The sequence below is a fragment of the Panthera onca genome, chromosome C1 (assembly GCF_046562875.1).
Source record: "Panthera onca isolate mPanOnc1 chromosome C1, mPanOnc1 haplotype 2, whole genome shotgun sequence".
In the NCBI taxonomy this organism is placed as follows: domain Eukaryota; kingdom Metazoa; phylum Chordata; class Mammalia; order Carnivora; family Felidae; genus Panthera; species Panthera onca.
In genome coordinates, this window is record NC_138346.1 from 29,485,673 (window position 1) to 29,551,985 (window position 66,313).

Consider the following 66,313-nt stretch of genomic DNA (forward strand, 5'->3'; position numbering starts at 1 on the left):
TGATTAACTACATTAGCTCCATGAGTCCCCGTCCGTCTCAGGGAAATGCTGCTAGAATCGTGTTGATCTTGAGACGATTTTTAATTCTTCGGATTGATGTGGGAATACCAAAGGAAAACGAGATGAGTTGTGGAAATACAGATGATTATTGTTTTGTAGGCGTAGAGTTTTAATAATCAGAAAATAAAAACGATAGAAAACCTGCTCTTATTGGAGTTTAAGTTAATAATCATCTCCCCCCCCCCCCCAGTCTTCTTTGAGCTCAAATCCAATTATAGATAAAGGGGTTTAAAAATTTTTTTTTGATTCGTACTAGTACAACTGCATTGAAGAACAAAGCTTGGACTTGAGGCCAGTGTAGGCTTCTGGACACTTCCCCCCTCACCCTTCACACACTCCAAGACCTCAGACCTGCAGAAAAGACACTCACCCCCACTAGGTGCCGGAGGATCCTGGCTTGCCTTTGAACGCGGAGGGTCCTATTAACAGAGACAACACAGGGAGGCCACAAAGTGCCTACAACCCTTCACACGTCAACTCCACCTAACAGCAGACTGCTAGAGGCCCAAGCTCACCATCACACCAAACAGATAATACCACCCTTTCTTTTATGGAAATGGCCCAGGAAAAGAGAACACACACACACACACACACACACACACACAGTTCCTCTTACCTCACACGGGCTGGAAATGTCTATTTTATTGGCCAGGAATCGAGGGAGAGGATGGTGCCTCTATAGGTCCTCACTGTCCCAGTGACCCTGGCAGAAAGGGACAAGGTAGCAGCGTGCAGCATGCTACTGACAGCTGTGTCCCTGCAGCTTCCTAGACGGGGCACCTGTGTGAATAGTTGACTGAAGCAATGGCAGTGATGTTTGTGGCTCCCTCGGCCTATGCTGACCCCACTGGATGAAGAGGGAGCTATAAAATCAGGCAGAAAAAAACCCAGTTGACCAAGTAGCCCATGTGTAGAGACTATTCATTTCCTCTATGGTTAACTGGAATTTGGGGTTTGGAAATAAAGTCTTTTTTTCCCCTTTTGATAGATAAGAGGGTGGATCTTCACAATATTCAAGAGGAAGCAGCTGCATATTTTGGCAACCATTTAGAGGAAAAGAGTGAATATATGAAATATTACTGCAAACGTATAAGGGAGAAATTTGAGTAGACAGCCAAGAAAAAAAGCGAGGAGTGGAGAACAGTAAATTTAGGAGATCTCCATATGATGTGGTTTCTCAAAGATGGTGTATTAAAAAAAAAAAAAAAAAAGGAGCAAGGAGAGAGGGATAGAAGCAAAGGCTTGGAACAGTGAGCACCAAATTAAGGAAAAACTTTCCTGAGAGACACTTAAAAAGTAATCACAGAAGCAAGTTCAAGACCCAGAAAGGGCAGTTTGTCTGGAGCTTGAAATGGAAAGAATCACAACGAGATTCCCCTACTATATCAAACTCTCACTGGACCGAGAAATCTGCTGTGCTAATAGCTCTGAACCAATTGCTTTGCATGAGATCTGGGCTAATCTAAATGACTTTGTCAAACTTCAATTTCCCATTTTAAACGCAGAACAAATAATGACTTCGAGGTGTATATAGCATTAGAGCTATTCAGTTAACTCCTTGCCAAGAAGCCAAGTTAAGTGTATACGCTCGGGAGTTTTCTCGTAAGATTGATTCTGAGAAAGGCTGGATTAGCCACTTTCTGTAACACACCTTTCCTGCTCTGCCCTTCTCACCTTCAGCGTGCACTTTTCTTCATCTCATAGCTCATTCCTGGAGAATGCTGGGTCATCATTCCATTCTTCTCCCTTATCTGGCATATCTACTGATGGACTCGGTGTGGCTACAGAGAATTCATTGTTGATATAAATTTAAAGTTTCTGCGACTTTAGATGACTCTCTGTTTTACGCCTAACCTGACTTCTTACCATGCTTGGATAAAAAGTGTGCTGTTCTTATGTAATCAAGTGGTATATTTTGCTGAAAGCAACCCTGAAAACTGGCTTAGGGATCTAACATTTAAATCAAATAAAATCCCAGCTGATAAAAGCGACAATCATTAAAGGGTATTAACATTGAACTACGACCGAGTAAGGGGTCATTTAATCAAGACGTAAGTATCTGAATTTCTCAGTGACACCATCTGAAACAGATCTTCCTCTGCTAATCAGCCAAGTGGAGGGATGGAGAGAAGCGTTGGTCAAAATATTGTGGACTATCTTCTGGAATCAGTGGAAAGAAGCTCAACTGTAAATGAGAGTCTTCTAAATTCCACAGCCTTTGCCAGCTGATTTTATAAACTTCATCTCACGGTGGCATTGGTATCACTACTTTCATTTTAAAGGCATGTAAACAAAATCAAAGAGTTTCTGTCACTCACTCAGATTCACACCGCTGTTACATGGCAAATCCAGACTCCATGCTCTGGGCTATTTGACCCTGAGTTCACTGCTATTCCATTCTTCAGAAGTGAGTTCTTAGAGTTGTCCTACGGGATTCTTTTTCCTCTTTGGGCCACAGCCCTGGGTCTTATCTCAGGGGGACTCCCAGAGAGAAGTCAACACCCACTGAGAGAACAGATTCCTCTGTGGACCTGGAAGAACTCGATTCGGTCCAGTGGAGAACACGTCTAAGACACTATGATAGGTGTCGGGACAGGGAGGAGAGATCCTGGAATGGAAATACAAATAGAAGCATGACATGTCTTCAACGCTTTGCAACGGTTTTTCTTGCTATGAAGTCTTTTCTGCATCTGCCTTCCTGGATTGACTTCTCCCACTTGAGGCCCTCACTAGACCAGGGACATCCTCCACCTTTGCACCTCTCATGTTTCATTCCACTTGGAGCCTGTTTTACAAAGGAGAACTCAGCAGTTGCCCCCCCTTAAAAGGGCTGGAGGAGAGGAGAAATTTGTAAACGAAGCTAACACTTATTTTTCTCCCTACATTTGACTGTCCGCTCCTTGAGGGCAGGGAATGCATCTGTACTGAGTGTTTAGCACAGGGTCTGGGGCATAATGAAGTTCAGAGTGAATCACTACATGAACGACTTGGGTAATGCAGTCTAGTAGTGGAGAGAAACACTTAAACGACTCAGTAAGAAACCAGACAGGTCAAATTCAACTGACTAACTAAGGGCCAATTCAACTGATAAGATTTTTCCAAATAGGGGTTTGCAGCTGAAATAAAAGAATCATCCTAAAACACACCGACAAACATTGAAACACTGATGAGAAGAATCCATAAAATGTGCAGTGTAACATCTTTCACCTTTTTCAGGGTATCTTCTAAACGCATCTGTAGACACCATAATTTATTCTGCCCGCCATTCTCCAACTGCAAACTACAGGGGAAGGTGTGCAATGTTCACTGTAACAATATTTGTTTTCTGATCTGTTCCCCTCAGCTCATCTTCCATTATCTGTTTCACACGCTATGAGACTACATATGGGACATGCCTCATAAAAGGGCATAAACACCTTCTTTTATTCACAGTAAGGTGAATGGCTGCTATTTATCGAGTACCTATGATGGCTGAGGCACCCACTAGATTCCTGACAGACTGATTTTATTTAATCTTCACAAATATCTTGATGAAGTGACTGTTAGGTTTCCACACTTCACAGATGAGATTTCTGGGACCAAGTTAAGTAATTTACCCCCAAACTCCATGGTAACAGGAGGCAGAGTAAAGATGTGAATTTTGATTTGTCTGACTTCAGAGTCAGACTTAAACACCCATCTAAGCTCAGCAGCCTTAGACTTCCTTTGCAGGAAACAAGGATATCAAGCACCACTCAACTTCTTCATTTCCAGAGAAAAAGCACCCTCCTCATAACGGGTCCTGCTGTTCTGAGCTGCTGTGAGAGGGTAAAGTTGCAACTTTGACATGGCATGCTAGCCCAGCTCGACTGCCTTAAGGAACTATTGGCCATGATACAGCTGGGGAGAAAGTTGGGGCTGAAATCAAGTCACACTTTATTTCTGCATCAGAGAAAGGGGTCTTAACACATTTTGTACCAGCAACACAACAGGTCCCCAGTAATCTCAGGAGGAAGCATTTCCCTTTCTCACAGTTGCAAATTCTCTACTCAAATGCAGGCTTGTAAATAATTAGAATAACTAGAGTCAAATGCAGAGCCTCTAGAGAGGGAATTCATAAACACTGTGCAAAGTAGTTTATAAATGTCATGTTATGATTTCTTAAAATGGGTTAGGCAGGTGTTTATCCGCGCTTTTTTAGAGACCAAAATGATTTCACATTCTCAACTCTTTCTCCTGTGAACTAGAAATGGTTGCAGGCTATCTCTAAAGGAGAAACTGAATACACATACGCACATGCGTGTTAGGGCTGGAGGAGGCTCAGAGCTCAGCTTGCCTGGCCATCATCCAGCTGAGGCCAGGGGAGCCGGTGATTGCCCTCAGGACACATCCTGGGCGCATCAGTAGCCGAGCCCAGCCTGAAACCCATGCCTGTCTGTTCTCAGCGTAGGATGACTTTTATAACACCCGAGGGGAAGCAATGTTCATTCAGGGAGAGCAAGAGTCAGAATGTCATGTAATGACTTGGAAGGCTCATACCAAGTCAATATGCACCAATATTTTTTTTAAGCAAATATGAGGACTTTTACATAAATAATACAGATTGATTTTTTAATAGATAATAAAAAAAAAAGAATGGATGGGAAAAAATGAAACAATCATCTTATCACCCAGAGACAGTCGCTTATTGAACCTGGGTAGCAATGCCTCTGGATGTTTCTATGCTCACATGTGCTTAGAAATTGATTCTTTTATACACATGAGACCACACTATAACACTGTCCGATAATTAGCTTAGTAGCATATTTCAAACATCTTTCCAAGCGGATGTATCTTCGTCTATGTTATTTTTATAGCTGACTAGCATTCCATGGCATGGCTCCTCCATAATTTATTAAACTGGTTCCCTAATGTGAGACTTCAACTATTTTTTTTCTTTCACTAATAGAAGCGATGGAAACATGGTGTGATAACTGGATGGGCTCGGCCCCCTTCCAGTGGTGTTTCCTTAGAGCTGTGTCAGGACGGACAAACTACTAACTTCTCCAAACTTTTTCCTCAAGGAGCAGTCACGCTTCTCACAGGGGTTGTTTGGTATCTTACGGGAGGGGGTGTGCATAGGAAGTGCTTAACACGTTAGTTGCTTTCCTTGTTACCATTTAGTTGGATGGTGTTATTAGTAACAAGTCTCCCACAAAAATTTTTGCTAAATTTTTGTGCCCACCCTTAATTATTTCCTGAGAATACGTCTTAGAAATTGTATCCTGAAATCACAAAATATTTCTAGATATTTCACATTTATTGCCAAGTTGCCCTCTTAAGACTATGCCAGGTTGCTGTCCCCTGAAGAGAAACCAGTGTGCTCATTACGTCATACATTCTCCACAACTGGCATTATGATTCTTTTGAAATCATCGTTGCCAAATTGAGTATTGATAAAGAGTTGCCATTATTGTTTGAATGTTATTTCTTTGCGTGTCAAGATGGTCAACCTGTTAAGAAGGTCAACCGGTTCCATCCATGTTTTGGCCATTTACATCCCTCCCTCCTCCCCTTCCTCCTTCTCTTTGGACTTGTCTCTGGCACAATCTTCTCTCTCTGAGATTGTTCATAAAGTCCATTTAGCAGCTGCTTTAGCCCTTTGGGTAAAAAAAAAAAAATCCTCTAGATTACATAAGCACCATGAGGTCAGGGATGGAGACTGTCTTCTTGGCTGTTCTCATTCTCCATAGTGCCTGGTTGGGAAATGGCCCCAGGAAACATTGATGGAATGACTGATTGATTGAATGGATGATGGATGATGGGTGGGAGACTATAAGAATGGTCCCCTAGAATCAATATTGTGTACCTACCAAGTGAAGGCACTGGGCTCTGGGGAAAAAAAAAAAAAAAACAACACATGAGGAACTTAGAGGGAGGAACAGGGTGTGCTGTCCCCGTCCTCGGGAACAGGAGTTCCCTCAGTCCTTGCAGATGTTACAGGAGCCGGGCAGGTCAGTATTGTGGTAACACAGCCACCACCAAGGGTGAGGGAGCATGATCTTGTTTTTTCTTTTTAATTTTTTTAATGTTTATTCCTGAGAAGGGGGCGGGGGGAGGGGGGCGGGTACAGAACATGAGCGGGGGAGGGGCAGAGTGAGAGAGGGAGACAGAATCCGAAACAGGCTCCAGGCTCTGAGCTGTCAGTACAGAGCCCCACATGGGGCTCGAACTCACGAGCCTTGAGATCATGACCTGAGCCGAAGTCGGCGCTCAACTGCGTGAGCCACCCAGGTGCCACGAGGGAGCGTGATCTTAAAGAGGGCAGTCACTTCTCAGCTCTAGTCAACTGCTGCCAGAGCAAAAACATGGGCTTGGAGCTGGCAGCATCTATCTGGGACGGGATGTGAAATCACACCGTTGGTTTACTTTTCAAACATTATGTAGGTCCAACAAAAGGTTAGCTGGCCCATCCGGGAGTTCTGCTCGGGAAGCAGTCAGCTCCTAGGAAACAAAACGGCCACACTGCAAATGAGGGGCGCAGGTGGTAAAGTGCAAGGGCACGAGGGAGGGAGTACTGCTTGCGGGCGGGAAGCAGCTGCAGACAGAGGTGAGGCATGAACCTCATTTTGCAGGGCGGCGTTCAGATAGACCGAAAGGGCCATTTGAACGAACACTGAATGCATTTCTCGATCTTTCAATTGCAAAGAACTGGTGTGTAGGGCGTAAAGGCAGAGCCCGGGCAGAGTGCCTTAAGTGAAGTGGATATAGAATCCACCGTGAATATAGGACCTGGCGGATTCAGCAAGACGTTAGAGAGCTAGTTTGGGGAAGATGGCAAGCCCACGTCTCCACCAGACGGAGTCCCCTCCGGCCTCCACGGCATTACAGATACAGCTCTTACCCTGCCTTGTCCCTACTGCAGCGACCCAGGACACCACCAGTCTTGGACCCCCGCTAGCAGGTGTGCATGGCAACCCTAACTAGCTTCACAAAAACCAGGAGACTCAGGAGCCTGACATTGCAGAATGTATCCTGGCAGACTCCCGTTTTTCAAGCCGCTGCCCTTCCTTTTTCTCTTTAAACAGCAGACTCATGTATGATGTTCTATTTTTCCATCTGAAAACGCTCCAACCGAACACTTGCGCGGTTACCATGGCAACTATCAGGTAGCATCGTCTTGTGCCTGAAGCTGAGACTGCCTGCAAGAAAGCCAATGCGGTAGTATATTGTTTCTTCCTGGACTAATCTTTTCCACCGTAGCCTATAGTGTTCCCATAATATATTCGATCAGAAGCTTGAGTGGTTTATTGAATTTAATGTGCCATGGCTCTCCTTCGACTGAGCAATCCATTCAGTGGTCGGCCTTTATTTTGAATCTTCCACTTGGCAATAAAAAGTGCAGGGCCTACTGTGGTGCATGTTTTGTGATTTCTAAGGTTCTAAGAAAGCAAATGGGTTTGCACACACAAACAGACTCTGTCTTTTTTAATCTCACACTAGTTGAGGAATTATTCATCTTATTTTGACTGGACCCGAGTGGGCTATCTGCCAAACATCTGATTTCTAGATATTGTATATATCACCAGGGGAGAGCTAATACATTTCTGTGATTAGTGAACACTGTAAGGAGGCATGGAGCAAAAGCCAGCTGGCTCAGCCAGACAGTGGCCATCAATCCTAAACCCTCCAAGGTGCCCCCCTCCACCTACGCCCTTATAGAGTGTCCATGCCCCCCAGCCTCCCTGGGCGAGAGACGTAAGGTAAGCAGAGGATGGGGGTATGTTTACCGTGGAAAGGGGCAACCCAGCGGGATGCCATGAGGGGTAGTGTTCTTTGGGATCAAGAGAATGAGACACTCGACTGTTTCACAAAGTTTCAGAGTAGACTAGACACGGGGAGAGAGTAGGGGGTTTTAAAGGAGCTGTTATACACCTGTGCATGCACCTTTGCATGTCTGAGAGAAGCATGGGTGGACACTGGAATCCTTTTGTGGGCTATGCTTCTTCGACTGTGAAACCACTCGGGATAGGGCTGGACCGCATAGGTCATAGCTTAGTACGCACTAACAATTTGTTCATTGGGACGTTAACGTTGCCTAATAATTTAATTAATACTCGTACCAAACCACTGACTAGTTATAAAATATTTAGCATTAGGCTTCTGGGTTTTGATTTTTTTTTTTTTTTTTAAATCAGACCTTAGGCACACACTCATCATTGGCCCAAGCATGCCCTTCTTTGGTAATTGAAAAATCTACACATTGGTTTACTTGCTAATACCTTGTGGACACCCATGAACCCATCATCCTCTATTCACAGTTCTAGATGTTGTAGGAGGTACAAAGAGGAGGAAAATGTGTCGCTTCTTCCAAAAAGCCTCTAATTTGGTGCGAAAGGCTGATGATGGCTCCCAAAGATATGTTCGAATCCTGCCCCTTAGAACGTGTGAATATCACCTTAGTTTGAAACAGGACCTTTGCAGATGTGGTTAAAGTAAGGATCTAGTAACGAGCAGATTATCCTGGATCCTCTGGCTGGACCCTGAATGCCATCAAAAGTGTCCTTATAAGAAAGAGACAGAGAGCGGACTCACCCAGACAGAAGAGAAAACACTCTGAAGACAGGGGCAGAGATTCAAGTGATGTGGCCGCAAGCCAATGAACACCCAGAAAATCCAGCAGGCATCAGAAGCTGGAAGAGGCATGGGATAGAGTCTCCCCTAGAGCCGCCAGTGGGAATGCAGCCCTGCTTAACATTTGACTTCAGACTTCTGGTCTCCAGATCTGTGAGATAACACATTTCTGTTGTCTGAAGCCACCAAGTTCATGGTAATTTGTTACGGCAGCCCTAGGAACCTAATACATTTGGTGTGATGGCGAGGCACGCACACAAGCAGCAGCAACCAGAAAGGCCAGCACTTACTAAACACCTTCTCTACGCTAAGCATTTTACCTGCATCCTCTCTTTTCACTCTCCAAACGAATGGAGTCCCTATCAAGCAGGGACTGTAATCCCCTCCATTTTGTATCTGAGCTAATTGAGCCTCAGTATCTTAGAAAACTTTCCCAGAGTCCTACACCTAATTAGTGGCATTCAGGGAATTCAAACCCGGGATTCCCCGCTGCTATCCGAAAGCAGAACATCCCCGTGAAAACTTTCATCCGCCAAAATGGTGTAAGCTGAAAAGTATCCTCTGCTTCCTGAAAGTTCCTGTTAGGCCACGTGGTTGAAAGAAAGCCAAAAGGATTTTTGCTTTTACAAAAACAGCCTTAACTGTACTAATGTAGGTTTTTGTAAAAGGGAAGTGACAAATTGCAGACTCTTTGCGCGGGTGGGTGAGGGACGCTTGTACTGAGCACTGACAAGTGCACCCTCTAACTCAGAATTGAAACACATGCACACCTGAACTCTAACGTGCAGCTCAGCCATAAGTGCCGAAATGAACATAGTTTCCTTCTAGATTTCCTAGTAGAAAAATTCTAGAGAGCTTAATAGAAGCTTCATTTTTCTCTGCACGCTCGGTCTTTATTTCACTGGTATTCTAAGCCATACCTCATCTGTCTAATAAGAAAATTGCTATGTTTGCCTAGCAAAAAATGTGCAGAATGCCTTCAGGAAACATGGGGTAGACCAGTTTTGCTGAAGCAGAGCCGTTTGCATCAGAGAGTCCCAAGGGAGGCAAACAGAATTTTGGTGCGAGCCAGATTGCAAGAGGACAAAGGGAGTCTGATCTAAGGGATCCGGACTTGATTCCGTCATCAGAAGTCGGTGGAGGTGACTATGAAAAGACAATCAGCCTAGTAAGTAGGGGTCATTGGTGACTTTGAACTTAACAGAGTCTGGGGTGAGGATGATGGTAGACTGCAGGTGCTTAAGGAAGAAGAGGGCATGTGGACGTGGAAGCAGATGGGACAAAGTCCTCATTGGAGGTGTCAGGCAGTGGAATAAAGGTGACAAACAGTGAGAGAGGGGGTAGATGGGTGTCTGGGCACCAGCAGGTCAAGTCTCTTCCCTGTAGGAGAGACTTAGTGGGTGTGGGGCTGAAGGAGACTGGGAAGGAGGGCAGGCATTTTTTTAATTGAAGTATAGTTGACACACAATGTTCCATTAATTTCAGGTATGTGACATAGTGATTCCACAAGTTTATACTTTATGCTGTGTTCCCTACAAGGGTAGCTACCGTCTGTCACCATACAACACTATTGTAATACCATTGACTCTATTCCCTATGCTGTACCTTTCGTCCTCGTGAATTACTCATTTCGTAAGTAGAAGCCTATACCTCCCACCCCCCTTCAACCCATTTTGCCCATCCCTCCACTCCCTCCCCTCGGAAGCCAGTGATTTTTGTAAAGCCCCAGGGTAAAAGCAGGGGCCCTTCCTAGATTCCAAAGCAAGTGGATTAAACTGAGCTCAGTAATTCTCAGAGGGCTCCAGGGAGGCGCTGGAGTGTGTGAACTCCTTCGAGAATCTGAAGTCCAATCTCAGACACACCAATGCCGTGATAACGTCTGTTCTTTAGTTTTTGCACGAATCACCACCTTCACTTCAAAATAGTCTGCTAATATTTAAAGTGGCTGAGGAAAGAAATTCCGTTTCCTTCTCGCCCCGGCCCAGCTCTGGTCCTGTGATGCCCAGCACAGAAGCCTTGTTTAATAAGTGTGAGCTGAAGGAATGAAGGGTGTCTACAGCACGGCTCTACCATATAAGTTCCATGACCTTGGGCAAGTTAGCTAAGCTAGTTTCCTGATCGCTGACGTGCAGATAATAATATCCCAGTCGCAGAATCATTGTGAGCATTAACGGAGATCATGAGTGTAAAACATATAGCGTGGCAGCTGACACATAATAGAGAAACTACCAAGTTGTTGAAACCACGTTTTGCAAAGCCATGTAACAGAGCTGTCAAGACAGAAACTGTGAATCGAGCTCACTTGACTTCCAATTCAGTTCAGCTGCTTACTGTCTGGATGACTGTGGACGGTTTACTTATCCTCGCTAAAGCCAGCCTTTCATTTATAAAATGTGGACAATAATATTTACTTTATTAGGGATGTTTTGAGGAATTAGTGAGCTATCATACGTAGAGCTGGACTCTCCCTTCCTTTACATTAATATTTTAAAATTTGCGTAATATTTCACTTTGAGTGGAAAAAGAACATTGAAATTTCCAATAAAAATCATTTGGATGCATTCTCTTCTTTTTCCAAATGAACGATGCTGTGCTTTCTTCCCTATTTTCCCTAATTTAAAAGACAAGGCGTTATGCACTGAAAAAAATCTTTTAATGTTTATTTATTTTTGAGAGTGAGTACACGCAAGTGGGTGAGGGGCAGAGAGGGAGACAGAGGATCTGAAGTTCTGTGCTGTCAGCGCAAAGCCCCATGTGGGGCTCGAACCCACAAACTGTGAGATCAGGACCTGAGCCGAAGTCGGATGCTCAACCGAGGAGCCCCTCAGGCATCCCACACTGATAAACTTAATATCATTCCTTCCCTAGATTAAAAATGTCCCCAGGGGCGCCTGGGTGGCTCAGTCGGTTGAGCGTCCGACTTCAGCTCAGGTCACGATCTCGCGGTCCGCGAGTTCGAGCCCCGCGTCGGGCTCTGGGCTGATGGCTCAGAGCCTGGACCCTGCTTCCGATTCTGTGTTTCCCTCTCTCTCTGCCCCTCCCCCGTTCATGCTGTGTCTCTCTCTGTCTCAAAAATAAATAAACGTTAAAAAAATAAAAATAAAAATAAAATAAAAAATAAAAAATGTCCCCAGCCTCTCTATTCTGAATGGGGTGGAACTTTACAAATTTACATATAGACATAAGAACATGATATTCCGTAATGTTCCTTATTCTACTCTCTCTGTGGTTGGTTTCAATACTTCAAGGTATATAAAACTAACAAGGTTCACACTTTCTATCCCCCAGATGATGTGAGACAAATGGGAAGGATAGCAAGTAAGATCTGAGAAGATTTTGGAATGTAGATTCTCACGGTTCACACAGCCTCTGAGTGCCAGCCCATAATATCACTTCTAGATGATTATTGAAGACATGAACATGAAAATATAACAATTAGATATGACACTTCAGGGTCTAAAATCCCACAAGGTTCTGCTTGATTAAAAATGGTCCATGTGGAAACTTTCAAAACCTGAAATTAGTTTCAATATATGAGGAACTCTTCTCACACAGACTAATAACGGACAAATGAGCTTGCTACCAGGCCTTGGAAATAGTCAAAGGAAGCACAGTGAATCAACGCTCTAAGTAATAAATTCAAAACAGCCATGTGTTCCAACTTTTACTCCATAGAGTGCATAATGATTGCGTGTCCATTTAAACCAAGGTTCCTGACATATAGGGGTTCGAGTTGCAACGGAGGAGACAGACGTGGAAACATTCAACGTAGGTGCTATAATAGAGTGGGTCTTGAGGAGTGGGTCTTGAGCAGTGGGTCTTGAGGGTGCCCAGTTTGTGGAGAACAAAGCCCTGAAGCTGGATTGACAGATTTAGCAAAATATTTAATTATTTGGTCTTAATTCACTGGCTGCAGAATGAAAAAGACAGTTGGTAGAGCTCAATTTTCAACGAAATATGAAGCTCGAATTTCACATTCTTCCTTTTTAAGGTATCTGTCTCTTCTGCCTCTGATAGGAAAGTGAGGTCTTGGTGCCATGATGCATTGAAAACTAAACTTGAAAAAGAGGAAACACACACAACCTATTGTTTATGTGACCTATGTGCTATCAAAATACTGATTTGTGTGGTGAATTGTTGTTCCATTTCTTTCTCATTGACTTGGTAGGTAGGTACACTGGGTACAAACTAAGTGAACCCAGAAACAGCAAAAGGCCCCAAGAAGATAAATCTATCAAGAATTATGAGAAGACTGATGTTACTAGAAAAGAGAGAAGAGTCAGTTGAATGTAAATTTCAAAGCTGTCTTTATCATGCCTTAAAAAATTCCAGGTTTCAACGTATTTTTAAAGTCTTTGAATTGAGAAGCTCAGAAATTGGTGCTAGTCCTGCCTCTGACTTTTTCTAGGTCTGTCCTACCTCTGGATAGGTCACCACCACCGGTGTCGGCTCCCTAAGCCTCTAAAACAAGGGGTTTGTATACCCAGAACTCTTTTGGACCTAAGTAAGAGAAATTCAATTCAAACTGGTTTCATTTTTTCAAAGGGGGAACTTCATTGATTTCGGTCACTGAAAAAGGTACACCAACTTCAGGCATAGCTGCATCTAGGAGCTTTGAATTATGTCACCGGGACACTGTACCTCTCCATCTATTAGCTCTAATGAGCTCTAATTTTTATTGTTCTGGCTTCATCCTCATGCACGTTCTCCCTCTGTGATGACAAAATTGCTCCTCACGTCTTCAGCTTTTTTCCTAAACACGTAAAGCCCAGAAAAAAAAAAAAAAAAAAAAAGAGTTTCTCCTTCACTGTAATCCCAGGAAAAGTCCCAGAATTGAGTTTCATTGGATTTAATTGACTTCAGGCACATCCTTAAACCACTCACCTTGTGAATGGGGAATACAGTGTTTCAAACTGGTCGGGCCTGGGTAAGATGGAGCCACAGGTAGAGTCAGTACCAGGTCCGAGAGCGAGGGAAGACTGATTTCCAAAGGAAAGCCAAGAATCGGCTACAGAATAAAGGGGAAATGGAGTTTGGAGGCCCCTAAACAACAGATGTCCACTGTAGGATGAAACATATTGCCTGTAAAGCCCCTTCTAACCCCGGAACCTACCTCTTGAAACCTACCTCTTTCCTTTATTAGGTAAGGAAATTGTCACCAAGAAAGGCCCGGTGATTTGCCCGTCTCACAGTTAGTTAATGACAGATACCGAACCTCTGGTCTCGTAAGCTGCAGTCATGTATCCCACGTATTTTCAAGGGTTCCGACTCCAGGATCACAACGGACAGAACACCAAGCGGTTCATAGAGTGTGATCTCTGCCACTCCGGGAGAGCATCGCGTTGAAGGCCACTCCTTGTCTTGCTTCTGAAGATGCCATTAGGGACTGCTGATAACTGATCGCAGGTGCGCCGAGAACCTCTGCATCGCCTCATGCGATTGGTTGACTCCACTTCAAACGTGCTATATACATCGCACCTGTTTCCAGTCCAGCTGAACACGCTTTGCGTTCTCATTTTTAACGTCTTAGAAGAACAAGCTCGTGGTTACCATAGCAACCGTCCGGCGGCGACTTCTGCTTGGAGATGAGAATGCCAACAACAATACTGCTTCTTTTTCTTGATCTAGACTAGCCTTGCGGGTGGGCCCAGGCACGGGTGATTTTCTCTTATAAGCTTCTCAGATGATAATGTACGGCCAGTGTTAGGAGATCTGATACAGCCTTTTAAATTCTTATTAAGACTGGTCTGGCCAAGAGTTCAGCCAGTTCATTCAATCTCATGCCTCCTGTTTCACTTCCGAACTTCCCATAAGTGCCTACCTGGTGACTTATTTAAAACCCTCTTCTCAAAGGAAAGGATCTGGTCCACTCTGGCGCAGTATGTGATTTCTGGCTTTCCGAGGTGCAAACTCATGAATATTCTTAATTAGAACTGGGGTTTCTCCATCTCTTTCAAATTGGGCTATGCTGGAACTTAATTGCAGCAAGGGACTAGGGACATCTGGCAGGTCTAACAGCCATGATCTGTGGTTCTGAATATACCATATGAATTATCAGCAGAGTAGTGCGTCACTGCTGTTGCTGATATGCTGTGGAGATGTGGAGGAAGAAGGAAGCAAGGCAAATAATGACCTCTCAATTAAGTTTTCCAAAAGGCCCAGATGATTAACTGCCTACAGGCAAAATTTACTCCTCAATTGAAAACATAAGCAACAACATAAAACAGGAACACCTGCCATCCCAATAACTTAGGGATGGTGAAAAGAAACATTCCATTTTTTTAAATTAGCGCATGCCCAACGTGCGGCAGCTCTTTTCCAAATGATTTTATGTTCCTTCCTTCATTAGTGTGAAGCTTGAAATAAGGTCTATTCAGTTTCATACTATGGACTTGATTTCTGTCAAAACATTGTACTGGTTATGACCTAGGCAGTGATAGACGTCTTTGAGGGAATGTGGCTCGGTATTTAAAATGTGGTCCTTGAAAACTGAGTGAGAAATATTTAGTAGGGAACTTCTGCCGCCTTATTTTTGAGCTCTTAACAGAATAAATTTAAATTTTGTGATTGAAAATCATGTGGACCATTTTGGTAAATAATAATACAGAATGTATTCAGTAGATATTTATGGAGCGTATCCTGTTTGCAAACTCTTTAGATGCGATAAGGGATATAAAGATGACTGTTCTTGGTATGTTTACAATCCATATGAGGAAATGAGGGAGACGTTAATCACTACAATGCTAGGCCATATGTGATAAAGCAGGATAGCGTTTTGAACGTGGCAGGGAGAGAAAGTCACATAAAAGGAGCAATAGGAACAAAAATTCCTAAGGGACAGTGGGGACAGAGTGGGTGGGAGACAAGACTCACTGGGTGTCTAATGGTATGAGAAGCGGGTTACAGATTCTTTTCCACACACGTTATCACCTTTAATGCTTGCAACAACCCCACGAGTTTATTCGCAGATAATTTCCAGATAAATAGACTCAAATTCTGAAATCCTAACTCATTTTCCCCAGATCACTCAAGCAATAATATTCACACTCATGGAAAAATGATCAGCTCAGTTCGACCACCCCGAAAGAGGAAAAGAGGCTGGAATGTAGTCAAAGAAAGCAAGATCACACAGGGCTGGAAAGTCAGACCGACGAGTTCAAAGTCAACTCCACAGGTAATGTGAATCATTCGCAGCCTGACCTAAATCTCAGCCAGTTTGCCTGTGTCAGGAGAGCGATGACAGGAGTCTGATGCCACCCTTGTGACGGTTCAAAGCCCTCCTACGCTTCCCATGCTTTCTCACACTCATTTCCTCTCACTTCCCGATGGCTCCGTGCTCCTGTGACCTGCACATTTGTGTAGACATGATGCCCAGCTCCACAGGTTCTCCCCAAGGCCACCACTTCCAAATATTTCATAAGCTTGGCGGCGTTCTAAAAGTGAATGGGGGTCATGAAACAAGACACATCAAGAAGAGAGGTATCTATGACCCCGGGCCCATTCCTTCTATTTCCCAGTCCCTGCTTTTTGACTTTCTACTCCTTTTCCTTGTGACACAGGCAAGATGCTGCTCGTATTCATCTGTTTCGGGGAAGTTCCACCCACACCCTTGAGTGGGTCCTTGGTGCTTGTCTTCAGCAACCCCTCCCCACCCCCCTCCCTGTGAGCTATTTCTTCTAAACAAATGCAGAGTTCTCCTCGGCAGGAGTTCTAGTAGATAGATGGACGGGATCCTGAGAGCCTGAAAGCGGGGAGACGTGTACTCAAGGCCATCGCCCAGGCGCAGCACAAGCCTATACGGACTTTACCCAGATGTTGGCAGTAAGGGCGGAAGAATAAAGGGCAAACATGAGACACGAGGAAGGCGAAACTCTATTTCAAGTGACAGGAAGAACTTTTCTATTTCGTAGATTCGTTTGCACCACGAAAACTACCTAAGTTCTTAATGAGGTTTATGGTATTTTTTTTTTCTTTCCCATCAAATGCTTTAGTTCTATCTAAGTTTTGGACATAAGGCAGTATTCTCTCTAGTTATAAAATAGAAAATCAGCAGGTGGTCTCAGAAAGGAATTTTCCTAACAGGCTGTACACTTTGTCAGAGAAAATTTTTCATGCCACTAGATCTTTTTTAAAATCATGATTTACTTTCCAGATATTTCCACCTTTATTTCCATTTCGCTTGCTTTGAAACACAGTAGATTAACTAGAGCACGCGGTTGTCTAGGATCGGCTGAGCAGCACAGAACACTGACACAGTGAGAGAGCGGAATGTGAGTCATTTGTCTTCTCTGCAAGCACACACAAATGATCCTTTCCTGCCATATGTTCCAGAGAGTTCTTTTATTTCCCTTCAGGTATTTGACCCCCTATTGAATAGAGGCATTGATCAAAGTGGAAGCTGTAAAGTGACTGATAGAACAGCTTTAGTTCTCAGTAAATCAAATGTTAAAAAAGAATCAAAAGTTAAATTCTTGATGTTTAATTCCTGTTCCTGAGCCTGGCTTATGTGGACATGAGGATATTGCTTAACAGTCTTGTGCTTCTGGTTTTTCTTTCTTTCTTCGTTTCTTTCTTTCTTTCTTTCTTTCTTTCCTTCTCTCTTTCTAGAATAGACACAGCCAAGAAATTCTACAACGAGAAAGAATTTTTTTTTGACTTGTACTGACCTTAGAGATGAGACTCCTTAAGTAAAAGATGGTAATTTGAAATAAAGCTCCTTGTGTCTATTTCCAAAGAATTATGACTTGGAAGGTTCATGTGAGGTGAAGGAGAACAAGAAGAAATAGGCATCGAGTTGAGATGCTGTGCCAAACATCTGGAGGAGAGAATGAGAGCATTATGGGAAAACAGATGGAGGGAAGCTCGGCCAGATAAAATTAAAGGAAAAGCCGCTCAACATCTGATTAGCTAAGAGAATTCTATGTAAAAGGAAAATATCTATAAAACCTGTACTTTAAATTGTCTCTTGACATAAAAACACTTTTAAAAATTAGAGTTCTTATCAGGCTTGAGATTTACTTTGAAGGTTTTAATTTACTAATTACTCTGTGCATTGTCTTGTTTTGTTTTTTAATTAGAAACACGACCCTAACTGATAACCAAAAGGCTTATAGATAAAGACCTACACTAAAAATTATTTCTATGCTATTTTCATTAACCCACTGAAATTCTGCTTGAAAAACCAGGGTCTAAATTAAGCATTTGTGGGTGTGAGTTAAATGTTTGTATTTATCAAGAGAAGCTGATAATACCTCTTTGGAAATTGGCTTTACCTCTGCAAGAAAGAGCTTACTGTCGCGTATGAACATTTTATCCATCAGTTATGTTGAGCACAGAGGCTGAGGGTTCAGAAGCTTTGCAGAGGTCCATGAAAATGTCTAAGATCTGATCTTAAAAATTCATTGGGTCCAAATTAAAACACTAAACTCTGAATAAAAACAAATAATTACATCAAGAATATATATTATCAAAAGCAAAATCACAAAGATGGTTTCAGATTCTTACAAGAGAATATTGTACCATTTGTAATGTGACAGATGGGACTTGAGGGCTCTATAATAGGGACACCCAGGTCCTACAGAGGCCGTGGAATAGCCTTGCTAGTGGGGAGAAGCATCCTTCCAAGAGAGCACACACACCCTTATGTTAAGCATTTCTTTTGTAGCCCAAGGGAAAAATCATCTTTTCCTTTAACATCCAGAGGAAATGGTTTGAGTCACTAATTCAGGCCCCAGGAGATGTAGAACATACTCCTCATGACTCTGTGGTATTCTCCTGGAGTCTATTGCTACCCTAGTTAGCTCCTGCCCAGACTTCCTGCCTCTTCTGACTTCTTGATCCTTGCTTACTTTCCCTTGTCCTGTGAGTCCTCTCCTCTTTCCATGCTATGTGCAGCCACCTTTCTCCTCATTTCTTCCAAAACACACCGCCAACAAAAAGCCATTGTTCACAACAGACTTTTTTGAATGCTTGGGTATAAGGAAGAGGGACCAGCACCTCATGGGATAATAAACAACTCAAAATTGAATACAAGGGAATAGTGTTCTTATAGTTCCTCATCCATCCCCCAGGGGGAAGTTTCCTATCAGCACTTTCCTGCCTTGCACGCTGGCCCGCCACCATATTTCCGGGTCCCCTCTCCCTAGCAAGATTCCCATTTTCCAACTCTCCTCTCCTAGCTCCCAGGAACCCCTGCCTACCAATAAAAAGTGAACATTCCTGTCACAAACCATCTAGCTTGTGTACTTTCTTTTGCATACCTAGTGATGTCCCTGGTTGCACTTTCCTAGCAAATATACATTTTGCCCTTAAATTCTGTTACATCCTTGAAATGTGGACACTGCTAAGTAACTTTCTTTCTTTTTCTTTCTTTCTTTCTTTCTTTCTTTCTTTCTTTCTTTCTTTCCTTCTTGATAGTAATCTTTACCTTTCTATGACTTCTAAAGAAGACCCACGTGCTCAAAATAACAAAAGGCATATGTTTCAGTAAACCTTCTTTCCCCTGAATAATTACTTTCTGACTTTTTTTTTCTTTTTTCTTTTCTTTCCTTTTTTTTTTTTTTTTTTTTTTTTTTTTTTTTTTTTTTTTTTTTTGACAAGGCTTTGAGAAAGAGTCCTTGGAGATTCAAGTACTTTGTTGATTAACAGAAGAGACAGTACAAAGAGCCATGAGACCCAGCTTTTGCTTCCATGGATCAACATATTTCAATTCAAAATACTGACTGAGTCCAGGGTAGGGAATTTAGGAAAGAATTATGTACAAACAACCATCATTAGAAGAGTTAAATAGAAAGAGACAAACATAGGAATGATAAGCCAACAGAGGCCCCAGGGAGAAGGTAATGTGTGAGTTAAGCCTTGAAGAAGTAGGATCACATCCTGGGAATGCTGGGGCACCATTTTCTTCAGTTTCATTTGACTCTGGACATTGTGACTGAAAATGTGCCCTAAGAAGTCCATTTTGTCTGGATGACATACTTGAAAGGAGAAAACCACAATGTTCATTTACTTCACAAATAAAGACAACATGCACTTATTTTCACCGAGTTTGCTAAGCTATTAATGACTCAAGATACTCTTTGATTCTGACTCGGGCTCAGTGCACTATTTTTCCCCATTTAGCCAGCGATGATCATTTCAACTTGCTGTGGACAAGCACGACGCTAGGAGACAGGAACAGACGTGGAAGAACACACAGTAAGACATGGCCTCTCTGATCACCGAGTGAGGAATAATACGGCTACAGAGAGAGAACTGCAAAACGATGTAGTAAATGGCATCATGGGAATGGTCAGGGATAGCCATGGGCACATAGGGTGATCGACTCTCCCCAGGGATGTTGGGGACGGTTCTAAGAGGGGGTAACACCTGAGCCCCTTCTCCAAGGCTGAGAGGAGATCACCAGGCAGCAAGGAGGAGGAGAACATTCCAGGGAGGGAGGTAGATGGTGCAAAGGGGGAGAGCACAGGGAGGGGCCCAGAGTTGAAACGTCACAGAAGGGGAGCTGGAGAAACTGTGCCATGTGCTTTGGATGCTCATGATTAAAACAGGTCCAAGGGATCCTGTGCGTGCCACTGAGAGGAGGAGGACGAGGGTTGGTCAAGGACAAGGGGGCCAAAGATGTGGGGACATAGACTGAATGAGCAGGGACTCTGCCCACACCCAACCCTACTCCTACAGAGCAGAGCTGCTTCAGTGTTTTATATATTGGGATGCCATATTATACTTCATTTGGGGAAGAAAAGGGAAATTAAAGCTTAAAAAACAGATGACAATGAAAAGCAGGAAAATGGCAATTGTAGATTTGTGATTTAGAAAGACAACTTCACCATCAGTTACAAAGTAGATTGGAAGACGTGGAGACCATGAAGGGGTTTATCGCAATGGCTCGGGAGAGGTGATGAAGCTTTGAACAAAGGCATGACATAGTTTGAAAGCCAAGTATAACTACCTCAAGGTCTTCAAATGTACTTTAGGGCATTTTGTTTTAAAAAAAAATTTTTTTACAGTTATTTATTGATATATTTTTGAGGGACAGAGACAGAACACAAGCGGGGGATGGGCAGACAGCGAAGGACACACAGAATCCGAAGCAGGCTCCAGTCTCTGAGCTGTCAGCACAGAGCCCGAAGCAGGGCTCGAACTCACAAACCATGAGATCATGACCTGAGCCGAAGTCGGATGCTCGACCGACTGAGCCACCCAGGCACCCCTACTTTAGGGCATTTTGTAAGGCCAGAAAGTGTTCCAGAGATCTAAGACCATGCTGGGTAAAGAGGGAGAAATGAATAATACATAAGACTACTTACTCATTTCACTTAGACCTGTGCCCCTTTACCATAGCAGGAGGGGTGACATGCTCACTGCCCACTGGTTAAATGGGTCCATTTAGGACTGTCTTCAGGACTGTCTTCCTTATGGTGGAATCCAGCTGACAGCTGGTGATGGGGAGGATGGGCAGAGCACCAAAAAGGTGGCAAATGCAGACTGGGAACCCCTAAAAGGTATAGTCACTTCTCTGCCTTTGACGCGAAAAGAAGTTTTTCATGCAGAACCAGAGGATAATGTCCCTAGTCTATTTAAGGCACCCCCGAGTTCACAGGAGTAAGACCTTTCTCTTCCCCACTTGCCCATAGCCTCTCCCACACGTGTGCTCCCTCGACCTTGTTAATTCCTGCTTCCCTCCCTTCCAGTCCCCAAGGTCCCCCTCCTCTGTGCATTACCAGTAGCCTCCCTCCTCACAGACTGTTAAAGACTCCAGAACCCAAGGATGGAGGGGAAAAAGGAGGGAAGACCATCATTGTGGCTGAGCCTAAGGTTAGAAATATAAGATATAGTTAGACACTAAGTGAACTACAAAGATTACATTCTGCTAACCAATCTTCTTATAGCTCATAATGCTAAGAGTGCTTCCAAAATTCTGTTGCATTTCAATATGGATAGATATTGCTAGAGATAGATACAGATGTTTAGATATAGGTATAGATATAGAAATTATGTGTATACATATTTATACACACAATAGTTCCTCTATTTCCTTAACTTGAAGAGAAACCTAGTTCTCCCAAGGAGAACAGAGGTGGTACACCTTTCCTGCCACAGTTTTAAATATTGTTTCTAACTTAAAGAAAGTATTTACATAATTAGATGCTAACATATTAGATTTTTCTTTCCCAAAGTCACATGCAGATTAGCAAGAGAAACCTAAAATAGAGCAAAAGACACCAAGACCCAAAGAGACCACTGTAGAAGATTCTTGGAGGGGTGGGGAGGATTTTTGACCTTCAGAGCATCTTCAGTGGTGGGTATTTCAGCTGCTCTAGACAGAGCAGAAGAGAAGAAGCCCTCAGAGAAGAAGCCAGGTCTCCTACCTAATTCCCCTTAGAGCAATACTGGGAACCTCTGTGCCAGTGTACATGGATCAGAGGCAATTCTAGATTGAGGCAGTGTCTGTCGCTGTGGGTTTTCCCCAGTTTAATCCGGAGGAATTGGCATTGTGGCAGAGTATGTGTTTACACACATTCCTGTCTTGTGTCTTCATAATATGCACTGGCTTGAAAACAAATATGAGTCACTGACCCTGCCATAAACCAGAGATTGCAAGAAATAGAGAAAGAAACGAAGACAGAGAACAAGAATGTGTGGGAGGGGAAGGAGGGAAGGAGGGAGGAAAGAAGGAGAGAGAGAGAGAATTCTGTTTCCTTTTTGAGCATCTTTAAGCATCCTTAAGACAAGTTGTGACATTCCTCTATTTGTCCTGAACCCCAGCTTCCGAGGGTGATTACAGTTTGTATTAACCACCATTCCAGGAAAACTTGTATCCCTTCTAAAGTCAGGCAAAACCAAGAATGTGGCAGTCATAAAACTCCCATTCTGCTCTAACAGAATCAGTATTGCCACCTCAGGAATCGGGGACGTAAGTCCTCTGCAAAGTTGTCAAGGAGGTTCTATTTTTGGCCCCCAGTCTGTTTCAGCAGTGATGAGAAAAAGCAGGCCAGAAAAACATGAAAAATAGTTGAGGGCATCTGTAATATCCATGAAAGGGACACGGAAGAAACTTGCATGTGTCAGATGGAGGAGAAAATTTGAAACAAAAGGAAAATCTGGAGGCAGATTATTTAACATTCATTTATGCATTCATTCAACAAATATTTGCTGAGTCCCTACTTGATGCAAAGCACTGCACAGGGCGATCTTATGGAGGATATAAATATTAAACAGGCTCAGCTCCTGCCTTTATCTTACAGTCAAGTAGGAGAGATAAGGCATGCATGTATTTATTATTTAGTGGTGTCGTGTAAACGTTTGAGGTGGGAATCTGTGGGCTAAAAGGCTATATTAGTCACTCTACCCAGAGTGGAGGCACAAATCAACCTGGCCCACAGCACCGTCAGCCGGCACATGGCAATGACCTTCTGGCCTTTCCATAACCAACAGCCCACAGGTCCTATGTCACGGACCCAGACTCTAAGGAATGCAACTGGGTCCTCTCTCTTTCGGAGGTAGCAATGGCTACGGAATTGCAAAAATCCTGTATTCAGTGGCAGAGGATTTCAACAGCCTAACACGAGTGGATTCAGAATTCAAGGAGGCAGTGGTCTACGGTGGCTTAGCTCAGAGGTTTTGGAAGCACAGCCACGGGTTTGCTTCTCACTCCTGCCTATTGGTTCCTCGACAATGAAACGCTCTGAATCTCTGTCTCCTCCTTTGTAAAATGTCATTTGAAAGGATACTCTGAAGCAATGTGCTCTGAAATAGAGTACTCAAAACACAGACGTTGGTAATAAATAGAACGCTAAAAAAAAAAAAAAACCCAGACATTAAAGTTGTCTTGGTCACTTTGTGTTCAAAAGAGCCCTGTACTACTCTGCTAGGGGTTAGTCCTGCAGCTTATGCTCGATTTTTCCTTTTGGCTTGTGGGGTACTAGATTCGCCATTTTCTCATTCTCTCATCCTTTTAAATCATCGTGGTAAAATATACATGACATAAAATTTACCTAACCATTCTTAAGTGTGCAGGTCAGCAGCATTATGCACATTTGTATTGTTGCACAGCCATCACAACCATTCATCTCCAGAACTTTTTTCATCTTCCTAAACTGAAACACCGTACACATTAAACACCAACTCCCGTTTTCCCCTTTGTCCGGCCTCTGGCAACCACTATTCTTTGTTTTTGTGAGCTTTTTTTTTTAATGTTTATTTATTCTTCAGAGAGAGAGAGGGGGGGAAAGAACAAGCAGAGGAGGGGCAGAGAGAGGGTGACACAGAATCCGAAGCAAGCTCCAGCCTCTGAGCTGTCAGCACAGAGCCCGATGCGGGACTCAAACTCTAGAAACGTGAGATCATGACTTGAGCCAAAGTCGGATGCCTAACAGACTGAGCCACCCAGGCGCCCCAACAACCACTATTTGATTTTCTGTCTCTGTGAACGTGACTACTCTAGGTAGTTCATACAAAAGGAAGTATGCGACATTAGTCCTTTTGTATCTGGCTTATTTCACTTTGCGTTATGTCTTCAAGGTTCATCCATGTGGTAGCATTGTTGGAATTTCATTCCTGTTTAAGGCTGAATAATATTCCACTGAAAGTGTGTATCACATTTTGTTTATCTGTTCATCCATTGATGGGCATTTGGGTAATTTCCACCTTTTGGCTATTATGAATAATGCTACTCTGAACATCAATGTATACATACCTGTTTAACCCTTTCTCATTTTTTAAAACAATGCTTAAAAATAGTAATGCTGTATTTTTAAAAATACTCTCTTATCCCTCTAAGTGACAATATAAGGATTGGTGAAGTAGGTTCTCTTTTACCTATTCTGTGACCATAGTGGGAGTATCAGGAAAGTTATTTTATTTGGGTCCTGTAGAGGGTTCTCTGATAAGCCTCTATAACCATAAAGCAAGTACCCTTATAACTGGCACAAGTTTTGTCAAATCAGATAGGCTACATTTAAAAATAATTTATTAAATGAAAAAAAGGAAAATATACTATTGTTGAAAAGTATTACATTTGTCATGAATAAATTAGGCATAAGGAAATAGGGATTGACCAACAATGGCCCATGGGCCAAAACCCAGCCCACTGCCTAGTTTTTATGGTCTACAAACTAAGGATGGGTTTCACACTATTTTAATGGTTGAAAAAAATCACAAAAAGAATAATACCTTGTGACATAGTAAAATTAAACACAATGCAGATTTCAATGTCCATTAGTAAAGTTTACTGGAATACAGCCACATGCACTTAATTATATACTGTCTATAGCTCCTTTTAAAGTACAATGGCAAAGTTGGGTAGTTGTGATAGAGTTTATATAACTCTCAAATTCCAAACGTGTATGCTCTAGCCCTTTATAGAAAAAAATGTGTCAACCTCTACCATAAATCATTGATATAATCAATCCCTCATTTACAGTTAAAGAAATCAAACCCCAGGTAAGTGTCCTGTCAGACCATAGATTTTAAAGCTTGAGTGGCTAGGGGCACCTGGGTGGCTCAGTCAGTTAAGTGTCCTACCTCGGCTCAGGTCATGATCTCACGGTTCGTGAGTTCGAGCCCTATGTCAGGCTCTGTGCTGACAGCTCAGAGCCTGGAGACTGCTTTGGATTCTGTGTCTCGCTCTCTCTCTCTCTCTGCCCCTCCCCTGCTCACGCTCTGTCTCTCTCTGTCTCAACAATAAATAAAACATTTTTAAAAAAATTAAAAGCTTGAGTGGCGAAAAGGAATCCATGCCCCAACCCCCGACCCTGAGCTCCTAACCATCTCTCAGTGTACTCCTAGGTTACAGTATAGTGGTTTACCTTACAGATGTAGATTATAGATGAAGACATCGCTGTTTCACATTACTAATGCAAGACAGTCAGCTTCTGTTCTTTATTTCCTCTACAGAATGCTAGGAATACAGAGCTGGATGCTTAGTTGTTAGCTTCTTTGTGAGGTTCACATCGGTTCATATCTTTAGGTGTTGACCTTGGTCTTTAATTCCTTAAGCACTATTTCATATAATGTCAATACTTCCCAACTGCTCTTGTGATGAATCCTGTAAGATTCAATATGTCATGAGGCTCTTCTTGACATGGCTTCAACTTACCTTCCCGGTCTTATTTCCCCATCTTTGCTTTCCCGTCTTCGCTCCTTGTCCTCTATGCTCACAGGACTTCCGCAAACTCTCAGCATCCTCTGCAGACCTAGATCATCTCTGAGTCTTTGTTCACGCTATCCATCACCAGGGAAACATTAATCTCGCTCACCCAGCAAGGTCCTCTTCATTCTCCAAGACCCAGCCCAAATGCCTCTCCCAGTGAGGGGCCTCCCCAGTTCCTACCACAGGCAGAAGCAATAGCTCTCTTTCCCTGTGGGTTGTGGCCAAAATCATTTCAGGAAGGTGTATTAAACATCTGAATTTATTATGAGAATAGACAAGAAGTTATTTCTATAGATAGCAGACAACGCAACATCAAAGGCGAAGGTCCGTAGACATTTCCCAAGCTTTTAATTCACAGAGATGTGAATCAATGCCATTTGCTCATCAAAATTCAAAGAAGCTTGTATTATCATCATGTGTTTTTATAGTAGTTTTTGCGTCAATGTGTAGATATTGTAACTACAGTTTCTGACTCATGGTTCTTTACGCTAATATGTACAAAGCGTTATGTTTTGAAAATGAAATATTTTCTAGTGTTTATTTTGAAAGACCGCTCTGAAAACTAGAATAATGATCTCAGAGCCTCATTTTGATTGATTCCCAACCAAAAAATAAAATCTTGACTGCACTGAATCTTTTTTATTGTTATTTTGTTAATGTTTATTTATTTTTGAGAGAGAGAGAGAGAGAGAGCATGAACAGGGGAGGGGCAGAAAGAGAGGAAGACACAGAATCTGAAGCAGGCTTCAGGCTCTGAGCTGTCAGCAGAGAGCCCGACACAGAGCTTGAACCCACGAACTGTGAGATCATGACCTGAGCCGAAGTCGGTTGCTTAACCGACTGAGCCACCCAGGCGCCCTGGCACTGAATTTTACATTTGAGTTTCCTTCACTCTTGTTGGACTGAAAAGAACTTAATGTTGACAATTATCAATTCGGTTCATGAAATCTTCCTGAAGATGAGATGGCATACAAAGGAGTTTATTTTTTGGTGTGAATTACAAATTTAGATCTTGCTGTTTTATAATCAATTAGGTTACAATAGAGACTTGAAGGAAAACATAAAAGGCATGTTGAATACGCCACTTGGGTCATTTCTACCACGAATTCATTACCTCCCTGTTGATTTTCCTTCTCTTCTGTAGCGCGCACTGACCAGATGGACAATCGAATTTCCACGTGGGTAAACTTTGGAACAGCCATCCATATTTCAGGACTCCTGAAATCTTCTCTAAAGATAATTGTATATGTAAAAACTGACTTGTTACCAGAAAACCAGGGTCCAAGCCTTTATTCCTCTCATTAACTTATCTTGATCAAGTCAATCTGTCTTTGAGCTATTTCTTTTTCAGCAAACTTGTAATCGTAATTCCTACCTTCCAGTTTGTCTTCTGAGAATTATATTCTGTGACTTCTTTCAAAATTGGGGCCACCCATTAGGAGCAGGAGGGTAATTCATCCCAAACTCATCCTGCCAAATGCTCACCAGATGCTGACGAAGTACCACACAGTGTTCTGCTAGTGAAGAGAATAGGACCGTCTCTACGCTTGAGGAGTAAACACCCAGGTCTCAGAGAGGCGGTAAAGAAATAAGTATGTGAGTAAAGATTGTGTTGGGTGCTACAAAGGAATGGACAAGCTGCTCTGAGAGACAGAAAACACCTCTGAGGGTATGACATGTAAGCTCTAGTTCCTACAGGCCGAGAAGACATCAGCCATGGAAGGGGGATGGATGCCACGTGAGTGATTAAAAAATAATCAAAGCCAGACCCCAGCGAGACCAAAAAGACACTGCTCCCTGTGACAGGAGAGATGTTTAATCCCCTCATCTATGCCACAGAAAGAGGAAGGGCTTGTACAACACGTTTGCCCTCTCTAGGGGGCACCCAGGGGGAGGTGTCAGACATCCTGAAACTTCATGGAGCATGCAACCCATGTACAGCATTATTTAGGTATCCTGTGTGAAGAAGGTTCTTATGCATTTTCTGTAGTATTAATACTGAGAGTACTGCAGCTGGCTTTCTGAAGCCGCCCCAAGTCATATCTCTATTTGAGATAGCAGCATGAGACTTTGTAGAGCCATGCATCTGTTCAGTCAGCATCTATGTGGGCCATGCCATCTGTATGCCCGGCACTGTGGTAGGCACTGGAAAAAGAGGAAGGCACACTCCCCGCCTTCTGGGAGCTCAGAGCCAAGCCCAGAATAGACAAGTAAACAAAAGAGGCCAGTGAAACACATCACAATGTGCAGGAGGACGTGAGCTCTGATGTGATAGAGGCGTGGGGGGTGGGGGGACTCGCTCAGACTCGAGGGGACACGGCTGGAGGAGGCTTCCCAGAGCCGCCATGTGTAATAACGGTTCAAGGCATGAGTTGGCACGTCCATTTGGGATATTGCAGGGGTTCCAGTCAGAGCAGAAACGTACATTTTAGGAGACTAAGGAGAAGAAAAACAGGCCAATAGAGATGGGCCTTGTGTGCCCTTCTGGAGATTTGAGATTATGCCCTAAAGGTCATGGATTGCTAGCAAATAGTTCTGAACAGAGAAGTTACGCATCTCTTTTGCATCCATGAGGAAATGTTATTATATTTTAGATTGAACTTTCAGAATTGTTCCATACAAGAAAATACATAAATCATAAGTGTGCAGCTCAATTGGAATTAGAAATTACAGGGGCGCCTGGGTGGCTCAGTCGGTTGAGCAACCGACTTCGGCTCAGGTCATGATCTCACGGTTCGTGATTTCGAGCCCCGTGTCGGGCTCTGTGCTGACAGCTCAGAGCCTGGAGCCTGCTTCGGATTCTGTGTCTCCCTCTCTCTCTGCCCCTTCCCCACTCATGCTCTGTCTCTGTCTCAGAAATAAATAAACATCCAAAAACAAAAATTCTAGAATTAGAAATTACATTTTAGGAGGGGATTTTATGTTATTTTTTTTATATTAAATATAATTTATTGTCAAATTGATTTCCATGCAACACCCAGTGCTCATCCCAACAGGTGCCCTCCTCAATGCCCATCACCCACTTTCGGGATTTTATTATTCTATGATAATTTACAGTCATTTTGGCTGCTATCTTATATTTTCATACTACAAGTGTTTAAAGTTTCAACTTGAAGTGAAGATATTATTTATTCTGGCCTAATTCATGATAGAGCAGTGCTAAATTACTCTAATTACTTTACATCTGAGGGATGTAAAGGAACTCAATAAACACTCACCAAGCTTCAGTCGTATCAGCCTCCCTTCTGTTACACAAACACCATAGCACTTTCCTCAGCTCAGAGTATTTGCACCTGTTGTTCCCTCCACCCAGCACTCCCTTCCCTCGGCACCCATTAGATTGGACTCCTTTGCATTCTTTAGAACCCAACTTAAATGTCACCTCCCTGAAGAGATAGTCCCTGACTTACTGAGTCAGCAACTCTGGGGTTGGGCACAGGACACACTGAACTTTGAGAACCACTGGTTAAGAATTATAGGATAAGCCAGGGAGATTCTGAGTTCTAAAGGACTAGACACCATGATGAATGTATTCCAATAAATAAAAATCCTATATATATATACTTACGCATTGTTTGTGTAATAGGTGCTATAAAGAAAAGAAGATAAGTAAGGACAAATGATGCTAGTGGACCATGAACCCCAAGGTTCACAAAAAATCCATTCATTTCCCCATTATATAGGGCAGTGGCAGTGGCCAACTACAAGGGATAAGATGGTCACAGACGGCATCCTGTGTTCCTGAATCAGCCTTGAGTTGTGATGTGACTCAAGGGATATCTGAGGATCGGGGACAGTGCAGTCCAGGAAAAGTTCTCGAAGCAGCAAGAGGCTTGGTGTGCTTGAGAAAGAGAAGGGAGAGCAGCATGTCTACAACACCAGAGCAGGGGCAGCGAGAGAGAAATGGGTTGCAGAATGAGGTACAAGCAAATGTACGTGGCCATGGTGACGTTTGGATTCGACTCTTCATGCAAGGACAGTTTTGGAGTGTTTTAAGCAGTCAGATGACATGAAGGGATTCTCGGTTTTGAAAGATCACTCTGGATGCTGGGTAAGAATGTACCATGAGGGCAGAGGTGGGCCTGATGCTATCACTGATACCCTTATGAGGCTTACAGCATACTCAGCCCTGCTTTAAACAATTTACAAGCATTAACTAATTCACCAATACCTACAACACCTGATGAGGTGGATACTATCGCTCGCCCCACTTTATGAACAAGACAACTGAGGCACAGAGAGGTCAATAACTCTTCCGAGATTGGACAGCTGGTAAGTGGGAGAGGCAGGACTCAAATGCAGGCAGCATGAATTCAGAGTCTGTACTCATAACCACCATGCTAAAATAGGCATCCTGCTCTTGTCTTCCCTCCTGACAAAGGAGGGCTTTGAGCTTAAAATAGAACACTCTAGTAAAGTGCTTTGAATATTAAGAAGGGTACTATGTGAATTTAACAATGCCGTTGTATTGTATAAATATAACTCATTAAACAAAGTATAATGAATTGGCTCCTAATCTTCTGTATGTTGTGGTTAAAAGCAGCACTAATATTTCCAGCAAGAAAAACAATTAGCACATTCATTAAGTAGAGTCCTGCTTACGCTTCACTCATTAACTTTAATCATCTATGAAATGCTTAAACTAAACTAACCTGTCAGCCCCAGAGTCATTAGTGCCTGTCTGCAAAAGATGATGCTTTAATTTTTAGGGTATGTTTTAATTTTACAGACTAACAAAGAACCCAGCTCAGTCACTGTTTTCCCTTAATGGTACTTGTGATCAAGATATTGAATATTATTTGAGCTAAGAAATTATTATCCTTCACAATAGCACCATAAATTGGATCCTAATTAATGGTTACATTTGTTTCCCTTCACTTTCCCAAATACCACACTCCTGTTTAGCCCTCTTTTGTCAGCAATACGCATTCTTAAATGAAACAGGTCAATACTGTTGACCCTTGAACATCGTGGCAGGTAGGGGTGCCAATGCCCTGCCTAGTTGAAAATCCACATATAACTTCTGACTTCCCTAATAGCCTACTGTTGACTGATAACATAAACAATCAATTAACGTGTATTCTGTAGGCTATATTTTTATATACTGTATTCTTACAGTAAATTAGCAAGCTAGAGAAAAGAAAATGCTGGGGGACTTGGGTGGCTCACTCGGTTAAGCGTCCAACTTCTGCCCAGGTCATGATCTCACGGTTTGTGAGTTTGAGCCCCGCATCAGTCTCTGTGCTGACAGCTCAGAGCCTGGAGCCTGCTGCGGATTCTCACCATTGGGAAAACTTGAATATGGAGCTGATATTAGAGGTTTTTAGGAAATTATTGTTTCATAAGTGATATAATAGCATTTATTAGGCAGGAACAGGCTCCTAGTTTTAGGAGATGTAAAAGTCTTTGGAGCTGAAGGGTCATGACTGAAATCTACATGAAAAATGTTCAATAAGATTAGATATACAGATGGATAGATAGATGGATTGATCAAGGGACTGAATTCTGGTTCCCCCACCAGATTCTTATGCTGTATCCCTAATCGCCCATGTGATTATATTTGAAAAGTCTGTTAAGTAATTAAGGCTAAATGATACCGTGAGAGTGGGACTTAATCAAATAGGACTAGTGTCTTATAAGAAGAGGAAGAGACAGGAGTGTACACAGAAGAGACTGGGGGAGAGCACACAGCAAGATGGCGAGCCAAGGAAAGAGGACTTAGGAGAAACTGAGCTTAACAACTTTGATCTTGGACTTCCAGGCTCCAGAAATGTGAGAAAATAGATTTTTGTTGTTTAAGCCACGAAGTCCATCGTATTTTGTTATGACAGCCCTAGCAGACAAGACAGATAAGGAGATGATAGATAAAGGTTGCATGATAGATGAGAGAGAGGGAGGGAGGGAGGGAGACAGAGAGCGAGAGAGAGATGAGAGATAGCTAGAGAGAGAAATTAGATAGATGATAGATAGATAGATAGATAGATATAGATAGATAGATAGATAGATAGATAGATGATGGATGCTAGGTGGTGAGTATATAGTTTCTATCTTACTATTCTTGAAAATTTTTCTGACTTTGAAATTTTCATAATAAAAATGTGGAGGGAAGCATCCTTGATTTTGAGCATTTGGGGTATGGGAAAAGAAAGCATTAATGCAATTTGCAAATCGAGGTGGGGGGGAAGGTAGGATTTACATGGATATTCTAAAATAGAGGCTTCTAGTAGAAAAGTCCAATAGAAAAGAAGTTTCAGAGTTGTTCTAGAAATAAGATTAGGGAAGAGGTTAATAAAAAAGGAATGCCTCAGGTAAGGATCATAAATGGTCTACACCCACCTTACTTTCAAGTAAACTGAAACTTCTTTGCAGATTTGGCTTATTTACTCTTTTCTATATATAGCTATCACTATCAGCCTTGATCACCGGAGGATTAATTTTTTGAGGAATCTGTGAAAAATATTGATCTGACGTATGTTTTAGCAGAGTTCAAGGATATTACCAGTAACTGTAGCAGGTAAAGCTGATGTGAGAAAAGGCCCTCCCACAGCCAGCAGAATCAATGAATAAAAGGAATTTTAATGCATTACTAGGACACGTAAGAAAAACTGGATACACGGAAAGATATACTACATCCCTGGGTGGGAAAACTATTGTAAAAAATATCAATTCTCTCCAGATCTATACATAGATCCAATGTAATTCCAATAAAAGTCTCAGCCAGATTTTTCATGTATCTTGAAAAGCTCATTCTAAAATTTGTGTTGAAGACCAAGATTGACAATAATAGAAAAAGAAAAAAAAAACTTCTCTGCATAAAAAGAAGAAAAAGATTTAGTGATTTGTCCTCACAGATACTAAGCTGTGGTTCTGAAAACAGCGTGATGGCATACTACTGGTGTGGGATAAATAAACAAAAGTAGAGTGTCCAGAAACTGATCCTCCACAGATGGAAATTTGATGTATCACAGAAAAGACTTTGCATATTAGTGAGGAAAGGATGGATTTTTTTTATTTTTTTAATGTTTTTATTTATTTTTGAGACAGAGAGAGTCAGAGCATGAGCAGGGGAGGGGAAGAGAGAGAGGGAGACACAGAATCTGAAACAGGCTCCAGGCTCTGAGCTGTCAGCACAGAGCCTGATGCGGGGCTTGAACTCATGGACTGTGAGATCATGACCTGAGCCGAAGTCGGACGCTTAACTGACGGAGCCACCCAGGCGCCCCAGGATGGATTTTTGAATAACTGGTGCTTGGACAATTGGCTATGTGTATTAAATATACGAACTAAATCCCTCACGGTGTAACCAAAAATCCCTTTTAATTCAGGTTAAAGTTTGAACTAAAATTTTTCTTTGTAGACTCTGGTTAGGAAAGAACTTACTTCAATATGACCAAATAAGAGGGGAAAAAAAAAAAAAAGGAAAATATTGTTATTTTCCCTATCCCCAATTTAAAAATCCCTGTCATCCTTTAACAGGTGAAAATAACCCACACGTTGGCAGAAGATATTTACAAATCATATAGTAAACAGAGGACTGGCATGCAGAATACTTAGAACTACTGACGGTGAAGAAGGCAAGTGAATGGGCAGAGGCATGAACCACAGCATTTCACAGAAGAGCAAACAGAGAGTCGATAAACATACAACATGTTGTTCCCTTATTAGAAGTTGAGGAGGGGCCCCTGGTGGCTCAGTCAGTTAGGCCTCCAACTCTTGATTTCGGCTTAGGTCATGATCTCAAGGTTCGTGAGTTCAAGCCCCACGTGGGGCTCCACACTGACAGTGAGGAGCCTGCTTGGGATTCTCTGTCTCCCTCTCTCTGCCCCTCCCCTGCTTGCTGTCTAACTCTCTCTCTCTCAAAATAAATACACATAAAAAGAAAGAAAGAAAGAAAGAAAGAAAGAAAGAAAGAAGAGAGAAAGAAAGAAAGAAAAGAAAGAAAGGAAAGAAGAAAGAAAGAAAGAAGAAAGAAAGAAGAAAGAGAGAAAGAAAGAAAGAAAGAAAAGAAAGAAAGGAAAGAAGAAAGAAAGAAAGAAAGAAAGAAAGAAAGTGCGGGGGCCTGGGTAGTTCAGTGGGTAAAGCACCTGATTTCAGCTCAGGTGATGATCTCAACAGTTTGTGAATTCCAGCCCCACAATGGGTTCTTTGCTGTCAGCTCAGCCTGGAACCTGCTTTGGATTCTGTGTCTCCTGCTCTCTGCTCCTGCCCCGCTTGCACGCTGTCTCTCTCTCTCTCTCTCTCTCTCTCTCTCTCTCTCTCTCTCTCTCTCTCAAAAATAAATAAACATAAAAAAACGACATTGAGGAAATGCAGATTGAAACTGCAAAAAATATACCATTTACACTCACCAGATTGTAAAGTCATACAGTCCCACATGTTGGCCAGGATGTGGAACATCAGTGACATCTCTACATAGCTGATGGGAATGTGCACCAGTGCACCCACATTTCCCAATAAAGTAAAAAATGCGGATACCCTGCAGTCCAGCACGTTAATTTCAAGCACGTACCATAAAAAAGGCTTTCGTGTGTGCACCCAAGGCACAATGTATGAATGGCCGTAACAGTGTTGCTCATGACAGCAGAAAACTGGAAAACAGCATACATGATCACCATGACACTGAACAGATAGCTGTATCTATATAGGTAAATAGATAGGTGGACAAATAGATAGACCCTTCAATATTTTACTTTGTATTTCCTGTAAGGATATTCTCTTGCGCAAATCCTAGGTAGCTCAATTATCAACGTCAGGGAATTTAGCAAAAATGTACTATTTGTATCTAATCTTCAATTCTTAAGACTTTAATCTTCCAGCCACAGCCAACCTTTCCTGTTGTTTCAATTATGTATCTTTCCCCTCCCGTATGGGATCCAACCCAGGATCACCCATTACATTTCGTGATCAGGTTGCTTTAGTGTCCCTTAATCTGAATTTCTCAAATGTTTGTTTCATTGGCTTTCATGGCATTGACACTTTTAAGCATTTTGGCCAATGACTAAACAGAATGTCCTGTTTTTTCTTTTACTATATGTGGTTTCAGGTCATAATTGTAAAGGCTTTTTCTACAGCTGGATTGTAGAGGAATTCATCCATGTCTCCTAGTCATTGTAGTCTTATTTTTTCATATATAGATCATTTATTAATTTGGAGTTTATTCTTGTGTGTAGTGTGAGTTTTATCTTTTTCCAAATGGCTTTCCAGTTGTCTCAACACCACACAGTAGAAAATCCCATTTTTGCCCCAATGATTTGCAATACCTCCTTTTTCATACACTAGATTTTCCATGTAGGTGGGTTATTTATGAATTTTCAATTCTCGTCTGTTGTTCTATGTGTTCATGTGCCGGTACCATACCGTTTTAATCATAGAAGCTTTGGAATGTGCTCTGATAATATGGGAGAGTCAGTCTTCTCTCATGCTTCTTTCTTCTCAGCACTTTTCTAATGATTCCTATGTGTTTATTTTCTCCTATTATGTTTAGAATCAACTTTCCCACCTTCAACAAAGAGCTTGTCAGTGCTGGTGTTTTTATTAGGATTGCATTAAATTTATAAATTAACTTAGGGAGAAGTTGCATCTTGACTATGTTGAGATGTCCCAAGCAAAACAAGAGATGTCCTTCCATTTGCTCAAGTCTGCTTTTGTGTTTTGATCTACAAAAAAATAAAAGTGGCATTTTAATATGATTAAACCTAATAAATGGAGAAGGTTTATCACGCCTTTGGAGAGGAGATTCGATATAATTAAGATGTCATTTCTTCCCAACGTAAAGACCAAATTTAATAAAATTCTAATCGTGGTCTCAGCAGCAATTTCATTATCCTTGACAATAATCCTAAAATTCATTTGCAAAGGTAAAACATCAAAGATAAGAGAGAGAAGGGGAATGCAGACTTGCCCTATTGGAAACCAAGACTTCCCCTAACACCAAAATAATTAAGACAGTGTGGTATCAGTGCTTGGATAGGCAAATAAACCAATGGAAGAAAACAACCCAGAATCAGAACCATGGTATATTAATCAGGATAAGCTACAGCAACAAATGAGCCTGAAAATCTCAGAGGTTTAGCACTTATAGGTTACTTCTTGTTCGTATAAAGTCTCCTGCTGGTACAGATGACTATGAGGTGATGTCACAATGCAGACAGCTCTGTCTTGTGGCCCTGACATCTCAACACACATTCTTCAGGGCATCTGAAATATTGATCAAGGATTTTTCATTCTTTTCCCAAAATTGACACACAAGGGCTTCTGCTCACAGGTCACTGGCCATTACTAGTTACACAGCCTTGCCAAGCTGGAGAAGAGCTGGGAGGTGGTTTTTGATATATCCAGAAATGACAAGATCACCAGCTATTGGTGAGTGCTAGTAATGTCCGGCTTACACAAAAACTTACCATACGAAAGAGATAGCATTACAGATAGGTTATTTTTGTGGAATATGCAAGAACTGGTAGGAGGTAAATTGGTTTTCATATAGAAAAAATATTAAATTTGATCCCTGTCTCACACTATGTCCATACATTACCAATGGATTAAAGATTTAAATGTGAAACGTAGAACTCCAGCATTTTTAGTAGAAATTAGAAGGATACACACAGGGATTTCTTTAATAAGACAAAAAGCACCAATTATAAAGGAAAGAAATGATAAACTTCACCAGGAACAAAAGAGAGCACAAGCAATGTGTAAAAATAAACCATAGAATTGAAGAAGGTATTTGTATTATATAACAACAACAGATTGTATTAAACAATGTAAATAACTCCCTCAAATGAACAAGAAAAATAAAATAACACAAAAAAAGATGAATTATATGAATAGGCAATTCTACTTCTTGGTACAAAGGTGTTTATTGGAATATTGTTGGTATTAAAGAAAAAATTAGAAGTGACCAACATGTTCAAGGACAGAGACTTGGGTGAGTAAGATATGGTATATCTTATACAACGGATTCTAAACCAGAGTTAAAAGGAAGATCTGGACCCACTTGTATTCATATGGATAGGACCTGGAAAACATAACATCAGATAAAAAAGCAAGTTGTAGAATGTGTATAGTAATAATGCCATTTATTCTGTGTATTATTCTGTGTGTTTTAAATAGGTATATATATATATATATATATATATATATCATCTTGTATATTCTTATGCATACACATGACTCTAGTCAAATAAAAACTCATGGAAAGGAAGGACACACATCACCTTTGATATAGAGATTTCCCTTGAGGAGGGAGAAGAATGGGCTTGGAAAAGTCTTTCTAAATTCTAGAGTGTTCTGTTCTTCCCACCACTTTCCCATTAAAGACATGAAGCAACATGGCAAAATAGCAGCATTTATTAAATCTTGGTAGCTGGTAACTGTGTTATATTGCTGTCTGCGCATTTTGGTGTGTTGGATACACTTCTTAATAACGAGCGGAAATAAAAGAAAACAGAAAGCACTTAGAAGGCGTGATTTGTTGAAAGGTACCTGTTTGATCAAATCAGAGCTCCCTAACTAGTCAGGAGAAGTGAACAGGCATTGTATTCATCTATCAGAGACCAAACTAAATAGGGAGTCAAGAAGCCTGAGCTCATCTTGTAGACCAGTTCTTAGTTCTACAACTGGCTTCCTTTTAAGGATACTGCAAACACCGCAGTGTTTGTAAGAACAGATGCTACCTGGGCACTGGAAACCTTCAGAGGTGCATTTAAGTGTGCAGGTCAGAGGGATACTATTTTATTCTGCAGAAGCAATAATTCAAGTAAAGGTATCCCAACCACCCACACAGAGTGAGCAATCACATAAATAGCCCTGTTCTGTGGTTACTACTCGGCCTGTGTCATGTTCCTGACATGATAAGATGCTTTGAATTTCTAAGGAAAAATGATAACAAAATATTATTAACCTGCTCTTTTCCTTCTATTTTTGGACCTCGATGGCATTTTAATAGCTGCCATAATTTTGGCTACACTGTAGTCACCCATATATCATTTATGAGGCTCCCCAGACATCTTTCTTGCATTAGGTAATTAGTTCAGCACAAGTTGTGGTGAATGACATCTATTCAGTTGACCATCTGCCTCCACAATGCAGTTCAGTTTCAGGAAATGGCTCTCGTTCTGTCACACCATCAGTATTCACTGCATAGGTGCATTGCCCAAAGTTCCACTTCTACTCTCTGATCACTTGTATCTTAACTCTTTCCAAAAGATTTACAGAGCAGACCCACAACTAACACACGGGAGATTTAGTATTAGAGAGATTTAGTAGATGCAGTCAAATCCCTTTAAAGATGGACTGGTCAAATGGTTATAAATGGATGTTTTTATATGTGATGTGGTTTTCCTAAATCAACAAATCTTATTATATGTCATACATCACCATTACAATGACAACCAAGAGCGTTGCTCCAAAACAACTCTGAAGTGTCACAGCCAATGTCTGGCATCCCTTCTGGGAAAGAACAATAATTCTCAGGACAGTGCCATGACACCAACTTTGAAACCATCTTGAATTTCCTGTTATGTCCAAAACTGCCTCTCACGTGCTGGTATAGCAGCCTTCCTGGCTCCTTGTCCTATAAGCCTTGTAAAAGTGGATGTTCATGTTATTCACAAGGGAGTTAGTTTGTGGAAAAGACCAATAAGGAAAGGTGGGAGGAGTGTGGGAGGGAGACAGGGAGACTTATAATTTTCCAGAAGATTTGAACTATATAGGATGCAGCACGTGCGCACGTGTGTGTGTGTGTGTGTGTGTGTGTGTGTGTGTGTGTTAACCTGAGACTTGGTTTTCCATCATACCATTGAAAAACCCCTCCATGATGACATCACTCCTATTTTCAATTGCCATACTGCTATTCCTGCCTTACCAAGAATTAGAGGTAAATAATTCATCCCAGTTTTCGCTTGTCTGCGTTTTCTACGTTTTTTACAACGAGCACATATTAATTCTATAAGTAGAAGAAACAGGCACTTTAATTCAAAAATGTTTTAAGGTTTGCCAAAATATTGGGATTTCATCACAGAATAGTATTTCTTTTTCTTATCTCGTTCTGCCACACGCAGATGTGAAATGTGATAGTAACGGGGAATTACTTTCTATCCATTGCTTTCCTGTACATTTGAGGTAACTATGTCATTTTAGCTTCAAATTTATTATTGTGTCCCTGTTGTTACTAGATTACAACACTCAACTGGCGAATGTTAACAGGTAGCAGAGCAAATGTAAACAACACTTGCTCTACTGGTATTTTAATAGGCTTCCTTGGCTGCAAGGTCTCTTGACAACCATAAGATGATATATATGCAAATATCACTTAAATAGTTAAGTAGCAACGTAATGTGAGTGGATCAATAATGAGATCCCCGCGAATTGAATACACTATGAGGTTCAGCTGAAATGAAGAATGGAACAGCAAAGTGTGATTTTATCTACTAGCTTAGACCAGGATGAATAGATAAATGCACATGTTTTCAAGGTCAATAACCATAGGATCACACATATTAAGTGTGTCATATTTTTTTCCTTCAAGGCCTTATTCAAATTCTACCTCTTCCATGAGGCTTTTCCTGTTATTTCTGGAATATTCTTTCTTTCCTTGGCTCTTTTCGTAATTTGTGTCTTTTCATCCTAACGCTCACCACTGCCTCATACTGCATTGTCTCCTTACTGAGGCGCATAATTAAGCACATTTTAACACTTCTGAAATTAAGATGCATCCTATAATTTATATGCATATTTAACGTGGTGCTCTTTTCCCCCTTCTCTCCCTCCTGCACCCCCCCAAACAGCTCTCATAAATCAATGGAAGAATTTATAATTGATCAAGCCTGGAAATAGCTTTGCTGTCTACCTACCTGGAGGACAGGTAGCACACCTTTGATTCTTGTAGTGTCTGATAATATAGACTATAGCCCTTACAGGATAGAGACATGGGGGAACTGTAGTTCCTAACACTCAGGCTCTCCCAGACTGCGAAGAGAGAAGAACTTTAAAGAGGAGACCACCGTCAGGAAGAATTTTTGGATTTATATCATTGGAGTGCCATCCAATGATCTCCCCTTCATCTCTCCAAATTCACGTTAGTGTTCTGAGTCTCAATCTCAGAAGATTCTGTGATACCATATTTGTCCATATAGCAGCAAACAAATCAGACTTTACATATTTTATGTAAGTGACTTGAAGTTCAAAGCCCTAATTGCTTTCCTTTCTCTAATGGACACTCTGCTGGGCCATCCAGAGGCCTCCGCCCTCTCAGCACTAAGGCAGTCATTTCCCCGGCTGCTGGGAATGTTGGTGGCTGACAGCTCGTGATTGATTCCTGCCGCCGAGATTGTTCTTTGTTAAAGAGAACTGCCTAAGCTAAGCTCACATCGCCTTCCTGGGAGAGCCCACATGCAGTGACTGGTCAGAGATGGAAGGCCTGGTCCCCTGCCCCAGTTTGGGATGACAATCCAGAGCCTCCTCAGCCTCCGAGTAAATCATGGGATTGCCCGGGATCTTGGTCATCACAGCCACCTTTCCCCTTCTGCTCACTCCTGATTCTTTCCCTTTCCTGTAGGAGTCTACCCTCCCAAGATTACTACCTCCCAGGGTACGTGATTTGTGACAGTTGGTGTGTTAGGAGTGGTCCGCAAAATGATTCAACAATAAGATTTGGGAGCTGGATCATCCATGAGCCAGTTAATAATAACTCCTATCAACTGATGGTAGGTGGAGCATGGGTGGACCCCAGCATGAGGCAAAACTTTCATTGGTGGTGAACTGGGATGGTAAAGTAGTGAAACAGAATATTCAGCAGGTCTGATGTACGAGGCATTTGAGAAACAGAGGCAATAGTAATAATAAGGATAACTCATCACCAGTTAAAGACTAGGCGGGTAAGCCAAAGCCTGCTTTGTGGCATATCAAGTGACTTTCGTCTCCTGCTATTGGAGGGCAACCAAATCTGAGAACCAAGCCCAAGACTTACAAAAACAAGAGCAGTATAATTCCCAACAATTCAACATCCTTGGCAGGTTTGACATGCCAAGGCCAAGGCCCCAGTTTGGGAAGAATGGACCTTGAGACATGAGATAAAGATGTCTAGGTTGATGCACTTGGCAATCTTAAGTCCCCAGATTCTCTTGAACCCTCTGTAGAAGTGATCCACCCCTCCCCATTAAAGGCTAATGCCCCCTCCCCACCCTGATGAAAGACAAGGCGGAGGGACTCTGTCCTTGCAAGACAACATAGACTCTACTCAGGGTCTGTCCTATCTTCCTCTTCTGGCCACTCAAATAACTAGATTAATTCACACCAAAATTTAGCCTGGGAAGTACTGGGCATGCTAGGGGAAGAAAGGGATCCTAAGCCAAAGGAGCTGTAGGACCTAAACAATAGTACTGACAGGGACAGGAGAAGATATCCAGGACTAAATTCCAAGGATTAAGGAAAGAGAGTCAGATAAGAGAGAATTTATAGGTGTGAGAGTCACATAGAATTTAACATTTGGCAAGAACCCAGTTAGGTAGTGATGGGGGGGAGGGGTGGTTTCAGGAGCTTAGAGAAAAAAGTGTCCCATGCTAAGTAATACTGTGCTGTTAGTTGAAGGAAGGACCAAAAGCATCAGGAAAGTTGGTAATAATGGGTGTACCAGTTAAAGTTGGAAAACCTAGGAGAAGACCCTGATCTATGAGAAGGCCCAGAAAGCACACTATGTAACAAAATGGTAAGGAATGCACTGTTGCAAGGGGCAGAAGCCTTGCTGGGAAGCTCAGTGGTGGCCAACAATGGTAGATCACGCCGGGCAGTGGGAGTTGGTACAGAATTAAGCTCCTTGGTAGTGGGGAGGGGGTGGCACTTAGTCATGTGAAACAAAGTGGGTGCAATTATTGTGGCATGCAGCAAGGACAAGGTAAGAGTTTCTAAACATATGTCTTTGGACTTGCTAGAGCAGAACTATCTGGAGGAGAAAAAAAAAAAAAATATATATATATACATATTTCTCATTTTCCACCCCATACCTCCAATCTTTGTGGGCGGGCCCCAGGAATGTGTATTTTTTAAAGCTCTCTGGATAATTCTGGTATGCAACCTAATTTAGGAAATGCTGCTACATCAAGAACTCCGATTCAATGCAGCCTATGATGTATGCACATCTTTCTCCACCTTCCTGTTCCAGCTTCTTACAGAAGGGGGAAGTCAAAATGGTCAAAAGTTTGGTACTCCTAAATACAATGTGGAGAGCTAATGTATGAAGTTCGCGGGAGGGACTGGGATACTTTTGACTATTGGACACCGACAATTGCAACTCAGCCCCTTGCCTCTGTCACTCAAGAAGCTCCGAACAAGCTCCAAACCTCTGGCTTTCAAGAGGACTTTACCATTTGGGCTTCCAAATGATAACCTCATCCCTGGCGGTCTCTCATGTTTGCAATCCAATTTCCCTCTCCCATCAATTTCCTCACTTATTTCTCGTTGTGTTTATATTCCACATATTACTGTAGGCAACCTCAAACCCATTTTTTGGTTGTTGTTCTTGTGAGGAACAAGTGAAGAATCAATTAAATGAAGAAGGAGAAAAAGGATCTTGTCAGTGCTTAGAAATAGAGGCAGCCATGGATGTACAGGACCTGAATTATTCAGAATATAGATTATCACAAGCTGCTTTTATCAGACCATTATTTTAGAATGAGAGTTTACCACTGAGCATTTTTCTAAGCATTGGGCAGTTAGTTACATATGCAGTATGTATACTAGGATGAAAGGGTGAGAAGGATGGGAGGGTGAATTTGGCTATGGTTGGTCTGGGCCCTAACTGAAGGTTCAGGTTTCAGCGTTTTTCCTCAGGCAGGACCAGATCCCCGCGCCGGGCGCTGGTCCTGAGTCCCACATACTCACAATATCTGTACACAAGGCAGTTGGTCGGGTGGAGAAGGTGTGGAGGGCAGGGCTGAGGGGTCTGTTTAGTAATTATTCTTACCTTGCCCAGAGAGTGATATTTATTATAATTGTAGATCCCTAAATTCCCATCTGATACTGTTCTTTTTCTACCCAGTAGCCCCTGTGTGTTTTATATTAAGATTCTGAGTCATGGGAGGGGAAGTGAAAAGCTTTCTCTGGAACAAATCTGGAATGGAAACCTAATAATGTTTTTTTTTTTTCTTTTTTCTCGGGCTGGATAAATGTCCTAAATGAAACTGCCAGAAAGTCTGACATTATGTCCCTGATTATAAGCTTTTTCTCTCCTTCTGTAGTTGGCAATTCCTTGGAAGAATAGAGCTACAGTTTCCAAATGTATCAAAATCTTAAAAATACAGCTTGCACCCGTTGAACTTTATTTTCTCCTCTCTGAAAGGTAAGCGATCGTGATTAATAGCAATTCCACTTGTGGGACTCCGAGGCAACGTGGCCCCCTAAGGAAAAATGAGAAAAGAAAATCAAGCTAAAACACATTTGTCTTCATTTCAAGAGTATGTTATTCACTTCTATTTAATGGTGTGTTTTGTCCATCTTGGACTGGGTTTGCCTAATATTCTTGTGCCTCCTAGAGGACTTACAATGGCCCTGGTACATTCCAGAGCTGGCCCCTGAACTAACCTTGTCCACCATCCTGTCTTTCCCACCCTCGGGTGCCCTCTGGGCCTTTAGAGACATCCGCCTTGTAAGGAGAGGCAAGTACGGGTTCCTCACTCTATACCAAAGTACGAGATGACCCTCAGGGCTTGTCAGCCCACAAACGTGCTTGACTTGATGTAAGTGCTACCCTAGTCTCATTTGGAAATCTATCAATGCTTAGGAGAGCTAAGAAATCTGAAACCAGACGGATATCAGGGCGTAAGAGAATGAGCTCCTCTCTTAAGCACAAGTGACTTTGGAGAAAATTAGCCAACATTTAACTGACTTATCTGGAGAAAGAAATACAGCCTCACGTTTGTATGTCATTTTATTGTTCATCGTGACATTTCACAATATTATCCACGGGGCCTAATGAAAAAAACTATGAAGGAGGCAGAATTGGCGTCATCATTTTCTTCATACAACCAACTTCCCTGCCTCGCTGCCAGGCACTTATTCCTCTTGGTCCCTAATATTTATGGATTTATATTTATGAGATGCAGAAGAATTAAACTAGTGCAATTGGTCAGCCTAATAGAGTTGCTAAAATATCATCATCATATCCTTTTGGACAGGATGACCACTTTCGGGCCTTAGCTTCCTCATCTTAAAAATAAAGGGTTGGTATTATAGGATTGCTTGGCATCTGTGTACCCCTGGTACTCTATGGGCCACTAAAAAGTCCTCACCAGACCGGGGGTTTCTCCATGGACTTCCGCAAGACAGCAGTATAGGAAGACCCTGAACTCGCCTCCCTTGGACATACCAGAACTATGGCGATATATGCAACATTTTCTTCTGAAAAAGATCTGGAAACGGGGTGAACTGCTTTTCCACCTCAACAGACAAAAATACCACATCAAGATGGGTAGGAGAGGCAGACACACGGTCTTGCCAAACACCCCACCCCAAGTGTGGGGACGCACAGTAAGTAGAGAGGGATCTCACCAGGCTGGTGCTTCTCCTGGAGGAGCGAGGGGTTGGTGCCCCCACCTCAGGCACCTTAATATCTGGGATCTTCACAGAGATGAGCCCCTATAACATCTGCCTTAGAAAATCAAGGGACCCACGGGCACCTGGGTGGGTCACTCGGTTGAGTGTCCAACTCTCCATTGCAGCTCAGGTCGTGATCCCATGGTTGTGGGATTGAGCCCCACGTTGGGCTCTGCGCTGAGCATAAGATTCTCTGTCTCCCTCCGCCCCTCCCCTGCCCCTGCTCATATGCACATTCTCTCTCTCAAACAAAAAAGAAGAAGAAAGAAGAAAACCAAGAGACCCAAAGCACTATAGGAAATGGAGACTCCCCTTTCAAAGAGCTCATGTGCAGCCTGTTTACCCCAAGACCCAGGAAAAACCCAGGAAAAATTTAAAATGCACTTAGACGATACCTGAAAGAGATTTATTTACTCATCTAATAGTACCTGCTAGAGGGTCAGGGGATATTTGAAACTCTCCCCAGAGATGGAGGCACTGACAGACGCCATTTTGCAGGTGGGAGAGCTCAGAGGTGGCACCCTCCTTTAAGACCAGCATGGGGCAAGTGGTCATGACACTATTCCACTGCTTTTTTGAAGCCAGAGAGCATGTCCTAACCCCTACGCTCTCTAGCTGCCTAGCTGAAGTCAGTGGGCATATGCAGTCCACACGTGGGTCCCCCTTTGAATGCCTGGCCCCGGCGGTCAAGTGGGCTGCGTTCCTGAACTTCATGGGGATGTAACAATTGGAAAGACAGAGTGTTTGCAAGCCACCACCCCACAGCACTGCACAGACAACAGACTGACACACAAGCCCAGTCTTCCTATGAAAAAGGCCCACCGACTTAGCCTGGAGCCTCAGCTTGAGGAACATGCTTCAGGTTTCCCACACATCTAGAGGCTGCAGAGGCACTCTCGGGAATGTAAGCATGAAGACCCACCCTCACACACCCCCGTGGCCTTCCTGAAGCTTGATGAGATCTGCCGGAAAAGAGCTTATACCCTTGGTCTGCCCCCCCCGCCCCAGTATTTGTAACTGTCATGCGAGCAACACTTGCAGATCTCCTGGTCTGGCAGCCAGGATACAATAGAGATATAATAATTTACGTCTTCAAATAAATTGTACCTTCAAATAATTTATATCTTCAATAATTATATCTTCAATTTCACGGGAAGAGTTTAAGACGGTAGGTGTTAAATATTCTTTAAATGTTTGGTAGAATTCACCAGTGAAGCAAAGTTCCTTAGAAATCTGATGATGTATTTATGGGAAATGCTTCTAAACCATTTTGCGAGGTCAGCACTACCCTGATACCATCCCCTGACAAGGACACTACAAAAAAAGAAACCACGGGTCAATATCTCTGATGAACATAGATGCAAAAATCCTCAACAAACTATTAGCAAACTGAATTCAACAATGCATTAAAAAGATGATTTGCCGCAATCAAGTGGGGTTTATTCCAGGGATGCAAGAATGCTTTAACATATGCAAATCAACGAACATGATGCACATTAACAAAACGAGAGATAGAAGTCATATGATCATCTCAATAGATGCAGAAAAAACATTTGGCAAAATTCAACATCCATTTGTGATAAATACTGCCCAAAAAGTAGCTATAGAGGGAATGTACCTCAACATAATAAAGGCCATAGATGACAAACCCACAGCTACTACCGTACTCAATAATGAAAAGCAGAAAGGAGTAAGACAAGGCTGCCCATCTCCTCACTTTTATTCAACATTGTATTGGCAATCCTCGCTAGAGCAATTAGTCAAGAAAAAGAAAAGGCATGCAAATTGAAAAGGAAGAAGTAAAACTGTCACTATTTGCAGATGACCTGATACTATATAAAGAAAACCCTAATGATGCCACCAGAAAACGTTAGAACTAATAAAGGAATTCAGTAAAGATATATGCCCCTCTGTGTTCATATTTTCATTGCCATGTTATTTACAAAAGTCAAGATATGGAAATAATCTAAGTACCAATCAATAAATGAATGTGCGTGTGTGTATATTCATATATATGAATATGAATATATATATATATGAATACTATTCAGCATAAAAAAGAATGAAATCCTGCCATTTTTCACAACATGGATGTACTTTGAAGGTATTACGCAAAGTGAAATAAATCACACAGATAAAGACAAACACCACATCATTTCATGTATATGTGGAATCTAAAACACCAAACAAACAAACAAAACAGAACCCAGACTCATACATACAGAGAACAGACTGGTAGTTGCCAAAGAGAGGGGGGTGAGGACCTGATATGGGTGAAGGGGATGAAGAAGTACAAACGTCAGTTATAAAATAAAGAAGTCATGGGGATGTAATGTACAGAATGGGGAATATAGTCAATAATATTGTATTGATTTTATATGGTAACAGATGGTAACTAGATTTATTGTGGTGATCATTTTTGAAATGTACACAAATGTCAAATAACTATGTTGTACTCATATATATATAGGTTATCTCATTTAGACTTATGACTTTAAATAGCATCTATATACTGAAGACTCTCATATATACATCTTTAGATATGATTGCTCCACTGAGCTCTGGTTTCATATTCAATGGCTGATTAAGCATCTCAAACTTATCATAAGCAAAGTGGACTCATGATCTCATCTCTACCCTGAAAACCCCATCAACCCAAATCTCCTCCTCCATCAGTCCTCAATCTCAGCAAATGGCACCACCTCCCGTTAGTTGTTTAAACCCAAAATCTATGCATCATCCATAATTCCTTTCCCTCCACTTTTAACCCCTTCATTCTGCAATCTTGTCAGTCTGTCTATCAACATATGCTGAATCCATTCACTTTTCTCCACCTCCATTGCTATCATAATACAAATTACCATTATTTCCTATCTGGAATACTGTAATCCTTGTTGCAGTGCCTCTGGTTGCCAGAAATAGTATCCAACCTGTAGGTATAGATGCTTGTCCATAGCTAGGTCAATCAGATTCCCTCTCCCAGGAATATGAGTCTTAATCAAAAGGACACACAGAAGTCCCCTCAATTCTATCACTATTTTAGGAAGTTAGTTGTAGATGGGTCAATAACAACTTTATTACCAAGAGGAACCAATTCAAGGATTCCTGACCCTGAGATGCTAGAACTTTTTTGGATCCTTTGAAGCCTCATCATTACCTTTTTTTTTTTTTTTTTTTTTTGACTTGTGAGCTACCCAGCATCCTTCCCTAAGGAAGGGTGCAGCGAAAAGTCTCCCTTGGACATCTCTAAAGAATCCACAAATGAGCTTTAGTTGGATTCCTGTCATGACAGAAGACACAAAAACTTGATTAGAACAGCACCAGTCCTCATGTTAGTGAACAGGGACTTTTCTTTCTTACTCATTAGCCTTATCCTTAATGCTTAGTGCAGTTTGGCACTAATGCTATGATACATTAACCAAATATTTGTTAAGTGAATAAATGAATGAATGTTATCCAGGCAAAGAAGGAGAGAATAAAGGGGGGTCTAGACAGAAAAAGCATCACATTGGGATGAGAGAAAACATGGTACGTTAAAGAACCAAAAAGAAGTCAGTCTGCATGTGGTCTCGAGAGTCAGTGAGGGGATGGTTAAGTATGAAGTAGGAGTGGTCAAATCGTAAAGGAGTACAAGCCTGTAAAAGTGCAAACTTCATGGAGGAGGAAAAGGGTACATCTTTACATTTTAAGCAGAGGAGAAAATGATAAAATTTGCATTCACAGATGACCCTCTGGTTGCAATATGGAGGTTTGAGTTGGAGAGGCAACGGACTAGAAATAAGTGGCTAGCCTAGGGTAGCAGTAACATGTTGCTGTATTTTATGAGACTTTGAAGAGGTAAAATACAGTGATAGAGAGCTAGCGGTCAGGGATGATGTCTGATTTCTGGCTTGTCTGCCAAATGGGTGTAGATGACATTGACTAATCTAGGGAATATGGGAGAAGGAGCAGGTGTCAAGAGAATGGTGATGAATTGAGTTATGGACACAATGAGATGAGGTTTCTATAAGACATGCTAATGTAGAGGTCCAGGAAGCAACCGGATATACGGATCCGGAGCCAAAGGGAAGGAAGTATATAAGCTGAAAATGTAGGTTAGGCAGTCATCAGCATAAAGATACAACAGAAGATATAGGAGCAGTAAGATTGCATAGCAGGGCAATGTAGCATGAGGAGAACAGAAAGCCCAAGACAAAACCCCGAGGAGAGAAACCAATTCTTAAGGGCAGGCAGAACAAGAGGAGCCTGCAAAGAATATTGGAAAGGACCAGCTAGAGAAATAAGAGACACAGAAATATTTTAAAAGCCAAGAAAAGGGAAAATTTCAAGAAGGAAGGAGCAGTCAAATGCTGCTCTGAAATCAAATGAGATAAGGGCTTCAAGTTTGGGTTGCATTTAGCAACAAGGACATCACTCAGACTCAGTGGGAATGACTCCAACAAAGGAAGTAGAGAGGAGTCTGTGGGAGAGAGGCAAAGGAGAGGAGAGAGTAGAGAAGTGAGGTCAAAACTCTTCTTAGGATTTTGTCTTGAAAGGGGAGATGAAAGAAGGCAATGGTTGGAGAGGGATTAGGGGTCATGGGAAGGTTTTGTGTGTTTAAGATGCAAGCATGTGAGCATCTTTAAACAGTGATGGGAAGGAGACAATAGGGAAAAAGAGGGCAATAAATAGAAGATGGGACCAGAAGTGAAAGAGATCTTAAATGCTGTCAGGCATTTCTCCATCAACTGTTTCGTGTTTTCCAAGTAACCATTGCAAAGTTTTCTACTTTCTCCAAATTCTTGATCTTCTCGCCCTCACTCACTATCAACCGAAGTAGCTCCTCATACCTCAAGAGAAAATGGAGCCATCAGACAGGAGCTCTCTGGACTTCCTGTATCCATGCCCATCTTTTCCTCCTTTCATCCTGATAAGCTGAGAGGTGTTCCAACTCCTGTTTCAGGCTATTGCCCTACTTTCCCCCTTCCCCCAACCATTCATTCAACTTTTCAAATAGCCCCAACTTTGTGGCAAGTGTGCACTAGGCCCAGGAGACACAAAGTTGGAAAACATATAGTCCTTCCCCCAAGGAGGCCAGAGTCTATTGGAGAGAAAGATAGGTAACCATACTATAAATAGACAATATTGTTAATGCTGTAATAAAAGTGTGAAGAGAGGGGCACCTGGATGGCTCAGCTGGTTTAGTGTCCAACTCTTGATTTCAGCTCAGGTCACAATCCCAGTGTTGTGGGATCGAGCCCCACATGAAGTCCCATGTCAAGCCCTGCGTTGGGCTCCATACAGAGAGTGAAGCCTGCTTGGGATTCTCTCTCTCCCCCTTTGTCCCTCTCCCCTGCTTGTACTCTCTCTTTCTCTAAAATAAAAAAAAATTAATTTAAATTTTTTTAAAAATGTGAAGAGAGTCCTGAATGATCTCAAATGGTTCTTTTGGGCTCTCAGAAAATCCTGGTGTCTCCCACTTCCAAAGACCAGGCCCTCTCGGTTCACCAGTCCCAACCCATCAAGGAATATTATGGAAACCCTACAGAAAAAATGCCATTTTAACATTGCAGAAGAAAACAAAAACCCCAATTCTCTGAGGTGCATTTGACTCAATAGAAAGAAAACTTTCTGTTTCACAATACAAATGTACTCTTAATGTATTATCTTTAAGTGTTAAGTAAACAAAGCACCCCATACAATTTCAAGTGTTATCATTTATTTCTTAGTAGCAAATTTTAATTGCCATGTTCCAGAGAGACAAGGTTGTGGAACAATACAGGAAAATTCTCAACATATATTTTAGGCTTCCCTTGGATATAGTTTGAGGGAGGATGGTAAATATGTTAGACAATGTAATTACCACCATATTGAGTTTGCTACATTAAGATTGAAGTGTATTCATGTATGAATAACTGAAATGTATGAAATGTTCAAATTGTATCAGTTTAAACATGACACTTGAAATATGTAGTTTCCAATGGCTTCTCTCTCAGCAATGAACGGTCACCATCTGGGCATCATCAATAAGATACAGGGACCTGTCCCTAAACACTTCATAAAATGAATCTCATCTCAGAGAAAGACAGCAGTCACTAAAAAAGATCAAAAGGACTGTGTGGCAGATATTACCATATGCCCCCCAATATCACTATTTTCCCCATCTTCCTTTTAGTACTAGAAAACTCTTAATTTTCGCTGGATACTTGGCCACTCAACTAAGAGACTTTATTTTCCAGATTTTCTTGAAGCTAGGTGTGGTCATGTGATGATATTTTGGCCAATAGGACAAGCAACTTCTGTGTTATATCTTTCAAATGGAAGCTGGTTGCCCTTCATCCCCTCTTTACCTCTTCCCTTGGGCTGGAAAGAGGATGTGATGCTTATGGCATGGCTTTAACCATGCAGCTGTGGACAATAGTCCAAGGGATGACAGAGCCACAGGTCTCAGCAAACCTGAGACCCCAGCCTGCTGGTGGGGCAAGACCACCCACCCATCTCACACTTCTCCTCATTCTCACCTCTGGACTGTTATGCAAAAAAGAAACTTTTAGCTTATTTGAGCCTTAGTATGTTCAGGTCTCTTTGTTACAGTAGCTTAGTCTGACCCTGACTAATACAGACTGGTTCTAGATAACTTTCCCCCAAAAAAGGAACCCCTGTTGGGGTCTTCTCATAGTCCATGGAAGATAACCACGTATCCCATTGGAGCTCAGTGATCACTAAGACCTCTAGAGGATCACCAACACCCAACCTGAGTCTAGAGAAAGCACCCAAGATGAGGACAGAAATTGAGTGTGACATAGTCATCTTTAGCATACTGGCCTTGTGAGTTTCTGTTACATTCAATGCAAAGAGGCAGTTAATTATGTTCATCAAGGTGTTTAAGGGAGAAAAACAACCAGGTAGTCAAGGCAAAGGCGTACTTCACCTCATTCCAGCGGTCCGCCAATACAGACAGCAATCTAGCAGTAAAGGATTTTATAAGCAAAAATTATACAGCACAATTAGAATAAACAGCCCTTGGTGTTCACTGAGTGGTCAGCAATATGCTTTTATTTGTTCTAAGAGCTATTAGCATTGTGCTTCCACACATGGTCACAGTTTACTATTTTTCCCAGTGGCACCCTCCATATTTTTTTCTATTATCCACTGAATGTTGTAGTAAATACATATTAAAATATTTTTTTTTTCTGAAACAGAAGCTTCTATTGCTAAACTGGTATACAAAAGCCTTTTCATTTTTCATAAGAGTGAGAGTTCGTTGTTGATTATAAACCCAGTAAACAAACATCCCTTTATTGCCTCATTGACAATTACACAATATCTTTACCCTCTTACCTACAGAGTTTTATGGAAACTATTTCAACAGAGTAGACATTTGTCATCTCAGGAGAAAGTCCCATTTAGACATTAACTACCTTAGCTTTATTAGAAACTCATTTTCCACAGATGTCCAGGCATGATTTGCTCCTTTTTATCAGGAAATAAATAATATCAGGTAATAGCTTCCTGTGGCAGAGGTTACATCTTTATTATACCCAGGGAAATAGATATCAACCAGTCGGAGAATAGCCAGATGGCTTACCCTTCTTATCAATAAAATTTAATTTTCACTAAGCCAATTGTGACCAAGCTCATTTTTAAATAGGAAGCCAACATTTAAGATTCTTATGTGAGGCAGCAAATATGACATCTATGAGCGTCTCCAATTTGCACTAACACACATCCCAAGCCAGAAACCTGGACCTTTTCTTTGGCACTAAGCCACTCATTCATCAAGCCCTACTGGTCCCAACCCATATGACCTCCTGAATCTGTCTACTTTTTGTGTTCCCGATGCCCAACCGTAGTGTAGTCCTGTCATTTCATACCCGGCTCACTGAAACAAGCAACTCCTGCCTGTCCCGTCCTCCCTCCTCCATGCCATCCCAATGGTCTGTCAAAAGCAGAAGCTCATTCTTTTTAGAAGAGAGCAAAATGCCTAAACGTGGTTTTAAATGTCTGTCTGATCTGCTCTCCTGTCTAGCTTCCTGCCTTATTTGCTACCTCCTTAACTCTGACATTATGTCCTATTTGTAGACGAATTATTGGCAGTTCACTCAAAATAGACAAAGTTCACTTCTACCTCTGTGTCTTTGCAAACATTATTATTTTGCCAAAAATGCATTTCCCACTGCCCTCCCCACTCCCTTTCACCTTGACGTTAGTCGCTAACTGCTGTTTTCCTTTCCCTTCCAGCAAACACATCCTCTTCCCAATGAAGACTTCCCTGGTCCTTCAAGACTACACTACCTACCCTTCCTATAGGCTTCCCCAGCATCCAAGTGAATGTTTGATAAACTTTATTGACAAACAACAGCCCTGTCAATGTTAACTGGTTAGTCAGTCTTGTAGGATCTTGTACAGATGATGAGCTAGGGCAGGGGGCAGGGTGTATGTTCAGACATGGTTATTACTCTGATTTCTGGTTCTGACATGCACACCCCCCAGCCCGCTGACCTTGATAATGTCACCAATAGGTGCATCCATTACAAGCTGCAGTAAACTGCTCATATCAAAGGACAAAAATAACAGAGGCTTCAACAAAATAGAAGGTGATTGCTCTCTCACAGAAAGGAAAGTCCAAAGATGGACAGTCCTGGGCTCGTCTGCCACACCACAAAGTCATCAGGGACTACAGTTCCTCGTCTAGCTGCTTCACCACCTTTAGCGTACGACTTCCATTCTCAAAATGTCTCTGGGTCCCTAGACATCCAAGCTTCATTCCAAACGAGAAAAGGGCCAAAGTAAGGGGGGGGGGGGTCTTCCTGATGCTCTGCCTATGGTCTTTGGCTTATATCACATTGGCCGCCCCCATACACAAGAAGCACTGTGGAATGAAGTCTTTCAGTTTGAGCGCACTGGTGCCTCAAATAACATCTTATTTACAAAGAAGTGGGAGGTGAATACTGAGTAAACAACTAGCAGTTTATTCCACATTGAGAGTAGGTGTAGAATCCATTCTTCAAGAAAATAATTGCCCTGCTTTTCAAATTCAAATTTCACATAATCTAAGAAATCATGAGTTGCTCAGAAAGAAGAGTCACAGCAGGGACTTTTCAAACAGTACATTTCAGGGGTGGCTGAGTCGGTTAAGTGTCCGACTTCGGCTCCAGTGACGATCTCATGGTTCGTGGGTTCAAGCCCCATGTTGGGCTCTATGCTGACAGCTCAGAGTCTGAAGCCTGCTTCAGATTCTGTCTCTGGCTCTCTCTGCCCCTCCCCCGCTTGTGCTCTGTCTCTAAAATAAATAAACATTAAAAAATTTTTTTTGTAAACAGCACACTTCAAATATGAAAGAAGTTTTTAAAAATTTCAGATCACGTATAATCTTTTAGGAACACCTCTTTAACATACAAGGAAGGATACCCTCATGCAGATACCTTACTTATTCACTCATATCATCCACAATGACCTACTAATGAGTAACATTGAACATATTACTGTATGTGCTCCTCGCTTTATGAAGCGGGATTGTTATTCCCACTTGTAGATAAGAACACTGAGGCAGAAAGTAGTTAAGTGACTTATGCAAAAATCACATTGCTGATGATAACACCAGCCGTTGAACCCAGGTCTGTCTGATGCTCTCTCTATCCTGTAATGCAACTTCTCCACAAGCCTCCCTCACTTCACTTGGACTAATGATTCTGACACTCCAAAAATAGAATTTCCATCATGTTGAGTTTGCTACATTGAGATTGAAGTGCATTCACAGATGAATCACTGAAATGTATGAAATATTTCAATTGTATGAGTTCAAACATGACACCTAATGCCTGAGCCCATGCTTGCTTATCCCTAATGGAAGATACTGGACACTTTACTGTGTTTAAGTATATGATGAGCGATTTAGATTACTCAGGGTCTTAAAGCTAGAAGGATCTGTATAGATCGTCCAGAATCACTTTACTCATTTTTGAGATGAGAAAACCAAACTGGCTAACTGATTCGGTGAGTCACACAACCAATGAGTTGTACCGCTGAGGAGAGAACTCAGGTCCCCAGGCCTTCATTATTTCTAGACTCTCTTCTTCTGTGGCACCGTTCAGCTTTCCCAAATTTTGCAGCCAGTGGTCTAAGCCCTCTGCCACACCCTGATACCTTTTACTTGATAGAACTATTTTTACTGAGTAGATACAAGTCAGGGATTTTCAAAGCCCATTCTAAATTCCCTGGCATCCTTAAGGCGCTCCATGATTCTCCTAATGAGAATTCATTGTTCTTTGCTTTCCACTTAACTTACACTTTGAACCTCCATGTTAGCACTTAATTCCTTCTGATTTATATTAATTATTTATGCTGGTCCCCCATTCTGTATTATACACCCTTTAAGGACATGTTTTTTATGGCCTTTAAGCCGTTGGTTACTCTTTTGTCTATACTAGATGTTCAACATGTTTTTATTGAATGAATGAATGAAGGAAGGAAGGAAGGAAAGAAGGAAGGAAAGAAGGAAGGAAGGAAGGAGTGAATGAATAATGTAATCATATTTTAACATTTTTAAGATACTTTTAGTTTTTATTTTCATTTATTTTTATTTTTTTTTTAATGTTTATTTATTTTTGAGAGAGACAGAGACAGAGCACAAATGGTGGGAGGGGTGGAGAGGAAGGGAGACATAGAATCTGAAGCAGGCTCCAGGCTCTGAGCTGTCAGCACAGAGCCCGACATGGGGCTTGAACTCACAAACCCTGAAATCATGACCTTGAAATCAGATGCTTAACGGACTGAGCCACCCAGGCGCACACACCAACCCCCTCCTTTTTTGTTAATTGAAGTATAGTTGAAATCATGTTACCTTTGTTTCAGGTGTACAACACAGTGATTCAACAACTCTATACGTTATGCTACACTCACCAACTGTAGCTACCATCTATCACCATAGACTCTACCATAATACCATCGACAGATGCTCTAGGCTGTACCTTTCATCCCTGTGAATTATTCATTCTATAACTGGAAACCTGGTTTAGTAGGCGTAGTAGGGTGAGTATTTCTTTAAGTGTTTCTGTTTAAATGTGTGTCTCTCTAGATTTAAAAATAAACTAAGCTGCGCTCATTCCTCTATATTAGTACTTTCCATGTTGAGCTCTTTGTTGTCCACTTACTTGTTTGGCGTATCCTCTAGCAGAACCAAGGTCTGCACAAATAGGCTTATTTACATGTGCTTCCCCACATTCCCTAATGCCCAGCACTGTGTGTGACAGAGCCAGCACTCAAGCGTCCAATAAATGGGAGATAAAGTGCGTGAATCTCTTCCATTTCACAGACACTCCTAGGATTTTTGCAACTTCAGTCCAAATCTTTCTGAAGCATAGCCCCACAGAAGTAAATACCTCAAAACAGCTATGTTGTTCTTCCAAAGAAATTATTGTAGAATGTGTGAGAACATTCCGTGGGCAAACATGCAATGCGTCTCAGGAAAAATGGAAGTGTGGCTGTCAAGGAGAAAAGACATAAGGACAAAAGTCTTTGGCACTGTATCATTAAATATTCCCAGTGATGCCAGCTACTCACCAACCACAGTACTTTGGTGCCCACACAACAATGAGCAATTCTTGCTCATGTCTCTGGGATGTCTGATTAGGCAGCTCTGCTAATCTTGGCTGGGCTTGGCTGGGTGGTTCTTCTGGTCTCAAACTATTTCACAAGTACAAGGAGACTTACCAAAGTGTGGGGGGATCAGCTGGCTTGAAGCTGAGATAGAATACTCTTGGCTGGAATGACGAGGCTAACTCATCTCATTTCCAAGTATTTCTAATCATCTAACAGGTTAGCACAGATGTTCTTATGGTAAGGAAGAAGGCAAGAATGAGATTAAGCCTGACTGCACCAAGTGCTTTCAAGCCTCTGCTTACATCGTGCTTGCCAACAACTTATTGGCCAAAGCAAGTTTCACGTCTGAGACCAGAGCCAAAATGGAAGATCACTATAAAGTTGTGTAGCCAACAGGAAGGGGTGGAGAAATGGAGCCAGTTTTGCAAACCTACCACAGAATAAAGACTGAATGTTGCTTGCTGAAATCTTTTGCCCCTAGCATGTAATAGTAGACTCCAGAAATATTCGTAAAATAGATGTGCAGATCAACAGATGGATAGGTGAATGGATAAGTTAATGAAGCTAGTCTATGGGGCTCTGAACACAGACTAGTCATCCATAATTCTACTATTAACTAGATTATGCCAGCAAGAAAATATTTGTCCTGAGATTTCCACAAGATCCAATATAATATCTTACAAAAGTAGAAACAAGCACACACTTACTGGGTCCATCAAGAAGCTCCAGGGATGTGTTGTTCAGAATATGATGAGTATGAAGTACTTGTCCAAGGTATCTACCCTTCTTTAGTTATCACAAATCTTCCTGTGCAACTGTTTATCACAATCATTTTAAAGACATTCTAATATCTCCAATTCTCGCTTTCTTACTACACAAAACGAAAGCATCAGAAAAGTATCTTTGGTCTCAATTACAAGTTTTTTATTGCAAGGGCAGCAACACTAAAAGCTTCCTGAACCACAGCTAACCTCTGACAAAGCCATGCAAAAATTCATGGAGTTTTTAAGTAGATCTCTACTCAGGAACGTTTAGTAGGGGAGAGAAATCTACACTGGTGATTAGATTGCAATAGAAAAATTCTCCACTGAAACAGAGAGCTCCTATAACCTCCTCCTTTATCTAAACCCTCAAACTGCATATAGCATTCTAGTAAAATGGATTTAGTAGAAAATTAATTTACCAAGTCCAGGGGTTAGGATGATGAGACTTCTATGTCACAGGAAGAACACCATGCCTGTTCCAAGAAAAAAAAAACTTAAATCTTTTGGGGAGTTCTGTATAATACACAAGAGACAAATATTAATTGTTCATAGTATTTAATGCTTTGGATTGCTCTGAGGAACATGAAAACTTGGGTATGTATAGTTAGCTCAATAACTAACATTTGTTGACCCTTAATATAGGACAGTCTCTGTGCTAAGCACTCTTTATTCATCGTCTCATTTAATCCTTACAATATCCTATAACAGGGGTATTTTTCAAATGTTTACATTTTCCTGTACATATTACATTTCCTGTGCACATGTTGTCCTGGCACAATTTTTGATGACATTCTCTTTCACTCTTAACAAGTGACCTGGTTTGGATGATTGCTATGATCATCCTGGTTGAAAAAAAAAAAAAAAAAACCACAAAAACAAAAACAACAACTACCTGCACAGCTAGTGAATGGCTGATCTAGGACTATCAAGTGGGTTAGTCTTATACCAGAGGCATCAGTTTTACCTCATTGTCCTACAAGTTCAACCATAACGATGACTGACACTAGGCCATTCTTCTGGCATCTGTCAACCTAAGTATGGAAACCAAGAGTGTAGAGATCCTCAAGCGTAATAAGACTAGAACGTAGAACTTCAGTAAGTTCTAGCTATATTTCCGAAAGACGGGAAAACTGAATAGCCCCTGGAGTTGGAAAACAAGAAGGGAATAGATGCTTTCCAAAGCAAAGCCCCTGGGTAGAAATTAATTAATCCTTTGGGTAGAAATTAAAACATTCTTTTATATGCTTAAATATCAATTAATGTATTGGATTCCTATTCCATTTATTGAATATGCACATTGAAGAGACCACGATTTTGTCCTAGTTCTCAAGTAAAAGAGAAGACAAGTTTGCAGTTGGAATATCCTTCCTCTTTCCCGTTTATCTTGCTACCGGTAAATAGCAACATTTATCTCCTTTTTTTTTTTTTTTCCAGCAGGACAGATAGTTTGTATTTTCAAAGAGGGTCAATTTGGGTAAAATGTAAATCAACAAAATCAAAATGCATTCTTTCAAAGTCCCACCCCTTCCCCCAGTAGTAAGGATTATGTACAGTAGCAGCACAGAAATGTAAAAGAACTAAGGAGGAAAACGGTAGAGGAAATGCAAATAAGTGCATTTCTTGTATTTATTCATGATACAAATAAATACATTCTTGTATTTATTCTTTCCTGCACAAAGAGACAATCACCCAGGTTCTTTAGATTACATTGACTGTTCTTTGCTAATGCATAACGCTAGGAATTCGTTCATAACACGTGTCCTGTAAGCAAATCAAATTGGAAAAATAGTTAACTTGGAGGAGTGGTTGTTTGCCCTTATAAAAGAATCCCCCCTGAATTCTCTTGAGAAAATATATAGACCAAATCAAAGGAGGAGGAAATAATAAGTCCAGAAAATTGACAGGGGTAGAAGTCAGCCCAACTTACAAGAACAGAGACGAAATAAGAGTCAAGGAATTAAAAAAGCAACTAGGATAAACACCTAGAGATGTGAGAGGAGAGGAAGTATAGAAATAAGGTCTTCTTACAGAAGAATTAGAAAGCATGGTGGTGGCTAAGAGATCGCTCCCCCAAACTACAATCTACATAGTGAAGCCAGAACACCTCTAACTCATGGGAGATAAACCCATTTCGACAGTGAGAACAGATGTTCCAGTGGCTTGATGGCTCTGGAGAGATCTGTGAGGCAGTCATGCAAACCCCACCTAGAAGACGCGCAGAGAGGGAAAGCAAGAGAAAGGAAACGCACTGACTCATAAGGGAAGAAAGGAACTGGGCCGTCGCTCTGCCAGCTGCCTGACCCTACCTAGAGCCCCACCTAAACCGTCCCAAGCACATGAGACTGCCAGCCCTGTAGCTCCATGATCTCCCTTAATCACAGTGCTCTGGGTGGCACATGGGTCAAAATGATTTCCTTCTTACTAATATTGACACCCCTGCGCATGGAATTATTCTTCCATTCTGTTTGCAGGGCAGAGAGAGCGAGCAAGTGAGCCCCTCATCACTTGTTTTCTTGTGGGGCCAACAGGCGCTGACGTTACTTTCTAGTGTGGAGACCCTGTCTCCTGGAAGACTATTACCGAGAGCTCTCATTGTCGCCTCCAGACACGGTCATCCAGGTCCTTGAAGCCTTTCCTCCTGAGAGGCAATGCCCAGGTTTTAAGAATTAGTGCAGTTGGAGAAGACAATTTTTTAAACAATCGGTGTTAATGAAATAAAGCTGCTCATGATGAGAAACACGTAAAGGCAAGGCACTTGGGAAATGAGACTCTGTCCCTCTGGCGGCTCTCCGGAGATGGGTTCCAAGTGCAAGGACCCACCCAAATCCATTAAAGGGTGATTATCAGAAAACAGAGAGGCCACAAAGAGCTCCACACAGGCCAACGTCTGATCCCGGCAGCTCTGGATTTTAACAGCTGTCTCTGTTCTACCAACTCTTGTTTGGGCCCTCTTTCAGGTGCTAAGTGTTCTACTATCACTAACACTACAAATAATAACAATGACACAAAAGTACGTAGTTAGCACTTATTTGTGCTAAGCATAATGGCCCCTGCCTCCACCCTCAAAGGTGTCCTCAGACACCATGAATATTGAATATGTTATGTGACATGGCAAGGGAGAATTAAGGTTGTTAATCAACTGACCTTTAAATAGGCAGATTATCCTGGATTACCTGGTGGGCATAATGTCATCACAAAGATACGAGCAGAAGGGGACACAGTCAGTGTCAGAGCGAAGAGACGTGAGAAAGACTGGCCTTGTAGACTTCGAAGACAGAGGAAGGGGCCTCGAGCCAAAGAATGCAGACAGGCCCCTAAAGCTGGAAGCGCAGCAAGGACAGTGAAAACCAGATTCACTTCCAGAGCGAGAAGAAAGAAAGGCGGTCCTGCTGATGCCTTGAATTGATCCTCCTAAGTCCCATTTTGGACTTGGAGCTCCAGCAATATAAGGTACTAAATGTGTGTTGTTTTAAGACACCGGGTTTGCCCAAATGTGTCACAGCAACAAGAGGCAACTAATACACTCTGCCAGACTTGGGGCCAACCGTTTCCTGTCCAACGATCTCCGACTCTTACAACACTGCAATAAAGACATGATCATCGCATTCACGCAAATGAGGAAACTGAAGCTCCCGATGTTAAGTGACTTGCCTTAGGTGTTGGCTACCAAGATGCTGAGCTAGAATGCCATCCGGGTCTGTTTGACTCCAAGGCCCATATCTCTTCTCTATTCAACCCTAACCCACAGGAAAACACACCCGAAACGACCTTAGCACCACGTCCAGATAGGCACCGCTCCACCCCAGCTGTTACACTGGCTCCCTCGAAGCTGAACAAAGCATGTGCGTGCACTCATACACACACACACACACACACACACACACACACACACACACACACAGTCAATTACCATTTAAAAATAGCTCCCTATCCAAATGGCCACATGAAAGTAGTATTTTGGTCTAATTGGTCCTCATTTATTCACTGTATAGGACTCTTCTGAAAAAAAAAGGATAGAAAGGGCAAGGGGAGACTTGTGAACGTAGCCTGAAAGCTTGGCTGAAAGCACTTTGAATCAATAAGCAAGCCAATGCTCTGGTCTGGGAAATTTACTATAGTCAAGTTTGAAATGCTTTTCACTTTTATAATTAATTACTGTGGGTAATGCTTCTTGTTATTATTTTTATAATTAATTACCAAGCATTGCTAGTAGCCAGCAACTTTTCACACATTGCTTAAGCATGCGGAGATAAAAAATCAGAACTGTAACTATAGTGCGTGTTCATGGATTACTAAAATACTCACATAAGAATTACACACTAATTCAACCACAATAAAAAAAAATTACACTTGAAGAGCTTATTATATACTATTCCTTCCCCTTCTGAGAAACATTTGAGCAGAAGCCTAGCATGGTTACCATGGCAACTATAATGCAAAATTGTCAGTAACTTTATGAATTGCAAATTCCTCTAAGGGTGTTGGGGAATTTTTTTTCCGACTTCCATTTTTAACCATCTCATATGCATTATTCCAGCAATATGTTAAACAAGGTTTTTGGGAACTCATGCATCATTTCAAAACAAGCCATGTTCTAAATGCTCAAATTCCATTATTCTAACAAGAGAAAGCTAAACAGGGAACACCCAATTTGCTGAATATTAAATCGTCCATTGTTTTTAACTGAGTTCTGAACACATTTACTACCCTCACCTTTCCTGAAGAGGATCCTATTAGTCAAATAAAAGGAATCACTATATTCTCCCTCATTGTCTGCATCTCTCTGAGAATGGAAAAAGGGATAGTCCCAGTTTAAAACAAAACAAAACAAAAATGCACAATCCCACAATCCGCTTTTCCCTCCAAGTAATTTCAGTTACATTGTATCTGGAACCTTTAATCAAGTGAATGGTCAATGTCCACTGTTGTCCCCTCTCAATCCCATCTTCTGTGTTCTCAATAGACTATGAAAATGACCCAGAGAAGTTCCTTGAGTAGCCAGTTTCCCAACATGGATTGTTTGCGCTGGGAGGTTAGAGACATGGAAGGTAGCCAAAAACATTGTGTGACAATGTGAGTGCTTTCTCATTTACAAATACTGGTAATGAGGTGGGGGGCGGGTACACACAGAATTATAATTGGTTCTGGTGTTAGCACTGCCATTTCCTCGGTATCTGGCTTTGGACAAGGCATTTATGCTCTACGAGCTTCAGCTTCCTCGTCTTTAAAAAAAGGATTTTAATTTTTGCCCTGTCCATTTCACAGGTCTGTTATAAGGATCACATGAGATCATGTATTTGAAAGCTACCATGCCCTATTAAAATACTGGTAGCAATTCTTGTGAATTTTTATTTCACATAACCAGTACTAAGAGTCTCTAAAATATGAATATTCTTTATTTTCAGAACCTGATCTCAAGAAGATAAATGCTGATTCATGTCTTGGTGGGGGAGGGGGGGTCTCAGGGCTTAGAAAATAGATGGAAATAAAGGTAAAAACAAAAATATCAGAATGAAATCCTATTTTATACAGGAAGACCTGAATTATTGCCTCTGATCAGTTTCCAAGTTGCAAGACCATACACAGAAAATGGCTGCATTCAAGGCACATCTCTAAGACAAGTGTGCGTCCATATGCTCACTGAGCTCAGGGAGCAGCAGCATTTTGTGAAGACAAGTGAGTCTACTGATTTGTTCCTCTCTGTGCTGTTTGGCAGCAACTGCTCGAGGTCAGAGGAATGTTAGTTGTTTTCCTATTCTTGAACAGTAGCCTTCAAAAAAGATGTAAGTACGGCATAACCCCTGTCAGATATGAATTATTATATACAAGACGGAGAAATATGGTGGAGAGGTTTTAAAAGACTGAGACCCTGTTGGTTTCCGAGGACTTTGTGTTCATTCCTTCATTTGTTCATTAAACAGACACTTCCTGAGAGCCAATTCTACTCCATTGTAGAAAATAAAGGGAAAAACCAAACATGTTTGCTCTCATGAAGAGCTCTCCAACTTATCGGTGGGGGGAGATTATACACTTCTTTTCCCTAGCCCTAACTGCATCTAAGGGCTATCAGGACCCAGAAATGACAAAGCCTACTGCACATGGGGCAGGAACGAATGAGGAGAGACATCACAGAGAATGTGCGTTTGAGCTGCATTGATATAGGAGTTTGCCAGGTGGAGAAGAGATAGCAGGGGTTTTGAAGAGTAGGAGGCATATGGAAATGCTTGGAAAGATGAGATTGGAAAGTCAAAGACCCCCGTGGCTAGAGCACAGGATGCCAAGGATGGAGAATAATGACCAAAGAATCTCAGATAGCAGGTTCAGTATCATGCATACAGCATGCAGTGTGTGCATAAGCAAGGAGAAGTCCTGAAGATTTTATTTTATTTATTATTTTATTTTATTTTATTTTATTTTATTTTATTTTATTTTCTGAAGATTTTAAATAAGAAAGAGGAATGACACTGTCAGACCTGGGTTCTCAGCAGGCCTCTTTAGGAGTAGTAGAGTCAACCAAGGTAAGTACAAGCGGTCAAAGTCACTGCCATGTCCAACAGGAGAGCCTGCGTTCCTCAGAGCAGACTTAAAACCCAATGGCCCCGAGGACACGAAAAGCCTGGGAAAACTGCAGGAAGGAAGTCAGGAGTCACTCAACTCCTCAACTTCCCGAAGAGTGAGAAAAAGTTTGGAAGACTGTCGGCATTATCTCAGAAGGTGAGCACACAAACTACACAGTATCTCTGCCTTCCCAAGTTTGGCAATAATACAAAAATGCGGTCGATTCCCTTCACTTCAAGTAACTCACACCAGATGCTGATGCCCTTCGACTCCTCCACAGCGACGGTTCCCAAAATCATTTCTTTCCAGAGGTCAGGCATCTGGAGCTCATTAAATCCCACACGCCAACATTTTAACTGTGTAAAACTTTTTATGTGCAGTGCAATTTAGTGTTGGATTTGATTTACAAAGCACTGTGTATTCTTAGTTCTGGGATGACAGTTTGCTTGCCTAAGAGCTTAAATCGAGGTTTGGGGCAATGGGAAAGACCTTTGGCCAAAGCTGGAATTGGAAATCTAGGCTTATGCTCATCATTGGTAAAGAATGGAGAGCTTCGTGTCTTAGAGAAGATCTGTATGACCTCCTTGTTATACAGGTAAGGAAACCAAGACCCAAAGAATTAAATGACAGGGGTAGAGGCTGAAACTCAGGCCTCTTGATTATCAGCCCAATGGCCTTTCCTCTCATTCCCCTGCCTTTTTACAGTTCAACACACACACACACACACACACACACACACACACACACACGGGGGGGAGAGAGAGAGAGAGAGAGAGGGAGAGAGAGAGAGAGAGAGAAAAGAGAAGAGGAAAAGAAAGAAAAGAATTGAAAAGAAAAGAAAAAAGAAAAGAGGAGGGGGTCCTATTCGTGATGAAATTTATTAAAAAATGAAAAAAAAATTACCTATGTATAATGTACCGGCACTTTTGTATCTTAGTATAAAACTGAGAGAAAATTGATGAGATTTGTTTGAAAATGACCTGTCCTCTGATTGTATAAAATTATGTAATACATGACATATCGCTCCTGAATCAAATCTGAAATGTTCAATAACTTGCTCAAAGTCACATGGCTCATGAATCTAGGTCTGGGTTTTTTCATCTGTAAAATGGGCATAATAACATATACATCAATGTTGGATTGTTTTATTTAATTACTTTTTGAGAAAAATGCTTAAAAGACAGTGGCTAATATTCTATTGTGTATATCATATATGTGGGTTTGAGTCTAAAATAGTTTCCCTGGGAACTCACCATATATTCATTCCCATGATGCTGTCATTGTTCAAAATATTTGGTACTTTTTCCCTTGGGACTGCTGCCAGAGCTAGTTTTTACATCTTAAGAGAGAATTATCCCTTTAAGCCTACATTTTGGCCAAAAAGAGTTGTACTCGGTTTTATCAACTTCATTCACCAATGTTAGCTGTGAAGGAGTTTTAACCATTTGTGAAAACCACAGCCAAATACAAAAGATGAAGATTTGCCACGACTGAAGATACTCAAAAGAATCTGCTTCCTGAAGGGGAGGGGATGCATTTTGTATTTGCTGGGCCAGGTCCAGAAACCCCGGGAAAGTCACAAGCCGTGGAACCAAACCCTGTTCCAGAGTTGAGAAGGTGGGAAATGGGGGTGTTGATGATTCAAGGTCAGCCCTTGGGAAGCTGGAACTTTTGAGATAGAAATATTGCCTCTCAGAAACAATTACATGTGGATCTTCACAAGCAGGAAAGATCACTGTAGCTCTGGGAATGATTAATTCCAATTCTGTATGAGGGATAGAGGGAAGGAGAAGGCTTGTGAGGGCCACTCGTGACCTTGAATGCAAAGCAGCCTGTGGAAGACACAAAAGAACACCCAAGCCACTCGTACCCCATCCTTACTCAGGGTAAACTTATCCCCTCCCCTCTCCACTGAGACAGACAAACACACACACACACACACACGTACATGCATGCGTGTGCCCACACATATACACGTGTGCACCTATACATGCGTGCACATGCATGCGTGCACACGTACACGCACATGCGTACTACATACGTGTACATATATGCATGTGTGCGTGCATGCACGCACACATGCACACATACACACGATTACAAATAGACTCCCTGTCTCGGGTTAGGTTCTAGGGTTAGCATCTTGCCTGCAAATTGCACCTCAAACATTTTCATTCTTCATGTTGTTATCATTATAACCCTATCATTACACTGCTGGTTAATCATGAATAAAACAATAAACATAGAAAAAATCCTTTCCCTGGTGAGCATAAATAATTGCAGATGAATACCTCTCGTTTGGGGCCCGCACCATGGAACGTCACATGCTATTACAAGCAATATCAGAGGATGTTTTATTGCAAGGAATAATTTTTTCTAATTGTAATGTTTATTCCCTTCAGATTCCGGCCTCCTCCTGAAGGCCCTACAAAGTTACTGAGAGGGAGTTTGCAGCTCTTGCCTGCAATTTATGGAAATATCCTTTCTCTCTGATAATAATCCTAATGTGAAAATGTGAAACCAAGCTGAAGAGGGCAGAAAATTTTTCTTTAACCAGAAGTTAAAAGGAAAAACACGTAGGATATGGATTCTAGAGTGAGCTTAGCTGCTGGGGGCGAAGGAGCAAGGAAAGGAAATCCAGCATTTCCTTTGAAAATATATCATGCACTTGAAAGGCTTTCCCAAGGTGAAACCAGCCTATCGTATGGGTGGATCGTAGTTAGGCTGGAAGCAGCTCGATTTTCTTCCCTCCCCTGCCCATTGTTCCCGCCCAGCCACCTCTCCCTCCTCGCCCAGCAAGGATACCTCACACATACACTGGAGCATTTGGGGCCCCCGTGGATATTAGAACAGCCTCATGTTCAAGTATTAAAAGTTATCTACTGACCTATTCTCTAAACATTCTAATCTCTCACGCACTTAAGGTTCCTCTTCTGAGCTTAGTAATGAGCAAGTCTCTGCTTCTGCTGTTGTCCATCTTGTTCTCTCTCCCAGTCCCACTGGCCCCCTGGCTGTGCTGCCA

General features: G+C 41.8%; 2 long non-coding RNA genes across 3 annotated transcripts; both read left to right on the forward strand.

The window, feature by feature from the left end:
- Window positions 1-7,176: 7,176 nt before the first annotated feature.
- On the forward strand, window positions 7,177-19,704 carry LOC144617045 (uncharacterized). Of its 2 annotated transcripts, none has more exons than XR_013557038.1 (3): window positions 7,177-7,239; window positions 15,675-15,826; window positions 19,252-19,704. It is a non-coding gene; the product is annotated as an uncharacterized LOC144617045 (long non-coding RNA). The 2 variants fall into 2 exon arrangements; XR_013557039.1 differs by lacking the exon at window positions 7,177-7,239 and adding an exon at window positions 13,797-14,555.
- A 16,272-nt stretch (window positions 19,705-35,976) lies between these two features.
- On the forward strand, window positions 35,977-52,786 carry LOC132673437 (uncharacterized). The gene is made up of 5 exons (XR_009608056.2): window positions 35,977-36,166; window positions 39,589-39,665; window positions 40,359-40,506; window positions 43,036-43,136; window positions 52,610-52,786. It is a non-coding gene; the product is annotated as an uncharacterized LOC132673437 (long non-coding RNA).
- Window positions 52,787-66,313: the final 13,527 nt, after the last annotated feature.